This window comes from Delphinapterus leucas, chromosome 10 (assembly GCF_059928025.1).
Source record: "Delphinapterus leucas isolate spDelLeu-1000000601 "Yukka" chromosome 10, BTC_Dleu_Yukka2, whole genome shotgun sequence".
Taxonomy (NCBI): Eukaryota; Metazoa; Chordata; class Mammalia; order Artiodactyla; family Monodontidae; genus Delphinapterus; species Delphinapterus leucas.
In genome coordinates, this window is record NC_143138.1 from 103,091,334 (window position 1) to 103,149,764 (window position 58,431).

Genomic DNA, 58,431 nt, shown 5'->3' on the forward strand with positions numbered 1-58,431 from the left:
AAAAGTAACACACCGTTCACTCGTCATCAGCACTTCTTGTGGACAGACGCGGTCTGTGCTTCTCCTTTGTCTTTGCCAGTGTTACCTCTGTGGGAGAGCGGTGGGGAGACCAGGGCGCCTTCCAGGGACCTGAGACCGGCCAGTGCACGCAAGCAGGCGCCCGGCGGGCTGCCCGTTGCCATGGAGACGGGGTCCTCGCCCCTGGGCGCCGCCATCTTGGGGCGCCAGCGGGCCCAATGGGCGGCTGCGCCGTGGCGGACACGGGGTACGCGCGCGGATGGGCCACCCGCGGCCCAGCTCAGTCACGGCCATGGAGGCGCCCGCAGCTCGCCTGTTGCCGCTGCTGCTGCTGATCTGGGCCTGGGCCCCGGCGCCGGGCCGCGCCTCCGCGGAGGCGCCGCCGCTGATCAACGAGGACGTGAAGCGCACTGTGGACCTGAGCAGCCACTTGGCCAAGGTGACGGCCGAGGTGGTCCTGGCGCACGCGGGCGGTAGCTCCTCGCCCCGCGTCGCCTCCTTCCTACTGGCTCTGGAGCCCGAGCTGGAGGCCCGGCTGGCGTACCTCGGCGTGCAGGTGAGCTGGGCCCGGGGACACGGGCCGGCCGGGAGGACTGGCGCCCGTCCCCGCCCCGGACACGTCAGCCCCGGCCGGCGGCGCAGGCGGCTGGGCCCGTGGCCTGCGGGGGCGCCGCGCGGTGGTCCGGCCGGAGCGCGGATTCGCCAGGGAGCTGGGCTCCGGCCAGTGCGATCGCAAATGGAGCAGCTCCCCTGCTTCCAAGTTTGGAATCGTTTGAAACCGCTGTTAATATAACGCACTTCTTACGGTTGCGAACGGCGGCTTCAAAAAATTTCCTTTTCCTTAAAGTTAGTTTAAAAACTCGTGCAAGTAATACAGTACAGAAAGGGAAAGTCCAGTTCTCTCCCTCCCCCCGACCGGTTCTCATTCTTACAGTAACGCAGTAAATGCCTCCCAACTTTGCTTCTGTTCTTCCGTGCATTTCAGTGGTCATTTTTTGTGTGTGTGTGTGGTACACGGGCCTCTCACTGTTGTGCCTCTCCCGTTGCGGAGCACAGGCTCCGGACGCGCAGGCTCAGCGGCCATGGCTCACGGGCCCAGCCGCTCCGCGGCATGTGGGATCTTCCCGGACCGGGGCACGAACCCGTGTCCCCTGCATCGGCAGGCGGACTCTCAACCACTGCGCCACCAGGGAAGCCCCTCAGTGGACATTTTTATGCCTCTCAAGGAAGCAGTGTTGGCTTTGGGAATAGAGGGAATATACATATATAGAGGTTTGCCTTCTATTACTGTTTTCCTTAAACAGCATCCATTAAGTGATTACCCAGTTATTGGTTTGGAGAATAGTCATTCCAGTGTCGTATTTCTTCTTAGCATACCTGACTGCTGAATTTGGAGCTATAAAGTTACCTTTATGGAGATCATGCTTCCGAAATGACTCCTGTTCCCTTATCATGCTTTGTCCATGATGAAACACGCAGTTTTACTTAAAGGTTTGTGGAAGGATGGATTAAAACTTCATTTGAATGTTCTGAATGTTAAATCCCATTCTTTTATGAAAGCAAGTTATCATTTATTGAGGTTGCCACAGTATAACAAGACGACAGCAGAAGCTATCTGGCCCTCATGCCGGAGAGCACTTCTGGTGTCTTAACTGAGAATTTACCTTGTGTCGGGTATTGTGGTAGGTATTTTAAGTACATTCTCATTTAACTCTCATAAGAGCCCTTCGAGGTGTACTGTTACTGCTGGTGAGGACTGCAGTCTGGGAGGTTAAGTTGTTTACCCTACATGATGTCTTAGAATAAAGAGTCAGGTTAGTTTCTTTCACGCTTTGTGTGTGTGTGTGTGTGTGTTCTTCACTGTACAACATTGCCTCTTGTGGCCTAGATGGTGTGAGGTAGGGTTCTGTTGGGGTATAAAACCTGTAGTCCCATCACCAGGTTTATTCAGAACCATTTTTTGATTTGTAGGCCAAGAGCGAGATGAGTCAGACGGGTGTATGTGCTCCCTTGTACCCCTATCCCAATGGGAAACGTAACTGGATGATAAACTTAACCAAGAGATGTGTATTTTCCAACAACTGACTGGGAGGCTTTGGTGAGCTTGCTAGAAATTGTTTCAGTGAATTATCTTCAACACTACATGTAGAAGTTTAGGAACTGGTAGAGGAGGCCGTGATGATTATCGAATAGGAGCCAGTGGTTCCTTGTCTTTTTACTACCAAAGACTTATCTTACTATTTTTGCTTTCATTTGGATCCTATATTTGAAATATTTTGTTTCTCTAACCTTTTATTAGATTACACATTGAATCTAGTAAATACTTAGAAGTGATAATAAATATTTCTTAAGACAAATCAACATATAACTGAACAATGAGAGTTCCTGATAAGCACAAGTATACTAGAATGTTCCCACTGTGATAGGATTCTAGTAAAAGTAGTGAAATTTGTTGTTTTTATTAGGCTGTACACCTTTGTTGAGGATGATTGTATGATAACTTTTAGGCTTTTTGAAATATGACAAATAGCTTTCTCATTATAGCTTTGTATACCCGATTGGGAATCACTGGTCCAGTCTTAAAAGGTGGTCTTAAATTTTTTTCTTTTGGTGGAGGTTGGGTTGGCAAAGAGATCAGTGCTGTGTGTGTAAGTTTTTCCCTTAGAATCTGTTCCACAGTCTCATTCAAGATGCCTACTCTTTCTCAGAAAGACCCTGCAGCCTGCCGGAGTTGGCATCTTTTTCCTGGTTGCACAGCTGGTTGCAATGAAGGATAAGAATAAAAGAGTGTGCCACACAGTAGCCATTGCTTTTGCCACTGTTAACTTCTTTTGCGCAACTAAAATCAGTTTTGGTTATGCGTGAGACTTTTCTTCTACAACAATAAATAGGGACTTCCCTGATAGTGCAGTGGTTAAGAATCCACCTGCCAGTGCAGGGGACACGGGTTCAAGCCCTGGTCCAGGAATATCCCACATGTTGCGGAGCAACTAAGCTCGTGTGCCACAACTACTGAGCCTACGCTGTACAGCCCTTGAGCCACAACTACTGAGCCCATGCGCCGCAACTACTGAAGCCCGCACTGCACACTCCAGGGCCTGCGTGCCGCAGCAAGAGAAGCCACTGCAATGAGAAGCCCGCGCACTGCAACGAAGAGTAGCCCCTGCTCGCCACAACTAGAGAAAGCCCTTGCGCAGCAACGAAGAGTCAACGCAGCCAAAATAAAAAATGAAAAAATAAAAGTAATAAACAATACTGGGACTTTTTCTATGCATAGGCATATTGGAATGTAAATGAAGAAGAAAACGTCCAGAAAGAAACCTTTCTGGCCTTTCTGTTTGGAAGTGTAAACTGTATTTGGAAGCGTAATTTTAATTTGTGTGTATTTGATCATTCAGGAAAATATTATGATTTTCTAGAGAATATCATACAGCTTATTCAGTGCAAAAGTAGGTCTTTTGACAGTGTTCTTGTATTTCACTTGAAAAATTGTTACTGAAACCAGCAAAATTCTGGTGGTTTGAATGTTTTAATGTGGACTTCTGCGGCAGTTAGTTAATTGTTGACTCAAAATTTAGAGACTAAAAGACAAAAAAGAATAACTTCCTTTGTCCTTTTACAGGTGAAGGGAGAGGATGAGGAAGAGAACAATCTGGAAGTACGAGAAACCAAAATTAAGGGTAAAAGGTAAGGCAACGGTCAGCATATCTGTGTCTGTCTTGCCTTGTGTGGTTGTAGGTTATCACATCAGGGCTGGAATCATAACTAGGAGAGTCGCTTAGAATGGGCCCAGCGTGTTAGAGGCTGTCTCAGTTAGTAGAGTGCGTGGTAGCAGGCGACAGGCTCCCTGCATTCTGGACCCGTTTATGATGTCTTTTCTGACTCCTAGTGCTGAAACTGGACTCCCCTGAGAGTGGCAGTGTGTTTCACAACAGGAAAGTAGTTACTTCCATGCCAGATCAGGTCTCTAATCTATGGGGGTAGGGATCCCCAGCCAATAGATGGGAAACTGGTGGGTGGGACCTGCGGGCTGTTTGCCTCAGCAGACACCCTCCCATCGCTGCTTGGCTACTGTCCTGTTTCCAAGGGGTAGACAGCCTCACCACACCTCCTCGCCAGCCTTCACGGCGCTGAAAGTGATGCCTTTTATTTTATTTTATTATTATTTTTTATTTTTTAAAATTTTTGGCTGCGTTGGGTCTTTGTTGCTGCGTGGGCTTTCTCTAGTTGCAGTAAGCGGGGGCTGCTCTTCGTTGTGGTGCGCGGGCTTCTCATTGCGGTGGCTTCCCTTGTTGTGGAGCACAGGCTCTAGGGTGTGCGGGCTTCAGTAGTTGTGGCACGCGGGCTCTAGAGCGCAGGCTCGGTAGTTGTGGCACACGGGCTTAGTTACTCCGCGGCATGTGAGATCTTCCCGGACCAGGGCTTGAACCCGTGTCTCTTGTGTTGGCAGGCAGATTCTTAACCACTGTGCCACCAGGGAAGCCCAAAAGTGATGCTTTTTCACGGGAGGTAGACTGAGCTCTTTGAACATGAAGCCTGGGTTTGAACTTGCCTTCTTCTCTGCTCTAACCTCAGTACCTAGCAGGGGGCCTGGCACTTGTTATTTATTTTAAAACACTTTACTAAGGATAGTTTTCAAACACACGTTAAAAAGCAGGAAGGGACTTCCCTGGTGGCGCAGCGGTTAAGAATCCTCCTGCCAATGCAGGGGACACCAGGGTTCAAGCCCTGGTCCGGGAAGATACCACATGCTGCGGAGCAACTAAGCCTGAGCGCCACAACTACTGAGCCCGCAAGCCACAACTACTGAGCCCGTGCACCACAACTACTGAAGCCCGTGTGCCTAGAGCCCGTGCTCCGTAACAAGAGAAGCCACCGCAATGAGAAGCCTGCACACCGCAACGAAGAGTAGCCCCCGCTCACTGCAACTAGAGAAAGCCCGCGTGCAGCAACAAAGACCCAATGCAGCCAAACATAAAATAAATAAATAAAATAAATAAAATAAATAAATAAATGCCAAATAAATAAATTTTAAAAGAGGCTTAAATTAATAGGTTGAAGGTATCTCTTAGAAGTAACTGCTTTTATCTTGGTACAAAATTTTGCTGTGATTTTAAGCTGCTGTACTCTTTTCAGTTTCTTGGTCTCTCTTAATTGTTTCTCCTCATCCTTGCTCCAGCGGGAGATTCTTCACCGTCAAGCTCCCAGTCGCTCTTGATCCCGGGGCCAAGGTTTCAGTCATTGTGGAAGCCGTTTATACCCATGTGCTTCAGCCATATCCAACCCAGATCACCCAGTCGGAGAAACAGTTTGTGGTGTTTGAGGGGAACCATTATTTCTACTCTCCCTACCCGACCAAGACACAAACCATGCGTGTGAAACTCGCCTCCCGAAACGTGGAGAGCTACACCAAGTTGGGGAACCCCATGCGCTCCGAGGACCTCCTGGATTACGGACCTTTCCGCGATGTCCCTGCCTATAGTCAGGTGGGCCCTTGTGGAGTCCAGGCCACCCCTGTCCGCTGCAGAGCATGTCTCCTACGGGGGTGACTGTGCGTTGAGGGGCTTGGGTGGGAATCCAAAGCACCATGTCAGATCATCCCCAGAGTTTTAACCTGCCGAGAAGTGACTCCATGGGGCACACTGCCCTCATTCTGGGAGTTCAGATAGAGGCTGGGGCTTGAGGAGGGCTTTCTAAAGGAGGTGGGAGTTGGGGGAGCAGGAAACCAGGCATTCTGGGCAGAGGCAATGGGGGGACAAAGGCGCGGGGATGGGAAAACCTGAGCTGTGCTGGCCCTGGTGGCTGGGGTTAGCTGCTGGTGGTGTTGCTGAGCCTAGGGCGTGAGCCTTAAAGGCAGAGGGAGTGATGAAGGCATAAAAAAGATGTTGTTATTATGGGGCGTTTCAAACACACAGAAGTATAGAGTATCGTAAACGGACAGCCATCTGTCACTGAGATTCAGTGGTTGTCAGGCTATTGCTACAATGCTTCAGCCGTCCTTTCTCTATCTTTTCTTTGCTCTGTACTTTCAGGATAGAGTTTTTGAAGTACAAGTTTTCAAATCAAAGCATATAAACATTTAAAAATCTCTTGCTGTACTGCCAAATGCTTTTTCAGAAAATTTAGCCAATTTATTATGGCACCAGCACTATGGAACTGCCAGTTTCCCCGTAGCCGTGCCGGTATTGGCATTAAATGCTGTTAACTACAATTATAATAAAATAACAAAACAAAATAACCTTATCTCGTCTACTTCTTGGACTTTTGGGAAAGAAAGGTGTTTTTCTGGTTCTTTTGGCCTTTAACTTTTTCTGTTTCTTCCATTTTTAAGGAGATTAAATTGACATACAGCCCTGAGTAAGTTCAAGGTGTACAGCGTCGTGATTTGACTTATATCATGAAGTGATGATCGCAGGAGCTAGTGCACGTGCATCATCTCATACAGATACAAAATTAAAGAAATAGACACTGTTCAGAACTCGGCTCCAGTTTTGGTGCTTCATATATAAATTATATGGAACGAGGGGCCGTGAAATTAAAATTAAAAAAAGTTAAGTAAATAGAAAAAAAATTTTTCCTGTGATAAGAACTCTTAGGATTTACTCTCTTAGCTTTCATATGGAATGTACAGCAGTGCTAATTATATTTATCACGTTGTACGTCACATTCCTAGTACTTATTTATGTTATAGCTGGAAGTTTGGACCTTTTGACCACCTTCCTCCAATTATCTCTCCGTCCCGCCTCTGCCTCTGGGGGCCACAAATCTGATCTCTTTCTCTATGAGTTTGTTTGTTTGGTTTTTGGTTTTCGAAGTGTAATTGACCTACAACACTATGTTAGTTCCTGTTATACAATATATTGATTCAGTATTTCTGTACATTTCAAAACGATCGCCACCATAAGTGCAGTTAGGATATGTCACCATACAAAGATATTATGTAGTTATTGACTTCCCCACACTGTACATTTCATACTTGTCTCATTTATTTTGCAACTGGAAGGTTGTACCTCTTAATGTGCCTCACCTATTTCTCTCCCTCCCTGACCCCCCTCTCCCCTCTGGCAACCACCAGTTTGTTCTCTATAACTCTGTTTCTATTTTGTTCATTTGTTTTCTAGATTCCACATATAAGTGAAATCATACAGTATTTGTTTTTTTCTGATTTATTTCATTTAGCATAGTACCCTCTAGATCCATCCATGTTGTCACAAATGGCAAGATTCCATTCTTTTTTATGCCTGGGTAGTGTTCCACTGTGTGTGTGTGTGTGTGTGTGTGTGTGTGTGTGTGTGTGTGTGTGTGTATGTGTATCTCACATCTTCTTTATCCATTCATCTATTGATGGGCACTTAGGTTGCTTCTGTATCTTGGCTGTTGTAAATGATGCTGCTATGAACTTTGAGTTACATATAACTTTTCTAATGAGTGTTTTTCATTTTGTTTGGATAAATACCCAGGAGTAGAATTGCTGGGTCATATGGTGGTTGTATTTTTAATTTTTTAAGGAATCTCCGTACTGTTTTCTGTTGTGGCTGCCCCGGTTTACATTCCCAGCAATAGTGCATGAGGTTTCCTTTTTCTCTACATCCTCACTAACACTTGTTATTTATTATCTTTTGATAATAGCCATTCTGACATATGTGAAGTGATAGCACCTCATTGTGGTTTTGATCTGCATTTGCCTGATGATGTGTGATGTTGAGCATCTTCTCATTTGCCTGTTGGCTCTCTGAATATCTTCCTTGGAAAAATGTCTCTTCAGATCCTCTGCCCATTTGTAAATTGGGTCCTTTGTTTTTTGATGTCAGGTTGTAGGAGTTCTTTGTACAGTTTGGATGTTAATCCCCTATTGGCTGTATCATTTGCAAATATCTTCTTCCATTCAGTAGGCAACCTTTTCGTTTTGTTGGTAGTTTCCTTAGCTGTACAAAAGCTTTTTAATGTGATGTTTTTCTGGTCTTTTTGTAATTTTACTTTTAAAAAATTTTGTTATTCAGTTTATTTAAATTAAAAAGAAACAAAACAGTTCACCCATTTCTCCCACCCATGCCTCTGGTAACCACCATTCTGTATCTGTGACCAGAAAGATTTCTTAATACTAACTGCCGGGCCTCTGGGTGTTTTATTTGTAAAATTGGGGATAAGTAGTAATTACTTCGTTGTGATGTTCTGAGGATTAAATGAAATTATGTGCTTATTCAGAGCTCATAAAGAGTGCCTGATACATACATACATGTCAACTCCATAAATGTTATCTTAAAAAGTCTCTTCTGTGAACTTTTCTAGATGAATTTTCTTCAGGTTAGAACAATCCAGTAATGCTACGTGTCTCCCTCAGTTATGAGTTATTTGTTAGCTCACTGGTGAGAGGTTATGTCTTCTCTATTAGATCTTATATTTATTTCCTAGTTACAGTTTTTCTTTATTTACAGCTTAAGATTTTATTTTATTTTAAAACTGTAAAAATTGCTTTAAAAAATCAATTTAAAAAGCTCATTTGCAGAAATTTGGAAAATAAAAACTACAAGGAGAAAGTAGAAATAATCTGTAATTCTGTTTCCTATCTGTGTTGAGATTCTCATGTATCTCAGTTCAGGTTCTGTTTTCTTTTTCTCACGTAGTCGCTATAAAATAACGAGTATAGACAATTTTGTTTGTAAAACAAATGATGTTTATGTTGGAACCTAAAACAGCTTTGTGTATTCTGTCTTTCCAATTAATAATATATCGTGACTATTTCCATGTCATCACGTTAGAGACAGCACAATTTAACCATTCTGTTGCATACATTAGATGTGTCACAGTTTAACCGTCCTGGTACTGATGTATAGGTTGTTTCCAATCAATTTGCTTTAAGCTAGTGTTGATTCCTCTGTCGCCAAACTTTGAGCTGCTTGTTTCCTTCCTCTCCAGGACACTTTTAAAGTACATTCTGAGAACAACAGCCCTTTCCTGACCATCACCAGCATGACCCGAGTCATCGAGGTCTCCCACTGGGGTAACATTGCTGTGGAGGAAAACGTGGACCTGAAGCACACAGGGGCTGTGCTGAAGGGGCCTTTTTCGCGCTATGATTACCAGAGACAGCCAGATAGTGGAGTCTCCTCCATCCGTTCTTTTAAGGTATGGACTGTTGGACTTGGACATTGGGGAAACTATGACTATCACATCTGTCCTTTCTTTTGCTTTTTGAAAGTAGCTAATTATGGACAGTCGTTGGGATTGACTGGTGTTCAGGTAGTTGAGTGATGGTGTTAGAACCAACAGAATGTTAAAAAAAAAAATTGCCTCCAGGAATTCCCTGTCGGTCCAGTGGTTAGGACTTGGCATTTTCACTGCTGTGGCCCAGGTTCAATCCCTGGTTGGGGAACTAGCATCAAGGCCAAAAAAAAAAAAAGCCCCCATTTATACAAGTAAGTCATGTTTTGTAAAGAAAATTTGAATAATGGAAAAAGGAAAAACAAACCCAGGCACTAGTTTTGCTGACACTCTTTAATATATTTCCTTTTTCTTTTATAATACTGTTTTTAAAAAACATTTGATCGTATTGCATATACAGTTTTGTATCTTTTTATGTCTTATAAATGAAATCCTAGAAGCATTTTCACGTACTTAAGTATTACAGAAGCGCTCACTGTGCGAACAGAGGCATTACATTTTCCTCTCAATTATCAAAATTTGCTTACAGATTTGGAAATAAATAATTAAAAATAAGTAAAGATTTTAAAAAATTAGTTAAAAATATTAGGTGAAGAAACCCCTTTCATAAGTAAACCATAAACCACCTAGCGATTTCATGTGATTTCCTCCATCTTTAGTTTGCTCGCCTGCAAAATAACTTACAGATTATTTTTACCTTTGTATTAAGTCTTTAGCATTTGCAAAGGTATTTATGAGTCTGTTATTTACTGTTTCGAAGAATTTGGCTATTTACCAACGTTGACTGAGAAGCAGATGAGGTATCTAGATATTCTGGGGCCTTTGGGGGGAAGTTAGACTCTGCTCAGCCTGTTCACAGTTTGGAGACCATGAAGTAGTGATGTGATGGAGAGCCTGGTGCAGGAAGTCTCTTCTGGGCTTAGGGCCGCTTCCTCCGCGTCAGGGTCTGGGGCCTTCAGAAGGCGTGCTCGCTCTCTTGCAGACCATCCTCCCTGCTGCTGCACAGGACGTTTATTACCGGGATGAGATCGGCAACGTTTCCACCAGCCACCTTCTTATTTTGGATGACTCCGTAGAGATGGAAATCCGGCCTCGCTTTCCTCTTTTCGGCGGGTGGAAGACCCATTACATCGTCGGCTACAACCTCCCAAGCTATGAGTACCTCTATAATTTGGGTCAGTTTTCAATTGTTAGGGAGTTGAAAAGGGAAAGACTGTCTTTTTCTTTAATTTCCTGTGGGTTTGTTTTGTGTTGTGTCGTGTGTGTGTGTGTGTGTGTGTGTGATAATTGCCAGTCCTTTTAGATGGGGAGAGGGTATTCTCTTGTCATTCTTAGGAAGGCTGGGATATCAGCAACAACTTTTCATGGGTGGGTAAAAATTACTGTTGTAAAAGTGATACCTGCGTATGGTAATCAATTCACATAGGACAGCAAAAAGCTTCTTCTTACCCCCAGTTCTAGCATAAGAAGGAACTACTTAAATTCTTTAAATTTGAAATATTTAAAAAATAAAAAATTCAGAGAATAATAAACACTTTTACACAAGCACCCAGAACTATTGATTATAAACATTTTGTCATATTTCCAAGTCTTTCTTTTTAAAACCTTTTTAATGCAAAATAAAATCTAGTAAATCACACAAATGTAAAGTTCAGTAAATTATAAGAGGAGCACCTTGTAACCATCACTCAGGTCAAGAAAGTGAAATTGGCCAGCCACTCAGAAGGCCCTCATGTACCTCCTCTTTTCCCCACAACAGCGATCACCGTCCTGGCTTTTGGGAGACACTCTCTTGAATTTCTTCATCGTTCTATCACCCACTTGTATGTCTCTAGATACTCTAGTTCTGCGTTTTTCAAAAAAGTTGATTTGTCTTGTCAGCCTCTAGTAATCCACAGTTTCCTCCTCCATCTGTTTTCCTCATGGTTTAGCTGTTGAAGAAGTTGACCTTATTTGTAGTGTAGCCCATGGTCTGGATTTTGCTGATTGCGGGTCACAGTGCAGGGCAGCACGTCCCTCTGTCTTCCGTATTTCTAGCCCATTGACAGCTGTCTCTGGAGCCTGATCAGACTCAGGTAGATCCTTTCAGCAAGACTCAGCTGATGCGTTCTTTCATTGAAGGCACACAGTCGGTGGTGGCTGGTGTCTCCTTTTGTGATGTTCAGGGCCTAGATTCTAGTACTTTACTTAGGAGAAAGACACGCACAAAACCAGTCACAGCTATGTCTGCTTGACCCTCCAGGAGACCAGTATGCATTGAAGATGAGGCTTGTGGACCACGTGTTTGATGAACAAGTGATAGACTCTCTGACTGTGAAAATCATCCTCCCAGAAGGGGCCAAGTGAGTCTGACCTCCCTTCCTGTCTCCCTTCCTGGTGGTGCCCTCTTGGCACCTCAGTGGGACGTTGGGTCCTAGGGCGCAGAGGAGGGGCTTCCGGTGGAGTTTAAACTGAGACATTTGACTCAGTGAGGGCACAAGATGCACTTATGAGCTATCCCAACACAGCCCTTTCTGTGACAGGGGCAGGATTCATAGCAGGCCAGAGTGATGGCCTGAGTCCGATGAGGTTACTAGCAAAAGGAAAGAACCACAAAGTTGAGGCAGCTGGGTGGCCTTGGGCTGTGCTCCTAGGAAGGGGATGGATAGTGGAGAGGGCTTTGTCTTGTCCTGGGTGTGTCACATCAGGTTCAGAAGGTGGGGGGTGGGGGAGGGTGGTCTCAGATGGTGTATCAGGTTCCATGGTTATAAACAGAGGGAGCTGTCTTTGGCCAGTTTAAGCAGAAAGGAAGGAATCTGGAAGGGTAAGGGATCTCATCAAATGTTGGCCTAAGTTGAAGAACCAGGCTTGGGAAAGGACAGAGCCACAGCGTCTCTAGGAGTCCACTTGGCAGAAACCAGTTGACACTCACAGGGCCCCCTGCCCTTGGCATGGGCGACAAAACATTCTCATACTCAGGGCTTTCTGACAGTGGGTCCGCGGTCTCAGGGGGTTGGGTGTTCCCTGTGATGGGAGGGGAGCAGAGCGGAGTAGAACTCGTGACCCTGGAAGACCCCTTGGGTCTTGGATCCTCACTGTGAACCTAGTTGGTCAGTGCAGTTTGTCTGAGGCTCAGTTTCCTCCCATTGGCATCTAGAAACATCCAAGTGGACAGTCCCTATGAGATCAGCCGAGCCCCTGATGAGCTGCACTACACCTACCTGGACACGTTTGGCCGCCCCGTGATCGTGGCCCACAAGAAAAACCTGGTGGAACAGCACATTCAGGACATGGTGGTATGCGCTCCACAGCCCTGCCTCCCAGGCCTCTCCTCCCTGGACAGTGGCTGCAGGGTCAGGGACTTGCCATCCTCTCCTCCTTGCCTGGAGTGGTTTGGGCACAGCCGCCTCTGGGGACGGGGGTGGGGCAGATGGCGGGGGCAGCCCGGACAGTTGTAGGCCTGGCGAGGCCCCTTCGCCCCCAGGCTTCCGAGTCCGGGTGGACCTGTGTGTCAGCGTGTGTTCCTGGCTCCCCCCAGGTGCACTACACCTTCAACAAGGTGCTCATGCTGCAGGAGCCCCTGCTGGTGGTGGCTGCCTTCTATGTCCTGTTCTTCACCGTCATCGTCTACGTCAGGCTGGACTTCTCCATCACAAAGGTACCCAACTCGGCCGTCTGCAGTGCGTGCTTGACTCGCTTTCCTAGCGCCCGGCCGCGCGACATAGGCCTCTGCCCTGCCTGTGGCCTCAGCTGACCGTTACCCTAGAGACCCCTCCTTTTGTTGCTGTGGTCACGGACATGCGCTGTTGAAGGAGACAGGTTGCTGCTGGCGGCCAGTTCCGTGGGGAGAGGCAGTGGGCAGAGCGTGTGCCCAGAAAGGCTCGCGGGGAAGTGACTGGCAGAAGAGGTGGGGCGGGGCCTTAGGCTGGAGGGAGCAGCTTGTGGCACAGCATGGCAGGCTTTCGCTGGGGCCTGTGGTTGGCAGTTGGTACGAATGAGCAAGGACGTTGGTCTGGCTGGTTCCGTAGACCAGCGAGGCTGCCCCGGGGTAGGGGTGCCACCGGGGCAGCTGCTCACCTTGTCACACAGAAGGGCTGAGTCTAGGTTTTACTGTGACATATCCCCATTTCCTAAGCTATAAAAATTGCTTTTTTATTAATTTAAAAAATCCCGAGTTTTAAAATAATTCTGCATTTAGACATTTTACAAGAATAGTAAAACGAACTCTTGTGCACTCTTCACCTGGACGGAGTGGTTAACATTTGGCCTCTCTGTTGTATGTACTCTTCCTGAGCCGTTTAAGTTGCCTGCCTCCCTTGAATACTTAGGCGTGTGCACAGCCTGACCCCAAGGGCCCCGTTTCACACAGCCAGAGCACGATGATCGAAGTCCGGAATGTGACGTTGCTCTAATAACAACCAGCACCCAGTCCAGGCTCAAATTTTGCTGATCGCCCCAAGGGTAACTTCTATAGCCATTATTTTTCATACTTGAGAATTCAGTTGAGGATGACGCATTGCATTTAGTTGTCATATTTCCTTAGTCTGCTTTAATCTGGGACATTCCTCAGCCTTGTGTGTACGTTAGGTTTCTTATGTTTCTCCTTGAAATTCAGATTATGCATTTTTGGCAAGAACATTATGAAGTGGTGCTGTGTGTGCAGTGCATCACATCGGGAGGTGCCTGATGTCATTTGGTCCGGGTTTGGTGATACTGACTCTCCTTGGTTGAGTTGGTGCCTTTCTTGGTTTATTCGCTGTACCGTCACTATTTTTCTTTGCAATTAGTACATAATCTGTTTGGGGCTATGTAAACACCATATATGCTCACCCATTCGCTACAGTATTCATCACTAATTCTTATCTGAATCTCATAGTTGTGGTGGCTGAAAAACTACGGTGCCTTTTACCTCACTAGGTGGTTTTCTACTATAAGGAAAAGCTTTTTTTGTTGGCTGGTTGGTTCATTATTCGGTTGGATTCATGTGTTATTTTATTGGATTACTGTCCACTGTGCCATTCCTTTTGATGCTCAAGTGTCCCAGGTTTGACTGTCTTTCCGTCTACGTCGTATTTTTGTGCACTTCCTTATTGTAGCGTGCAGCAATACGTTTCCGGCATATCTTGTACTTTCTCCGAGGAGCTCCGGTTCCTTTCAGTGCAGAATGGTACCTGGAGACCATGATCTGGGAGCTGGTTGTGATCACTGCTCTTGGAGCATCTCTGCTCCTCAGCCCTTTCAGCAGACAGAGCCGGGAGATAAATACATGTGGTATTTGAAGTATGAGTTATTCCAGTCTAACACCGCAGGGTTCTTTGCCTGGATCCCAACATCAGTGTGTTTGTTTATTTGCTGAAGTCTATAAACAAAACAAAACAGTCCCACAGTTGCTGCACTCATACCACTACAAACACCAAACCTACCAGTAGAGCGCCAGGTTTCTTGGCAGTTCTTTTTGTCTTTATTTTTTTTAATAAATTTATTTATTTTATTTATTTATTTTTGGCTGCATTGGGTCTTCATTGCTGCGTCCGGGCTTTCTCTAGTTGCGGCGAGCGGGGGCTACTCTTCGTTGCAGCGCATGGGCTTCTCGTTGCGGTGGTTTCTCTTGTTGTGGAGCACGGGCTCGAGGCTCCTGGGCTTCAGTAGTTGTGGCACACGGGATCAGTAGTTGTGGCTTGCAGCCTCTAGAGTGTGGGCTCAGTAGTTGTGGTGCACGGGCTTAGTTGCTCCGTGGCATGCGGGATCTTCCGGTATCGGGGATCGAACCCATGTCCCTTGCATTGGCAGGCGGATTCTCAACCACTGTGCCACTAGGGAAGCCCTCTTTTTGTCTTTAGATTGAGACCATAGTGTCAGAGTACTGTGATCCCAAGGTAGTTGCTCTGTTCTTCTTTCCCTGGTTACTCATTTGAAAGGTATTAGGTTCATTGATGCTTGAATTTTATTCTGGTTTCTTCCTCCATCATTGGTAATATTTAATGTTGGTTGTGATACCGTAAAACACTAACAAAGTTCTAAATTGAGAACTTGAAAATGGTGTGGTTTCCTCCACCCTGTCCCACCCTGCCTTGTAGGGAACAATTTCATCAGTCCCCTAGGTAGCCTTTCTGATTTGTTTATTTTGCAAAAACAGGCAGATATTTCATTCTTATTTTCTTCTTCTGTACACAAAAGGTAGCAACAGCATATCTATTTTTCACTGCTTTTTTCACTTAACTAACGTATCCTGAAAATCACTCGTATCAGTTCATAGAGAGCTTTCTTCCTTGTTATTTTTTTATAGCTGCAGAGGACTCTCTTGTATGGATAAGTCATAGTTTATTCAACTGATTTCCTGTGTACACATCTCTATTTTAAAGCTTTGATAATTTACTGAGGAGGAAAAAACTAATTGTGGGCCAAATCGACCTTCTGCAGGCCAGAGTCAGCCTTTGAGCATGCCCGGTTAGGGCTTCTGCAGTAGCCCACTGGTTAGGGATTCTGGGGAGTACATGGGGCTGCGTCTGAAGGGCCTGGGCTGGCTAAGGAGCTTGGGCTTCATCCTTTAGGCCCTGGAAACACGTCCTGGAAGTCTTCCCCGGCCTGAGATGGAATTTCTCCTCCCTCAGCACCTCATACCCCTCTCACGGTGCACCCTGGCATTAGTATCCCTTTTATACCAGTGTGTCTGTCCTGCTGGACTTGGATGTGAACGTCTGCTTCATCTTCCTGTCCTGCCCATTGCTGAACCGTTCCAGGGTCAGTGTCGGCAAGAGTGTGATTCTCTTGACTTTCCAAGATGGTGGCTTTTCTCGTTTGTGTGCTAGTGGTGGGTGCTCCTTGGGAGGAGAAGGTCGCAGTGGGCTCAGGGCTGGATGTCATCACACACGGTGTCTCTCCCCCAGGATCCGGCTGCAGAAGCCAGGATGAAGGTGGCCTGCATCACAGAGCAGGTCTTGACCCTCGTCAACAAGAGACTAGGTCTCTACCGTCACTTTGATGAGACAGTCAATAGGTACAAACAGTCCCGGGACGTGTCCACCCTCAACAGTGGCAAGAAGAGCCTGGAAACGGAGCACAAGGCCTTGGCCTCCGAGGTGGCGCTGCTGCAGTCCAGGCTGAAGACGGAGGGCTCCGACCTGTGCGACAGAGTAAGTGCCTGCCGTCACCATGTCACCCGGCTCCTTCCTGACTCGCCCAGCGTGGCCTTGCTCGCCGTTGGCCTGTGGGGTGGGCGCGCCCCGTTATGGCCACGTCGCGTGGTGCCGACCCTTGGGGTGGAACGAGGTTTGGGCTCTTGGTTGTGAGCTGGATTTGGAGGAAGTGCTGCTGGCCTCCACAGCACTGGTGTTGAGAGCAGCTGCTTCCTCTCCTGGAGGCCAGACTGGATGAGGCTCCAGATTGCTCGGGCTGCAGGGAGAAGCACCCAGACTTAGAATCGTGGGTTTGAATCCAGGCTCTGATTCAGACTTTCTGAACCTGAGCAGGTTACCTAACTTGTGTGCCTCAGTTTCCTCATCTCTAAAATGGGGGAGCTGTTAATCCTTACTGAGCTCACAGCGGTCATGTGAAATGAGTTAGTGCATGTGAAGCGCTGGGAACCCTGCCTAGGACGTGCTGCATGAGTTCTTGGTGCCTGTAAATGAGGCTGAAAGCCCCCGGGGTGCCCCTCTCCACGCGCCCCCACCCACTCCTGCTCCGTCTCCGCACCCCTCTGTGAAACCACGTATCCGTGTGCTTAAGTATTTATTGTGCGTCAGCTCCCGAGGGTGCGGTGCCTCATCTGTCGTCACTGCTGTTTTCCAGTGTAGCGTCGTGCCTGGCTTCATGGCTCACAAGTATTTGTTGAGTGTTGAATCAATGTGGCTATAAAAGGCCTCAGCCTGACACCCAGTTGGTGATGACAGGAGTCGCCCGCCCGCGGCCGTTGGCCCTCTGCCCGACCAAATCCCTGGCCAAGTTTGGCCGTGGGAGGGAAGAGAACAAACGTTCACTGAGTGCCTGGATGTGTCCGGCACTGTGCCGGGGGGTGTCGGTGTTTCCACACTTGGTCCTTACAGTCTCTCCGCATCTGGGGCCGGGGGTGGTGAAGGGCCTGGCTCACCGGGGCCAGAGCTTGCGGGAACAGGCCTTACAGGGGGTGAAGCTGGCCTCTCCCTCCACAGCAGCCCTTCTGCCCTGGGCGGTGGCGGGGGTGGGGGTGGGGGGTCTGTGGGGCGGGGCCGCGGAGGACACTCGAGCCCTGCCCTGCTCTTGCCTCGGCCAGGTGAGCGAAATGCAGAAACTGGACGCGCAGGTCAAGGAGCTGGTACTGAAGTCAGCAGTGGAGGCCGAGCGGCTGGTGGCTGGCAAGCTCAAGAAAGACACGTACATCGAGAATGAGAAGCTCATCTCGGGAAAGCGACAGGAGCTGGTCACCAAGATCGACCACATCCTGGATGCCCTGTAGCCCTGCACTTCCAGAGGGCAGGGTGGGAGTGGTGAACATCAAGGCCAGCAGACGCTGGCTTCTGTATTTTGCAAAAGGCCTTCAAGGAAGAAGGAAGCCAGGCTCTGCCTCAGGCAATACAAGAAGCTTAGTTTTTGTCCCTAAAATGTTCCTTTAAAAAAAAAAACAAAAAAAAAACTTAAATGTTATTAAAAACAAAATACTTTTGTGTTTTGAACAAGGAGGTTTTTGAGTTGGTTTTGTTCTGAAGCCTAGGATATTCTTCCCACCTGTAAGCCCCTTGTTTCACGCCCTTCTAATTCCTGATGTTTGGGTATTTTACAGGCGTGTGTGTATGCTTTTTAAAGCATGTGTGACCAAATGAAAATAAAGCTGGAACGGTGAACATCTGTTCTGTTCTGTTGAACGCATCTCATAACTTATTTCTTAACTTTGGGGATAGTACTTTTATCAAGTGCTTTTTACCCATTAAATAATGGGTTCGCTCCTGAGAGCAAGTCTGCATGGCAAGTACTGGTTACATTTTACATATTAGAACACTGACGCCACAAAGATAAAGTGGCCTAGGTAAGGTCCCAGAACAGAGTGTTGGGGTGTCACAGTGCTTGTGTCATGGGCTCTTCTGGGCACCAAGGAAACAATGAGCAGGGCAAAGATGGCTCTTGTGGAGAACAGTCACGTGATCAACACAGACTCATAGTCACAAACTGATAGAATCCTGTAAGCAAGAGGGACAGGGTCCTCTGATGGTAAATACAGGAGAGCACTGGATGGGGATGGGAGTTGGGGAGAGTTTCCCTGAGAAAGTGGCATAGCATGTGCCAAGGCCCTGGGGCTTGAGGACCTGAAGGGAATCCAGAGAGTGGGGTACAAAGTGTATGACACAGGGCTGCAGAGCTGGAAGAGCCCAGACAAGACAGGGCTTTACAGGTCGGCCCAGGCTTTTGGCTTGACCCTAAAGTCAAGGGAAGACCGACCCATGTATGAGAGACATGCTTAGCTTTGATTTTGGCTGAGAACGAACTGAAGGCTATAAGTAGATGTGGGAGAAGGCCTGCCAGCCTGCTGTAACCCAGGTAGGAGATGAAGGCGTGGGCCAGGGTGGTGATGTAGGGACACGGATGGACTGGAGAGACTTATGTGGGGGAATCGGCTGCTGAGTGATCAACTCCCTCCACTCCACTCTCCTCTCCGCCTAGGGTGGACGCCTTAGCCTCACCTAGCGAAGTCCTGCTCGTTCTTCAGGAAACAGCTTAGGTGCTGCCCCCGGGAAGCGTTCCACGACCTCGGGACCCATCCTGTTGTACCCTCTTGTGGTACCCTGTACCCGTCGTCCACATCTTCCAGCGCTGTCGGAACGCGTGTGATCACTTGGCCAGCCCTGATGAGGCAGGGGTCTCGCCTGATACGCTCACCCTTGTGTTATCAGCTAGATGTTCCGATCAGCGTGGGATACCCAGTTGGTGCCTTCCATCTTGGTGGGGAGGGTGGCAGGATGGCTGTGCCATTCACCTAATGTGGGGAAGTCTGCACGAGGCCAGCTTTGAGGAAGACGATGATGAATTCTGTTTCAGACCTGGTGAGGGGGGGGTGTGCCTGAGCCGCCCGGTGGGACCGTCCGTGGGAGCTGGATATTCGGCGTGGAGACGGCTGCGGAAACGGCGAGCTGGAGGCAGCGGGTCCACTGCCAGGGAAGGGTGTGAGGTGGTGGAGACCCAGGACTGAGTATTAGGGCCCCAGGGTGCCGCGGCCGCCTGGAGCACGACGCTGCGCGGGTACGGCAAGGGAGCGCAGGACCGCGTGGACTCGGGCAGTGTGTGTCTCGGGTCTACCAAGAGGAGGCTGTGGGGTTTCGGAGCGGGTCGTTGAGGTGGTGACTGCAGAACTGCGTGGCTGGGCGGTGGGGACGGGCGCGGGACCGCGGGGAGGCTTCCCGGTGCAACTGACAGGTTGAGGATGGACGGGTTCAGGTGTGTTAACTGCCGTCGCGGAGTGTCCGGTGGGAGTGGGAGGCTAAAGAGGAAATGATGGAGGACAGTGTGAGGGCTTGAGGCGGGGGGCGGGGAGGGTACGGAAGACGTTCGCTCCAGAGCGGGGCTGCACGACTCCCGGTCCCACCGGCACTGTGGTCTCGGGGAGCCTGGGAGACCGACGGGCGGTGTTCAGTTAGCCCTCGGGAGGGAACAGGTGACGGTACCTCGCGGCCGCTCCCTCGGCCTTAATGCTGGCCCCTCCGAAGAGCTTCTGGCCGCGCCGGGTTCTCGGGTTCCGCTCTCGAGGCCGCAGGCGGGGCTGCGCTCGGCCGCGGCCCCGGGCTGCAGGGCGGGCTCCCCTGGGGCGGGGGCCGCCTCGGCTGGCTGTTAGCTTCTCCTCCAGCCTCCCCACCCGCCTAGTTCGGGTAAATCCCTCGCTTCGGAGCAGGGAAGGGAAGAACCGCGGTTAGAAACCGAGGGTCGTGCCGGCGGGCGCCCTCTGCTGGGCCGGCGGGCCGCGCGCAGGCCGGGGAGCAAGCTGCGTGGCGCCCTCGCGACTCCCGGAAACCCGCCGACACTACACGGGCTGCGCCGGGCGCGCAGGCGCGGAGGGCCCGCCGGGAAGACGCGGCTAGGGGAGCCGCGCATGCGCAAGGCCGCACCCCTGGTGAAGCCGAGGGCTCTAGCGGTGGTGCCACCTAGGGGCGGGGGCCGGGAGTCGCCGCCCGGCCTGGACCAGACTTGCGCTGGGCCGGCAGGAGCCCGGGCCTCGTCCATCACCCCAGCGGGACCCGGGCTAGGCCTGCGCGCCCGCTGCCCCAGCTCCGCGCATCCCCAGCTCTGGGGCGCGGGCCCCCCTGTTCCTACCTGGTCCTGGATTCCCCAGTGGCCAGCGGGGCCTGGTTCCCCCTCCTAAGCCCGGGGCGAGGGTGGACTGGCCTGGCCCGTGGTGCACGGCGAGGTGCCCCAGACACAGATATGTTCACTGGTCGAGGACCAGCCTCCTCCCTGGGCCCACAGTGGGGAGTGGGCGCTCCTGGGCCACGTGCGGTCTAGGCACCTAGGCCAGCCTGCTATCCAGCCCATCACCCGACCCCACCGTCCAGCCCATCACCCGACCCCACCGTCCAGCCCATCATCTGACCCCGCTGTCCACCCCGTTTTCCAGCCCCGCTGTCCAGCCCCATCGTCCAGCCTGCCTCCTCCACGGACGGGCCTCGAGCTGCCCACGGCCGCGGGGGGTCAGAGGGAGGAAAAGGTGGCTGAAGAAGAGGGCCGGGTGTCAGTCTCCCCCTCCATTTGTCTTGGAGGCTGACATGGAGAAACCCCAGAGGGCCAAGTGCGCCCTCACAGTTTCACCACAAGTATCCTGGCCGGGCGTCTGGCGCCGAGCTGATACTGCAGCCCGGCCAAAGCCCCGCCGGAAGCGCTGCCAGCAGTTGGGGCCGCGGCCCAGACAGGAAAGGCCCCCGCGCCCGGCCCGCGGCCTCACTACGCCGGCTGCTTCCCCGACGGCGGGGCCAGACCGGAGCCCAGTGGCCGGGGACCGGGACCCGGACCTGGGGACCCACCTGTCACCTGCCTGGAGGTGACACGGAGGGAAGATGGAGCCTGCGGCCTGGGCCTGACCTGAGCCAGTGGAAGGGCGTCCTCTCCCTCCCATGGCCGAGCCCTCGTGGTGCCCCCCACCCAGCTGTTTACATTCCCAGCGTCCCTGCCGTCGCTGGTTCCATGGTCACTGTGACAGGCCCAGAACCAACTGCAGGGAAACAGAAGTGAACAGAAGGCCACGGTATTGGCCGTGGGGAAGAGCAGGCCGAATGGGACACAGTTAAGAGGAGTGATCAGAGGGCCTGGAGGAGTTGCAGGTGGGGATGGTGGGGAGGGAGGAGCCCAGACTCCAGCCCCCTTTTTTGCCTTTCCTTCAGGAGGTGAAATCCAGAAAGGTATGTTTTAAGATGAGAAAGACAGGAGCCCCTTTCAATGCTGGAGGGAAGGAAGGAGGTCATGGGGAGGGAAAGGTCGCAGATCCAGGAGAGAAGGCGCTGGTCAAGAGAAGGAGTCCCGGACAGCAGGACTGGACGGGATTGAGGGCTGAACGGGGATTTCGAGGGAGATCTCTGAGCAGTTGGCCGTGCCTCCCCCCAGCTCCGTGGAGGAAAGCGGCGGAGACCCCGTCCAGCTTTGCCTCCCAGGTGACCTTCCCGATTCCCCAGGTGGCTGGGAGGCCCCTACCTTACACCAATCGGCACTGCTCTCTGAGGTGCAGTGACTGCTTGCTGCCCTAGCCCGGCAGCTCTCTCTCTGTGGGGCCGAAGACGCAGCATGTCGAGGCCGCAAATGATGCGTTTCACAAATATCTTTACTCTGTCTCAGGCACAGTTCTAGACACTGGGGATACAGCAAGGAGGCAAAGTGCTGTGTGACTCTCAGGAGGACAAGAATCTAGAAAATAAATCACCGCGGGCAGTGCTATTGAGGAAATAAAATAGGGTGATGTGATCAGTGGGGTTAGCCTGCAGGCTTGGGGAGGCTCGCTGGGAGAAGGAAGCAGGCATGGAGAAGGCGGCGGCAGGGTTGACGCTAGGGCTCAGCGAGCTCCCCGAGTCCTGCTGCGTTCTGCAGGCGTCTGCTGTGCTCCACCCAGCCAGGCCCTGGTGGCGGCAGAACCTCCTGCCTCCAAATCTTCTCTCGGGGTGCCCCCCACTGCCTCTCCTTGGGCAAGTGCCTTCCCCTCCCCGGCCTGAAGTCTTCCCGCACAAGCCCCTGTCTGAGGGTCCTTCTGCCCTGACTCTGGGATGGATGCTGGCCCAGCCTCTGTTGAGGAGGGAGGAGACATGGGGCTTTGTTTGTTTTGCCAAATTGTGGGCAGCAGCTGGGCCAGTTGGAAGGGGGAGCCTCAGACCTGCCTGGGCTTGAGTCTTGGCTCTGCAAGTCACTTGGGTCCTTTGCACACACTTTCTGACTCAGGCTACAGACCACACAATACCTGTGTTACGAGGGTGAAAAGTGTGCAAGCAGTCGTCTTGACAGGGCAGTTGTGACTTATTTGTGTGTGTGTGTCGGGGGAGGGTGTCGGGGCCCTTTCCAGGCTTGTGAATCGCAGGTCCTGGCAGAGCTGGTCTCGAAGGCCCGTCCCAGGGTGGCCGTCATTTGGTTCTAGGTGCGCAGCCCACCTGTTACTCAGGTCCCAGAGCCACCGCCTGTGGACCTGGCACAGACAGCAGCCCTGCCGCAGGGCTCTGATCTGACAGACATGGACACAGGTACCCGGAGACATGGCCTTACCCAGGGCCCACGGTGCAGGCGCGCGTGCACCCTGGTGAAGTATGTGGCATGTCTCTGCGCGTGTGTGTCCACTTGGCTCTAGAGCTCACTGTGTTTCTTGCTGGTCTCATTTGTGTCAGGGTTTTGGGTCGATTCACGTTGCCGTGTGTACATCTGGGATGTCCTGTCCCGGAGTATCTTGCTGTGTGTCCTCTGCCTCTTGACCACCCAGCCTGCAGTGATGTGCCGCCGCTCTGCAGGCTGGGTCCATCTTGCGTCTGCCCACAGGAGGCTGCAGGGGGACGGGGAGCTCACAGGCTCTGCCAGCATGGCCACAGTGTGCCCCCTCCTCAGCCGTGTCCCCCCCTGCTTTGTGCAGTTTGTATCTGCTGAGTCCCTACAACAGACCTGGGGGTGGGGGAGGTGTAACTCATTTCCATTTCCAGTGAGAACAGGACCCCAGGGAGGAGAGGTGGCTCTTCTGGGGCCACACGACCATCAGGCAGGTCAGGCGCCAGCCTGGCAGCAGGGACTTGCAAAATGACCGGTACGTGCTGCCGCCCGCCCAGCGCTGGGAGCTGCACCTTGCCTGACCCAAGACAGGGGCGCCGCTGCAAAGTTCCTGGCTGCTCTGAAGTATCGGGGTCCCCAGAGAGCAGCCATGCCTGCTGTTGGGAAAGAGAGTCTGGTGGTGCAGCACCCGAGTGACATGAAGAAACCCTGGGGCACTGTGAGTCTCACACCTGCCAACACAGCATCTCTTTACAGTTACTTTTTATTTAGGCAAGTGAAACTGGCTTTCCACTACGGTAGGGATACAAACTTTCATTTGAAACCAAATTAGGCTAGAGACGCACCAGAGTAAGGAGGGTGCGATACGGCAGAGAGCTCCAGGCAGGCTGCTGGGGTGGATTGCTGGCTTTGCCACCACTTAGCTGTGTGACCAAGGACAAGGAGCTCAACTGCCCTGTGCCTTGATTTCCCCATCCGTAAAATGGGGTAATATTCATTCCTAACTCTGAGACTCATTGTTGCTGTGAGGCTCACAGGAGTTGACAGGCTGGGCGGTGGCCAATAGTAAGTGCTGGGTGGGGTCTGTTGTTTATGGGAACGTTCAGACTGGGGGGTGGGAGCATCTGGCACCGCTGTGAAGGGGCAGTTGACTGCTGACCAAATACCCTCTAACTTAGCTGCCATTGCGGAGGGGAACTGAGTCCCTTTTGTCGTGTGCCACGCTCCCCTGCACCCCGGGGACACAGGGGCAGCTGAGAGGCGGTCCTCTGGGAGCCTGGCCTCGGAGCCTTGGGTCTCAAACATAGGATGGGATACTCCCAGGATTGCTGTGGGTGCGACAGGGACCCTCTCCTTGACCAGATTCCAGTCGGGGTCCTCTGAACCCTCTTCTCAGCTAGGCCCTGACTTTCGGGCTTCTGTGTCCCTCTCTGCACCGTCCCATTTTAGCAAGAATCCTGCTAGGTCAGTTTAGCTGGAATTCCCCCACCCTGGATATCTGATCGGTTCCTCACCCCTCACCTGGTGTCTGATCACCTGGCCCACCGTCAGTGAGAATCCTGTGAGGTTGGTTTACCCAGAAACCCGGTCCCCCGGTGTTTCCTCTTGGTCATTTTCTATCCACTGCCCCCACCTTCTCCTTGGCAGTAAATTCCCGTTTCCTTGTTGTGTTCAGGGTTAGGCCCCATCACTCTCCCACTGCAAGACCCCGTTGTAGGGGCCTGTTGATAACAGTCTTCCTTACTGTCTTTAACGAGGGCCTTGAGTAATCTTTTCTTTGGTAGGGGGAATGGGAGACCATAGTTGTAGAGCACACAGTGGGCTCTCCATAAATGCTGGAGTCTCACTTCACCCCCCAGGCTGGCCGCTGGACACCCATCTGGCTTCCTGTCATCCTTCCAGGGGCGTGTTCTGTGGCTCTGGACAGAGTTACTGCTCGGTGTTCAGGGCCTGGGTTTCCCCTTTGCAACGTGGGGCGGCTGGACCCCGACCCCTGAGTGGTGAGCGAGGTTCAGGTAAGGGCTGGACTCGCCTCTCTTTGCTCCAGAGACCCTCCGAGGCCGGCGGGGACTGTGACCTCATTGCCTCCAGAGGGCGCCCCTGCCCAGGAAATCCACGCTGTGCCCACAGGAGGGCCCAGCAGCCCAGGGCACAGGGGCCGCACGTTTTGTGCCGCCTGCGAGGGCTGTGCCCCCGAGGAGCTCTGTTGGGGGCGCCGGATTCTACTTTGGAAGGTGAAGCAGCGTGGTGCCTGCCCGACGGGTGAGGTGGCGACCGCCGGGTCCTCTCGCACACTCACCAGCTGTGTGTAGCCCTCTCTGCCTTGGTTCCCCACCTGTCACCTAGGATTGTCACTGGAGCTGCCTCACAGGCCTCTGTGCAGATGGAACGAGCCGATGGTGGTGGAGCTCTTAGAGGGGTGGGCGCTGGGTACGTGTCAGCAGTTATTACTGGGCGCCTGTTCCAGGCGAGGTCCTGCGGTGGGAACTCGGATCCTCATACCCCTGGGTCCTCACGGCTGCCCCACGGGTGGAGGGTCCTACCTGGGATCTGGAGGTTAGGGAAAGTCAGCTCAGGGTCCCTCCTGGTGAGTATGGGTCCCATTGGGATTCGGGCCCAGTGACCGGCTCCCAGTTGGGGGCTGGTCATGCCACATTGCTCAGGCCTTTGCAACAACCAATGCTGCCGACCCAGGCTCCCCTGAGAGCCCGGGACACACCTGTGGGCAGAGTGCCCGAGGCGGCCTCCTGGACTCTGGGTGGCAGCTCTGGGCCAGGTCCTGCGGGGACCTGGGGACGTCCTCAGGCTGTGTTCCCTGCTCTGGAACTGCCCTGTGGTAGCTTGGAGGCTACGGCTCGGTGCTGGAATAGGTGGTCTGGGAGATGGCCTTCCTGGAGCCCAGCTAGAGCCCACAGCCCCTGACATGTGCCAGGCTCATTCCTCCCTCTGTGTCCATGCTTGATCTGTGCTCACCACGTTGACCACTCTCATTCAAATCCTCCGTATCCGTCAAGATCCCACCGAAGCACCCCCCTCCATAAACTCCATGAAACCTTATCTGGTGGCTGATAGCCACTGATTTCCTTGGCCTGCAAGGAAGCTTCCCTCCTTGTCTGCCTGGAAAAACTCCTATTCATTCTCTAAAACCCAGCCGCCAGCATTGCCCCTGGGAAGGCTTAATGCCACTCTCCTCCCCTCTCCTGTATGGAGACAGTTACTGCCTCGCTGGGCTTTCTGTACATTTGAGTTACAGTGTCATAGCAGTATCGCTGCGTTGGTTTGCATTCAGATTCATTAAAAAACGTATACTGTATTTTAAAAATTGTAAAAGTAATACCTGCTCGTGGTAAACATTTAAGCAGATCAGAAGTGTCGAAAGGAAAAGTGAAAGCTCCCACCTTCTTACCAGCCCCCAGGGGCCAACCTCCCTTCCAGGGGAAAACTTTGTTAGCAATTCCTTGTAAATTCCCCAGGAAACTCTCCATGTCTGCAAAAGAATGTTCACGCTGTTTCACTGCTCTTTAATGATCTGTCTCTGTCCACCATTCCATGCCTACCTCCCGAGGCCTGGGATGGGGGCTGCCTTACGTGGGTGCCCAGGGCTGCTCAGAAGATGCTCAGAAGATGTTGCTAGGGCTGGTTTTGCGTCCTCATGACACCGATTGGCTGCGTGTAGCCTGGGATCTGGTGAATCACCTTGTTGCTGGACGCAGATGTGCTTTTCTTGCAGAATGTTATTATCACTATGGAAAGCTGAGTTCATCATCCACATTTAAAAGTCAGGAGATATTCCCTAAAAGTTTGAGGTGGGGCCTGGGCTCAGAGCTTCCAAAACAAAGCTGGAAATATAACTTAAGAGTGGACTCAGAGATTTAAAGACGGAAACCCAGTTACCCACAGAGCAAACTAAACATACCAGTGGGCCTTTGGTTTGCCGTGTCTGATGGCTAGCACCATCTTTTCTTCTGAGAAAAGGTTTTATTCTCTTTTTTCCCTAAAGAGAGGGATACTCCTAATCTCAGAGGACAGGGAGACCCGTTGCATGAATGCGTTTTGCTTTACGGAAAACCCACTGGGCTGCCCTCAGGCTTCTGGTTTTCCGGAGAGGAGAGGAGGTGTCATCGGCCTGAACCCGTCGACCGCTGTGAGGGGGGCCCTGACCACGGTGACCCCGGAGCCACTCCGGGCCTGCCCTGCTCCTGTCAAGTCCGGGCCTGGGGTCGCTGCCCAGCCGCTGAGGTAGAGGGCTGCTCTGCAGCACTGGCAGGGGGACCCAGCCAAGCAGACGCCCCCATCCCCTCTCCTTCCAGCACATTGGCCAAGGAGCTGGCAGGGCCTGGTGGAGCCCCGGTCGGCCTGAGGCCCCAGTGCTGGGCACGGAGGCTCAGGCGTCAACCCAGCCGTGGGAAGCTTCCAGGCCAAGGGGGTGTCTGCCGGCTCCCACCCCTCCCCATGCGCAGCGAGGGCCAGCTGGGCAGCGAACCGGGGCTGCCGTGCTGCTCACCCGGCCCCGCACCCTGGCCTCGTCCCACTCGGGGTGCCAGGGCTGCTGCCGCAGGCCGGGTAGCCAGGCCGAGGCTGAGGCGTGGCGCAGGCTGGGCCGCCCTCCTGCCTGCCCTGGCCGAGGCCCCGTCTGGCTTTCCCCTCCCGGCGCGCCCCCCACCTGCCCCTGCTCCCCTGTGGGGGCAGCGGGAGGCTGTTGGCAATTTGAGCATTAATCTCTCTGCCTGGGGCCTCCTGGTCAGGTGGTGCTTATCAGGGCTCTGCTCCTGTCAGATGGGCCTTCCGGAGCCCGTGGGCAAAGGGGGGCGGCGGGAGCCCCTACTGCAGGGCCTGGAGGCTGCCTCGCCATCCTTGGCCTTCACATCCCCTCCCCCCCGCCGCGGGCCGCCTTCTTTACCACATCAGGATACAGAACATTGCATGAATTCCGGTCTCAATGGAATTATGTCAGAATTCTGGTCAACCGCAAACTCGGGGTATTTCACAAACTATCTATCACTGCTGTGTGGTGGGCAGAGCCTGGGCCGGGGGCCGTAACGGATGCAGGGAGGCCCGGTCCACTGCCTGCAGGGGCGGCGAGTCCCCGCCCATCTTGCTGCTCCCCCGCCCAGTGGCGCCCGAGGTCCTGCGGGCAGATGTCCCCCGTGTCTGCAGGGGGCTCAGGCCCAGGGCAGGGGCTCAGGAGAGGCAGCCGGGGGCCAGGCCCTGGGATGGGAAGGGTGGACGGGGGAGAGGCAGTGGGGGAAGCAGCCAGGTTTGGGGTCCACTCTGCGATCCACCCCCTGCTGCAGTGGGACCCCGGCAAGTGCTCTGTGAGTCTCCGTTGCCGCAGCTGGAAGTGGGTTTATGATGCTCACCCCTCAGTTCGATGGCTCCTCAGAGACAGTAAGACTCCAGCCCTCGTTGATTCCCTTAGCACTTTTAGGACTGTTACGGGGACGCACCTGTAAAGCGCCTGCCTCGGAGTGCTGCTCAACGAGCTGTAGTGAGAGCCATAGTGCGAGTGGTGACAGTCAGTCGTAGTAACGATACTCACCATGGTAACAGGAGTCACCGTAGCAGTGATTCTGCTAACGTCCCCCCACCCCCCACCAGCCAACTTGAGGTCATGCTTACAACTTGGGGAAATGGAGAGACCCCGCTCTGGGGATGGAAATGCATGGTCTGTACATTCCCAGTTTCCCATTCCATGTCGTGCAGACGGGGCCCACAGATCAGCCCCGCACGCTGTCCTTCAAGCCCGGATGGTGCCTCAGCACCCTCCTCTCAGTGCCCCGCCAGCACTGTCAACCCACCAGCCTGCGCCCTTGAGAAGAAGCTTCTTTGTTATTCTGGCCCCAACTGATGGGAGTGAAGAGTGGCCGGGCAAGGGGTCCCCATTCTGCTTCCTGCTCCCCCGAATCCTCCGATAGCTCTTGGCCCCTCTGCCAGTAGGGGGTCCTGAACAGGGCAGGGATTGGAGGGCCAGGCACATCTCCTCTGCAGGCTTCCCGCCAACCACGAGTGAAGAGGCCTGGTCTGGGTGGGATGCGATAGAGAGGCCCAGGCTTGGCTAGCACAGGACGTGCTCCCCACAGCGTCCAGGATTCTGGGCCATTTGCTCAGCAAGACGCTCCCAGGCAGCACCGCCCAGGCTGGGCTGGAGCACCGGGGGTTGATGCAAACGTCCAATGCCAGGCCCAGGGCCAGCCCTTCCCTCCTGCGTGGGCCCGAGGGGAGGACAGGGCCTGCGGGGGCCACGTGGCCGCATGCCCGAGCTGTGGCAACGCAGTTGGCAAGGCCCGGCTTGGGGTCCCAGCCGGCCACGTCGGGGGCACCGACAAGAGTGACAGAGGCAGCATTTGAAGTCAGGAGGGTCCCAGCAGACCCAGGTCCCGTCCTTGTGGCAAGTCCCCAGGGCTAACTAGGCCAGGGCCCACCCCCTTTTCTATTTTCTTGTTGGGATGACCGCCCCACGCCCACTGCTGTCCTCTGAGTGCTTGCCTAGCTGGTCTGCACATCTTGGGCTCAGATCCATGGCTGTGGATCTTTCCCCAAATAACAGAGTGTACGTACCACACAGCCTGCAGCGTCTGACTCCTTCCCTCTGTTTTGGAGAAAATGGGAATGTCGGTTATATATATGTATTTTTTCCAAAACAAACAGCTTTTTATTGAAGTGTAGTTGTTTTACAATGTTGTATTCGTTTCAGGTACACAGCAAAGTGATTCAGTTGTATATATTCTTCTTCAGATTCTTTTCCATTACAGGTTATTATAAGGTACTGAATAGAGCTCCCTGTGCTATACAGTAGGTCCTTGTTGCTTATCTATTTTGTATATAGTGGTGTGTATCTGTTAATCCCAAACTCCTAACTTATCCCTTCCCTGCTTTCTCCTTTGGTAACTATAAGTTTGTTTTCTATGTCTGTGAGTCTGTTTCTGTTTTGCAAGTAAGTTCATTCGTGTCATATTCTAGATTCCACATATAAGTGGTGTCATATGGTATTTGTCTTTCTCTGTGTGACTTACTTCCCTTAGTATGACAACCTCTAGGTCCATGGACATTTAGGTTGCTTCCATGTCTTGGTTATTGTGAATATTGCTGCTGTGAACATAGGTCATGAGGTTGGGGACAGGCTGAGGAAGAGGACGCTCTGAACGGGGTGGGGGGGGCTGGTCGAAGGCAGGGCGTGGGGAGGTGGGGCGGTGGTGCAGGGAGTGGGGAGAGGGCAAAGGGCCCTGCAGGGGGCGACAGGGGGTGCAGGGCGGCCCTGTGGCACCGGGTCTTCCCTCCTGGGCAGTTACCTGGAGCTGGAGGCCAGTGCTTTGGGCGTTTCATGGGAGAGTTGTGTTTGGGCCACCCTGGGGCTGGAGGATGCCCAGGCTGGTGTTGGGGAGTGATGGGGTTTGGGCAGAGCCGGTGGGTCGGGAACGATGGCATTGCTATGGCTCCCATTGTTATCACCGCTAATAGCAACTGAGAAGGACTTATTTAGCGCTGGTGCCTTCACCTTTATTAACGCATTGGCTGCTAGCAGCAACCTTACAAGGTAGGTACTGTTATTGTCCCCATTTGAAAATGAGGAAACCGAGCCAAAGAGATGTCAGAGACCTTCTGGAGACACTCGGCCCAGGAGCGGAGGAGCCGCCAGGGGCCTAGGCCGTCCAGCTCCGGAGTCCTGCCCTTGGGGACCGTGGGTAGCCTGGAGTCCTTAAGACACATCAGGTTCTAAGGTTGCGTCGATTTCGTCTGAATTATCAAGCTAACATACCATTGCAGAAAGTTTTCAAAGCAACAGGAACAAAATGAATAAACAAAATCTTTGCCCTCATAACTGCGTGCCCGCCATGACCGTCGGACGCGTTTTTGCCCAACGGACGTTTTCATGAATGTAACTTTCCCTCCCTCCCTCTCTCCTCTTTTGCTTTCTTTTTATGCCTTTCTGAGGCTAGATTTCCAGAAATAGGTGAACAAGGCAAGGGGGATAAGTTAAAAAAGTTTTCCAAATGGTTCCCGGCAGCTCTCATGCGAAGCCCGGCCTTAAACAAGGGAATTCCCGTTTGTGGAGACTGCATGTGGGGTGTCACAGATCAGAAGCTGTATCTTAGATCACTTTTCAGAAGTTGATGGGAAATGCCGAGGTCCCAGGCGTCATTATCGCTATGGTCATCTGCACTGCGTTATCTGAGGCCATTTCAGGAAGCGCGAGGGCCCAGTAGAGACCGACATGGCCAGACTCAGCCTTGCCTTGGGATTTCTCTTGAGACAGATGCACACCACGGAGGGCGAGTGTAGACCACACAGAGGGACAGTCCTAAGCACATGACTGGGGACAGGGGCTGGGACCTGGACCTCTGCCGTGTCAGCTGTGCAGGTGGTGGGCTCCAGGAGCTGCCCTCTGGGCAGACTGTACTGGGCGGGGCCCTGGAATGAGCAGTGCACAACCTTGACAACCTGAGGAGGCAGCTCTGGCCGAGCAGGCAATGCACGTGGTAAGCAGGAACAGGACGGTGTGTGCAGGTTGACTCCATGTGCATCTTCTTTGTGTCCGTAAAGTAACACCCATGGTACTTTCTATTTTCCAATTTTTGATGGAGCTGTGGTACCACAAACTATGTGTCCGCCATAGGAAGAGCAACTGTGTAAAGGCCTTTAGAGATGAAAGCAGTATCTCAGCTTCAGTGTCAGGGTGCAGCAGGGAGTGGTGGGGACTGTGGCATTGGTGAGCACGGGTACACATGGAGGGTGTGTGGGCCAGGAAGTGTTCTTTAGGGTTAGGAACTGCGGCCCCAGCGAGGCCTCTCCTGTAAAGGGACGTGCTGGTGATGTTCTTAGGTGAACAGTTTTGTCTTTCTGGGTGTTTCCTCCTTAAAGGGAAGGGGCTCTAGGAAATGGTGGGAGGGACGCCCTCAAAGACTACAGAATCCTGCTCCATCAATCTGATTTTCCGAAAGGAAGGAAAATCTGTGAATATTCTTTTTTTTTTTTCTTTTTTTTAAAACACAGGTTGTTGCACCCTGGACACCCTGTTAACAGCTTTCATTTAATCATTAATCTGTATCACTCTCAACATCTTTCCATGGAGCTCTTTTCCATTCCCTTCCTTTTAAAATCCAAATATGTTTTAAAGGGTAACACATTCATGTGATCTAAGATCCAAAAGGCACAAAAGCCCCCTCCCCCCACTGTCCCCAGTTACAGTCCGTAGAGACAGCCAGCATCACTGGCCCCTGGTGAGTTCTAGAGACAGCTCTCCTAGCTAGGAACAAGCGTATGTGTCTATAGATCCTCTTTTTATTTTTTTTTTTATAAATTTGTTTATTTATTTATTTTTGGCTGCATTGGGTCTTCATTGCTGTGCACAGGCTTTCTCTAGTTGCAGCAAGCAGGCACTACTCTTCCTTGCGGTGTACGGGCTTCTCGTTGCGGAGCACGGGCTCTAGGCACGTGGGCTTTGGTAGTTGTGGCACACGGGCTCAGTAGTTGTGGCTCACGGGCTCTAGAGCGCAGGCTCAGCAGTTGTGATGCACAGGCTTAGTTGCTCTGTAGCATGTGGGATCTTCCTGGAGCAGGGCTCGAACCCGTATCCCCTACATTGGCAGGTGGATTCTTAACCACCGCGCCACCAGGGAAGTCCCCTAGATCCTCTTTTTAAATTGAGATGTAATTGACATGCAACATTATATTCATTTCAGGTGTGCAACATAATGATTCAATATATGTATATCTTACGAAATGATCACTGCAGTAAGGCTAGTTAACACCTATCCCCACACATAGTTACAGATTTTTTTTCTTGGGATCTTTCTTTAAGTTCTACTCTCATAGCAGCTTTCAAATATGCAGCCCAGTATTATTAACTATAGTCACCATGTTCTACATTACATTCCTAGGACTTATTTATCTTATAACTGGGAGTTTGTCTCTTTTGACCCCCTTCACCCATTTTGCCCACCCTCCCATCCCTCACCTCTGGCAACCACCAATCTCTGTTGCTAGGAGTTCAGGTTTTCTGTTTGTTTGTTTTTAACATTTTACACATAAGTGAGATCATACAGTCTTTGTCTTTCTCTGGCTTATCTCACTTATCATAACGCCCTCGAGGTCCATCCGTGTTGTTGCAAATAGCAGGGTTTCCTTCTTTTTTACGGCTGAATAGTATTTCTGTCTCCCCGCTTCTTACACCAGGGTTCTGCACCTTGATTTTTTTCCCTGAACGATGTGTCTTGGAGACCCACCAATAATGAGTTTGTTCCCTCTCTTTTACAGCTGTGTCGTGTTCCGTTGTGATGTAGGCACCGTCACTTGTTTGAGCCATCTCTTATTTGTGTCCGTGTAGGCGGACTCCTGTGTCTCTGTGTGCGTCCCAGAGGAGATCAGAGCCTTCAGTGGTGGGATGCTGGGCACAGGACAGGCACCGAGAAAGCACTGGGGGCGGGGCTCCGGGTGCTGCTGGGGGCACATGTCCCCACAGAGGTCAGGTGCCCGGAGGCCCAGGGGTCTCTGCCCAGTTGTCCGGGGGCGGCGGGGGGGGGGGGGGGCGGGTATCAGCGTGCTTCCTGCCCGTGACATCTGCAGGTTGGTGACTCAGATGCTCTTCAGTGTTTATCTTACTTCCTTTTTGCGCTTCACTTTTTCCAGCTTCTCCTTCTTACATCCTCCCGCCCGGTGATCAGGACCAAACCTGAGGCCCTGTGAGCACCTCCAGGGGCTAATGATTCGAAAAAGTCGTCCTGAACCAGGACTGTCAGAATTGAGGTTCCTTATTGGGCTTATTTCTCAGGACCTGGGAGCTGAGGAAATTTGGCTAAGCTTTCCGATTTGAGATCTTATGATCAGGGCCTGGTGACGACTTCTGCTCTTCCTGGGGAGGTGGAGATAGAGCCACAGTTCTGCTTTGACAGTTGATGAATTTGTGTGAAATTGGCAACGGCTCAGGCCTGCAGAGGCCAGCTGGGCTCCAGCCTGGCGTTACGTTTACCTCTGATTATTTTTGGTGATACAGGTTTTGAGAAGGGAAATCAGATACCAGCAGTTTCGTGGACATCCTTAAAGCGGCCTGTTTTGTCGAGTCAGGGAATATTTATGTGAAGGTTCTCCCTGGAGTGCTACCCTCCAGCTCAGGCCTCGGGAATGGTTTGAATTTGGATTCTGGTTTATGCCCAGGATGCGTGGCAGGGGTGAACATAGCAAAATCTGACCCTTGCATTTGGTTACGGGCCCTTTTAGGGTCTGAACTTTGAAAGTACCAGGGGTGGCCTCTCCACTCGGTCTCAGCTGACAAGGGCACCTTGACAAGGTTTCAGAGCAGCTCACTAGGGCCCCCTAGTGACAGCATAGGACCCCGGCTCCAGGGTCCTCCCGGCCTGGCAGAGGAAAGGCCGTGTGGATCTGTCTCCAGGACTCCAGCCTCTGGGACAGAAGCCTCAGGTGGGCTCTGCTTCCCACCCGGCCTCCCTGCCCATCCCAAGCGTCCCCTCATCCCCCCCCACCCTCTTCCTTCCCCTTCCTCACACTTAGCTTTTTCCTCCAGGCCCAACTCTCCCCCACAAGGGAGGAATCTCTGTGCCTCCCTGTGAGGACTAATCTTTCCTCACAGGCCCCTCCCCTCCCCTCAGGGACCACGGGGGCATGAGGAGGGCGGGGATCCCACTGATACTGCATGTGGGTGGGTCTCAAACGCAGACTTTCAACATTGTCCGTGAAAGAGGTCAAATACCAAGAGGGTGAGAAGACAAGCCACGGACTGAGGAAACCTTTGCAAAAGGTTTACATCTGGTAAAGGGCTGTTGTCCAACATACACAGAGGGCTCAGTAAGAGCCCTCTTCTTCTCAATAAGAAGACAAACAAGCCAATTTAAAAACAGGCAAGAGGCCTGAACAGGCACCTCACCAAACAAGACCTGCAGATGGCAGATAAGCACGTGGAAAGATGCCGCACCTGACATGTCATCGGGGAAAGGCAAATTAAAACAACAATGAGGCACCACTGCACACCTGTCAGAATGGTCCAGATCCAGAGCACTGACATCACCAAGTGCTGGCGAGGACGTGGAGCAACAGGAACTCTCCTTCATTGCTGGTGGGGAGGCAGGAGGGTGCAGCCACTCTGGAGAACGGTTTGGCAGGTTCTCACAAAACTAAACATACTCTTGCCATACTATCCAGCAACCATGCTCCCTGGTATTGACCCGAAGGAGTTGAAAATTTATGTCCACAAAAACCCTGCATGTGTATGTTTATAGCAGCTGTATTTATAATTATAGAAGCCACCAAGATGTCCTTTGGCAGGTGAATGAATATATAAACTGCGGTCCATTTCACTAAAACAGAGTGGACTGTTTGTTACAATCAGTGAACCTACACTTCTTTAGTGAAAGAAACCAATCAGAAAAGACTGCAGACTGTGTGATGTCAAGTATACTTCATTCTGGAAAATGCAAACCTGTAGAGACAGTGAAAAGATCCGGAGCCGCCAGCGGTTGCAGGGAAGGAAGGATGAACAGGTGGGGCCTGGAGGAATTTAGGGCAATGAAACTATTCCGTATGATACTGTCACGGGGAATATGTGTCCTTATACACTTATCAAAACCCATAGGATGTACGTCACCAAGAATGAACCTGCGTGTACGCTATGGACCCTGGGTGCTTACGATGTGTTAATGTGGGTTCATCAATTGTAACACATGTACCACGTTACAATTCTGTACTTTCCACTCAATTTTGCTATGCCTTTAAAACGGCTTAGAAAATAAAGCTGTTTAAAAATTAAAAACAAACAAAAACAAAAACGAGGTTGAACACAATTGCAGAAACCCACTGACAGGGCTGAAAGAAGACGCTGTTCCTCACTCAGCGTTTCCACTGATTCGTGTTCCACAGTTGCACTCACTCCTTAGAGCGACTCCAGGTTAATATACAAGTACTTCAGGGCTTCCCTGGTGGCGCAGTGGTTAAGAATCCGCCTGCCAATGCAGGGGACACGGGTTCGAGCCCTGGTCAGGGAAGATCCCACATGCCGCGGAGCAACGAAGCCCGTGCGCCACAACTACCGAGCCTGCGCTCTAGAGCCCGCGAGCCACAACTACTGAAGCCCGCACACCCTAGAGCCCGTGCTCCACAACAAGAGAAGCCACTGCGATGAGAAGCCCGCGCGCTGCAACGAAGACCCAACCCAGCCAAAAATAAATAAATTAAAAAATTAAAGAAAATATATATGTATACACGTATTTCTGTAAATCTTCTCATCACCTTGTGTGAGCATAATCACGGGGTGGCATATTTTAATTTTTGCCATAACAGCTGTAGTGAGGTGAAGGGCCCCTGCTCAGTCCCTTTCACAGCCCGGTGTGTCCGGCCCTCGGGCCCTTCTTCCCCTGTCTCCCGTCGGCCAGCTTCCCCTGCCCCGGAAATGCCTGGCCGCCCGTGTTTGTCCTCTTGGGGGCAGCCACCGCTCAGGGAAGGGACGGCCCAGCCCCGGTGCAGCTGCTGGCACCCTGGGCCCCATCTTCTACATCCAGGGCCGGCCTGGTGGCCTTTGAAGGGACAGTGGCTTGGGGATGAGCCTCCCCCCAAAAGGAGAATTCGGTATGCCTACACGGGCTCGGGTCTCTCCCGGCTCTCTGGGGGGTTGTCTGGTGGCTCCGGGCCTGGCCTCAGGGACACAGCATTAAGTCCAGAAGGTCCCCTGTGTACAAGCAGCAAGTGTCATCTGGGAACCCTGGGAGCTGTGTCCCAAGGCCGCTCCCTCTAGGAGCGAGGGACCTTCTAGAATACTAACAATGAGGACAAGACAGAGCAACGTGTGATGAGTTGTTTAAATAACAAAGATTAACGCCCCAGCAAAAAGGCTTCTGTAGGTGGAACCTAATTTGGAGGTAATATAAAAGAAGTCTAAACTCGAGGTCCTTTGTGAAAGCAAGGCTTCGATAAAAAGGACCCCTGACCTCACGGCCCTGCCCGCTGGGTTCCCACAAGAGCTCTTGTCAGGGTCTCGCGCTGGACGCTGGACACTGGACACTGGACATCCTGCAGGCCTCCTCCAGGTCCTTCCCCGTACCTGGGATCCCGCAGGGCTGGAGTGGGAGGGAGGAAACCAAGGAAGAAGGATGGCTTCTTGGAGCCTCCTGAGGACGAGGGTCTTGGCCTCCTGGCCTCCCCGCCAGGCATCACGGCTGGAGGACCGTGGATGCAAAGCCACCATCTTCAGACCCCTCTTTCTTCCGCCAGCAAGGAATGCCTTGGAACCCAGCTTGGCAAAGGGTTTAGCTCTTGCTAAACCACAGGGATTGAGAATATATGCTTTTAGTTACAAAAGTAATACACACTCAATGTAAAAAGTCAAAATATACCCAAGTGCCTATGAAAAAAAGTGCAAGTCCCTCAGCCCCCTTCTCCCACTAAATCCTGACTCAGCAGAGGTAGCCCCAGGCCATGGTTCGGGGAGAAGCCCCCCACATGCCTTCCATCCACGTGGACACACACAGGTCTGCCGCAGTCTTGAGGGTCCCCAGAGGGGTCCCCTGTTGGGCTCTAGTTCCTCTATGAATGGACCCTGAGAGGGTCAGTTTTTCACTCCAGTATTGTTGTTTGTAGCCTCATTGCCGCCTTCTCCCAAGAAAAAAGAAACCACTGTCATTGTCCCCATCGGTAGACATTTAGTGGTGGCCACTGTGTGCAGGACCTTGTGCTTTGAACGGGGACATGAAGCAGAATGCAACAGGACCCTTGCTGTGAGGGCTCGGCTGGGTGGACGGGGTCACACCAGAGCCCCACATGGTGCTGTCCGGGGAGGAGGGAGCGAGGAGGTGGGGTGGTTGACCGCGGTGGTCCTTGGGAAGCAGGAGGGGAGGGGTCACCGGGGCTGGTCGGCAAGTTTGGGCGGGGGGTGGGGAGGGCGCCAGGGTGGGCGGGCCTAACCCTGACCGCGACAGTCCCAGCAGGGGCAGAACGGAGGTGCCTCGCTTGTTATCTGGCCTTCCTCAGGGCTGCAGGCTCATCCCTGCATCGTGGTGGTATTTTTCGTTCTTTCTCTCTGGCGCTCTTTTTTTTTTTTTTTTTTTTTCCTTAATAAAAATAACTATGGAGGGTTCAAGATGCCTTTCTTTCACGACATCCCAGCACTTAGGTCCCAGCAGCGCCTCGGTGGGAAAGAATGTCCCCTGTCACCGCGGCTGCTTGCCTTTATTTGAAGTGTCTGGCTGAGCTATCTCCCTGTGACATGCTTCTTTCAGAGCGAATTATTCATGCGCCCCGGCCCCCCTCCCGCGCCCCCAGCCGGCTCCATCCTCCCGCAGGTGTGAAGACAGGCCTGGCCTTTGTGCTGAGGGGTGCGCCCCCCTCGAGCTCCCTCCTGGATCCCCTCCAGGCCTGTCAAGGCTCCCTCGCTCCGGGCTGCGTGGCGTGTAGGGCTGACGGCCCCTGTCATCCGGGAGGGCTGCGCGGCCCCCTCACCCGCCCCTAATCTCCCCCTCCACAAAGGGCAGCCTGTCACTCAGGGGAGCGGGCGGGCCTGGGGCCGGGCCCGCCGTGGTGCACCTACCCTGCCTCGGGCTGGGGGAGGCCGGGCCAGGGGCAGGGGCCCTGGGCACAGAGCAGGAGCCTGGGGCCATCTCGGGCCACTGGAGTCAGGGAGCTGAGCTTCTGCTGGGCCAGTCCTGGTGGTACCAGCCGGCGGTCAGGGTGGGCTCTGGGTGCTGGCCTCAGGGCCAGTCCCAGGAGCAGGAAAATGACCTACGGAAACAGGTCGGCGTCCCCATCCTCCGCCGGACCCCTAAACTCTTCCCCCGTTTCTAGATGGATGTGAGGTCAGTATGATCAGGCAGGGATGCAGCGAGCAAACCGGGACTGGCCGGGTGCCCGCGGTCAGCTGGTTTGCCTCTTTGGCCTCAGTCTCCTTGTCTGTCCGATAGGGAACCAGCTGCAGGGGGGCACGGAGAGACCGAGGGACCACTGTGCAAACAGTAGGTGCACGCTGCTGTCACTGGTACGGCGCACAGGCTTACTCTGACCCACCCAGTGTTTAGTGCCAGTTACTAACGTGGGAATGTGGAGACTCCACATAGAAATCTGGCCACACAGGCCTACCTTGCTTCAGGGTCGCAGCAGGCTCTCCTCACCCACTGCCCCGTACTTGCCGGCGGCCAGCACCTCCCCGTGGGGTGCTTTGCCTGGACCCTGGAGGCATCTGAGTTTGCAAGAGAACCCAGGGCCCCGGACAGACTTGCGCTCGAACCCCAGCACTTCCGTTTACGACCTGGGTAGTGGCCTCTCTGAGCCTCAGTTTCTTTGTCTGTAAAATGGGACCCACAATCCCCATCAAAAGGGGAGGAGCGTGTGTGCGTCACCTAGCCGCTCCAGGCACGGGAGTGGGTCCTCCACAGAAGGGAGGACATGGTCTGTGAAGTTTGGTGGTCCTTGTTCATTACTGGGCCAGTGTGGCATGTACCCCAGGGGGCTGAACTGCCCCCCGTGGACGGGGGCTCAACAGCAGCCTCAGCCCAGCAGGTCTGGTGGCCCACAGGCCAGCGTGGCAGAGAGGGCAGCCGGGGGCATCTGGGGGGGCTGTATCTGTGCAGAGGGGGACCCCTCCTGAAGGCCCCCGAGTCCGGAAGTGGGCCTCTCGGTGGGAAAGCAGGTGCTGGCACGCTGACCCTGAGCTCCCACTGTAAATTACCCACCCGAGCAATCGGGAACGGAAAGTGCTTCCTGTCCCAGCCAGGACAGTGGACAATAAAGGCAGCCAGCCCGCTGGGCCCTGGCCCCTGACCTCAGAGACTTCAGGAAGGAGTTTCCAGCACACACACACCTGCACCGTGCTGAGCGCTCGGCATTGTTCTAAGCCCGAAGCTGAGCTGGGCCCCTTTCTCTCAGGAGCCTCCAGCTTGATCTGGAACGGAGCCCAAGGAGCCTTCCCTCCACCCGACATGCCATTTCCCGGGGAAGGAGACCCTGGATGACACGTGTTGAATAAGCTCCCTCTGGCTCAGGTTCATCTGATGTGCGCTCAGAAAGCCCCTACTGTGCACAGGACCTGGACCCGTGCCAGCAGATCACCCAGGTGTTTCTCCTACGAGCTGTTGCCGATGCAGAGCAGAGCTCGGCTTGTGTGCGCCCCTCCCCGGGCACCTCGGTGTAGGCAGGCCCCCAGGTGATATGGCCACGGGCAGGTTCAAACATTCTCACCTCACTGGGAAGCTTAAAGGTGGGTACAGTCTAACATCACCAGCAAGGAAGGGAAGGTCATTCATTACAGTAATTTCTGACCCCAGAGAGAATCATTTCGTAAGCAAGACTCTGGCCTGCATCGTTTCCTTGGGCCACGCCAGCCCCGGAGGAGGCCAGCTCCTTGAAGTGAAGTGAAGGCTGAGGTCCCTGTAGGCTCGAGCCACGCCAGGCACCCCTGTCACTTCCCAGGCTGTTACCCAGGCCTGTAGTCTGACTTTAATAGACAGTTAACTTTGGGAGCACAGGTCTGAGTGTCCGCAGCAGCCACGAAGCTAACCGCCATCCTGCCCTGCTGGGCAGGTACACACTTCGTCTTTCCGGGAAAAATGGCCCAGTGCCATCTTAGAGAAGGGGGAGAAGACGGCCCGCATCCAGCCAGAGGGAGCTGGGAGGTCGGTTCCGAAAGGTTTGGGCAGGAATCGGGCCTGAGGAACTCTCCCGTTTTTCCTGCAGAAAATCTGAGCTGCGGGTGAGGCCCCGGGGGCTGCCCCGAGCCCCAGGACGAGGCAGTGGGTGGACTGGCCTCCTGGCCCTGTGTCAGCCCTGCGGCCATCCAGCTCCAGGGTGAGCGGTGCTCTGAGATGAGTATGTCCTGGAAGTTCCTCCTTAAACAAGGAGCCCGTAGCTGCTGTGGAGCGCAGGTGGGGGCCAGTGAAGCCGGGGGCTCCGTTCCTCTCTCCAGATGGCGGTCTCACAGCTGGGCTTCTTCCGCTGTCGGCCCTCGGGGGTCCCGCGTGAAAGACCGTCCTTCCTGTCCTCCCCGTGACCACTGATGAACCACTCTCTCTCTCTCTTTCCTTTCACCGATTGGCCGTTGGAATCAAAGAGCCCTCTGGTGACTCAGGCGTTTCCCATTGCCCTATTCGAGCATCCTCTACTCTTAGCACTGAGAGTTTTTCACGTCCTATTTGGAACTGATAGGAAACCCTTTCATTGTTTCACTACATGGATATTAGCGCTGATGAAGGAAGCGTTCCATCAGATAATCGGCCACTGCAGGGAGCTGGTTTCCAGCGTGAGTCCCCCTGCATCAATGCGTCCCCGCCACCCGGTGACCCCGACTCACAGCCCCCAGGGCACCCTCGGCCAGCTGAGAGACACAGGGCTCCGGGGCTGAGTCTGCCCTGGCACCCAGCACCCCTGCCCCCACTACCATCTGAAGTGCTGCCCTCTTCTCCCCTAGAGAGAGAGGGATGACAACGCTGATCCCCGAGTGCCACCCGGGCCAGGACACCTCGGCCACCTGCAGACACTTCCTCCCCTCCCCCCCAGCACAGTTGCCAGCCGTGCTCCTCGAAGCCCTGGGGTCCTGGACATACCCGCCCCCGGAGCCCTCCAAGCTGCTTTCCTCTGATCTATTTTCCATGCCCACTTTCTGTGTAAGACCTTATTTGAACAAAGGGTTCTGCTGCTGAAAAGTTGTCGGAAGAACCTTTGCCTAACCACAACTTTCTAAGCTAGGTATTTGGTTTTGAAATTAGATGTTGGCAGATGGTTTGACTAAAGCCTGGCTCTTCCACTGGACGGTCCACCGTGAGGATGAGGCTGTCTCTACCGTGTTCACTGTGGTCTCACCCCCTCCGACCACCGCCGCCTCCGCCGCACCCTGGTAGATTCTCAGTAAAAATCCCCTGAATGAATGGTTGTCACCTTCCTCCCCATAGTAGGAGATGAGGATCTCAGACTCAGAGAGGGTGAGTGATTTGCTCAAAACACACAGCAGGCTCTGCACCCCTGCTGGTGAGCACCCTTGTCTTCCTGGGAGAGGCTGCATCAGGGGTGAGTTTCAGGCAGAGCCAGGTGGCGGGGGGTTTTCCCCAGCTCTAGTCTCATCTCTGGTAAGAAGGGATTTCCCCTTGACAACCTCCGTCCCATTTTTCAGAGCTAAAGTGACAAGCCATGTCCAGTCCCTGCTGAAAGGTGCGCCCCCTCCAGGAAGCACCTGTGCACTTCGGGTGGAGCCGTCTGGGAAGGAGCTGCCCCGGGAAAACGGCTGCCCTCTCGGCCGCTCTCGGCTGTCCGTCCGTTTCGTGCCGGCCGGGGCGGCCTCTCCCAGCTCCTGACTCCACACCCCAAGTACCAGTTACTGAGCGTGTGTGTGCCCGGCCCCGTGCCGGCACCTTACAGACATTATTGCCAATCCTCAGGATTAACCCTACACACACAAGCATGTCTGTGCCCAGCGCAGAGATGGGAAACTGAGGCCCAGGGAGGCTGGGTGACCCGCTGGAGTCACGCAGACCTGCTGACTGCAAACCTGGGTTCTCCCAGCCACCAGACACCCCCGCAGGCCAGGCGTCAGAGGGGCTTGGGGAGCGAGTGAGAACTGCCCCCAGGAAGGTGCCTGGTGACCCCACTTTCCACGCAGGACCCTCGAGATGGCAGGAAGTTTGCCCAGGGCCACACGTGCAGGAGGTGGCAATGCCCGGCCAGCCGACTCTTCTGAGACCCCACACCATGCCCACCACCAGGGGCCAGCCTTTGGGTCCAGTTCCCAGCATGGCTGTCCGGGCCTCTCACTGGTGGCTCTGGGGCTGGTTCCCAGTGTGGAAAGTCGGCCGTGCTTCCAGGCCGGCGCTTCGTCAAGCAGCCGCGTTGAAGACGAACAAATGTCTTTTCCCCCCCGACGTCCGCTTTCCCTGCATTGTTTAATGGCTGCGACTGTAACCGGCGGGGTCTGTTCTGCCACCGCAGATGCCTGGTGGTCCATCGGGCGGGGTGGGTTAGCCAGGCTTCAGGAGCCTCCCTGGGCGCCTACAGCCATTTAGAACTTGTTTATGTGGGAGAGCGGTTCTGCCATCCAAACAACAGCCATAGGAAAGAATTTTAGGAACACAATTAGTTCATAAATTGGGAACTTCCTGTCTTTGTTGGGGTGGGGGGTTGGGCACAATAGCTGGTTTTCAACACTAAAGTGAGATAATACATTCAAAGGCCTGGAGCACGGTGATTAGCGCACCAGACCGACTCAAAAAATTTTCACCCTTATATTATTATTATTACTGTTATTGTTGTTTCGCATGGAGGCAAAGGCTGTGTGGCTCAGGATGGCAGAGCCGGGATCAGGGAGCTGTAGGTGGTACATTTCTCCTGACGAAAACGCTTCCTAATCCATCAGGGCTTCAAAAATGGAATGCCCGGCAGTGAGCTCCCCGTCACCGAGGGTGTTCAAGCAGAGGCTGTTGAAGGACGGAACGCACAGCAGCCACTGAGAGAAATACCTGGCCCGGGGTAGGCCCCTGACCCGTGCTGATTCCGGGTTTGACCAAATCCTTCCCACGCGGCGTTATACCTCCCTTGACTTTCCTTTTCTGCCAGCACAGCTACCATGCACTGAGCACTCACTGTGAGCCAGGCACGGCTTCAGGCGATTGACACACAATAACCCGTGGATGGGTGTTGTTACCATGTCCACGGCACAGAGGGGGAAGGAAGGATCGGAGGGGTGAAGCCACCCACCCAGAGTCGCACAGTGAGTTAAATGTGGAACCAGGCTGCTGTTTGCCTCGAAAGGTCTTGCTCAGGAGGGAATCAGTCCGTAGACTCGCACGTTGCTTGGCTGCCCAGTGCCTGAAGTCCAGCTGCGGCCCCTCTGTGGCGCTGGCGGGTGGCACGGGAGGCCAGGCTGAGGGCTGGCGGGAGCGTAAGGCCCTCACCAGTTCCGGGGTGGGGCGGTCTCCTTTGCTGTCACCACACCGTCTTCTGTCTCAGCAGACCCTACTGAAATAGCCCTGGGAAGTCAGTTCCCCAGCCCGGCGCCCACCGGCCCGGTCCCCGAGCCTTGGGCTGGTAGGAAGTGTTGTGACTGAGGCCACACGAACAGCGACGGGAGGCCAGGCAGCAGCTCCCCCGGCCCTGCCTCAGTGGCTGCGACTTTGGGCAGGTCGGTCAGGCTTTCTGAATTTCCCCTTCCTCCTTTCTTTTTTTTTTTTTTTTTTGTTTGCGGTACGCGGGCCTCTCACTGTTGTGGCCTCTCCCCTCGCAGAGCACAGGCTCCGGACACGCAGGCTCAGCGGCCATGGCTCACGGGCCCAGCCGCTCCGCGGCATGTGGGATCTTCCCGGACTGGGGCACGAACCCGTGTCCCCTGCATCGGCAGGTGGACTCTCAACCACTGCGCCACAAGAGAAGCCCCTTTCCTCCTTTCTTAACATGAAGGGTCACTAGAGATTTCCCAGTAGCAGTTCCAACACCAAGTTTCTCTGGCTGTTAGGACAAGAACTAGAAGTGGTATTTTTATCAGTGGGAAAGTGGGTTAGGACGGTGCCGTCATGAAGAGAGATCTTGAATGAGGCTGAATGTAAGGAAGTGGCTAAAATACCCACCAAGATTCCTCCTGAGATCCTAGAGCTTCAAGTGCGAATACAGCCCTCCCTTTGGTGAGAGCTAAGGGGTGAGGACTGTGTGGGGCTGAGCTGGGTGCGGGGGAGGGGAGGTGCTGGCCCGGGGCTGCGCTGAGGCTCTCTTCTCCAGGATCTGTCTTCTGCATCATCCCTTCCCTGTCATATTTTGAGGCAGGGGCTTGGCTGTCAAACCTCCTGTAGTGATGTTGTCTTAACCTGTGATTTGATTTTGGATCTTTGGTTCCCATTTAGGTATATTTCCTGTAGTTAGGACATGCTGTCACCAAGTGGCTGTGCTATTTCCATCTTGCCTAATTGCTCCGGGGTTAATGGTAGCTGAGGTTTGCAGAAATTGAAGGAATTAGCTTAACAATTTGTGTGTGGAAACAGAATTCTGCATTTAGCATTTTGGCCGGTAGTTGCCAATTGTGCTCTTAATACTGTCTGCCTTTAAGAGTCCTTACTAGCAAACCTCTTCCCTCCAATTTTCATCAGTGGAGATACTCATCATGGAAGAGAACTCTTTGGGAATGAAAATAAGGTACTCCTTCTTCTGGGGGATAGGAAGCCATGACTCTTTCCTTTGAAAAATGAGGCAAGAGTTTTGCTTCTTTTGTAAAGATGACTGAGTGATTGGTACCAACCTTTCCACTGAAGGCGATTAGAAAAACCAGGCAAAAGAAAACGAAACAAAACAAAGCAAAATGCCTGCTTGAAGGCACTGGAGAGCTAACAACATCGTGAGGAATTACTGGGCCAAGAACCTAGTATAAAGTAAAAATTCCAAAAATGTGAGTTCAGCATTTGGGATCACCTGCTTGAGGCTGTTTGCCGATTTCGGCAGAGGGTGCAGGAGCTGAGCAGTGCTTTTGTCAGTGGGGGAGTGAGGAAGGGAAGAGCTAGTGAAGCTGGTTCAGAGCCTTGAAGCAGCACCTCCGGGACCGAGGGCGACCCGCAGGCAGACCTCCACCAGCCCAGCGGGAGCTGCTGCTCAGTCTCACATAATCTCAAACCCCAAGACCAGATTCAGAGTTTAGGGTCTAAGGCACTAGAAAAACCTTTCTGGAGGTATTTAATACCTTTACATACCTCTCTGAAGGAAGATAACAGCATTCGAGGCCTCAAATAATTTCTCCCAACAATGTTTAAAATTTTAATATCAAGCACACGACGAAAGTAGCCAGGCCAGACAGAGAAAAGACCACACGAACAGAAACTAGGAGGAACAACAGACAACAGAAAACAGACAAGGAGAAATGGCTAAATCCAGAGCTATAGTGGGAGGTATTAATACACCTCTTAGCTCTCTCAGTAACGTGTTGAACAAGCAGAAAAAACTCAGTAAGGATATAAAAGATTCAAATAACAGGATCAGTGAACTTGACCTGTTGGACCTGTGTAGTACACTGGGCACACAACTACTTTAGAAAACACTCTTTTCAAGCACACATTGGAAGTTTACCAAAAATGTGCTCATACTGGGAGGCAAGTCTCAAAAAGTTTCAAGGAACTGGAATATTACAGAATGTGTTCTCTGAGCACAATAAAATTAAGTTAGAGATAATGATTTAAAAGAAAACTAAAAAAATCCTTTTTTTAAGAAAAATGAAATGTTACCCATTACGTCGACAGTCATTTAATTGAAATGTTATTAACGCTTACAGTAGAAAAGTTCAAAGTTTTTGCAGTAATAAAACAGTACGTCCTAAAACAATCTAAAGATTATGGAGAAGTATTTGAGTGTGTCTCTTTATTTTTTATTATTTTAATAAATTTATTTATTTATCTAGTTTTGGCTGCATTGGTTCTTCATTGCTGTGTGCAGGCTTTCTCTAGTTGTGGCGAGCGGGGGCTACTCTTCGTTACGGTGCACGGGCTTCTCATTGCGGTGGCTTCTCTGGTTGCGGAGCACGGGCTCTAGGCGTGCGGGCTTCAGTAGTCGTGGCTCACGGGCTCAGCAGTTGTGGCTCACGGGCTTCAGTAGCTGTGGCTCACGGGCTCTAGAGTGCAGGTTCAGTAGTTGTGGTGCACGGGCTTAGTTGCTTCGTGGCGTGTGGGATCTCCCCAGACCAGGGATTGAACCCATGTCCCCTGCATTGGCAGGTGGATTCTTAACCACTGCGCCACCAGGGAAGTCCCAAGTGTGTCACTTTAAATCTGACTAAAATTTCCAGATGTTAACTAAGCGCAAGATATGAGGGGTAATTCCATCAAAAAGAAAGAAACTGAAGAAAAAAGTGGACCCAGGTAAAAATGAATCAGCCTGGGGTCAAACCATTGTTTCTTTGAATACTTCCTCTTCCTGTCTCTGAATTTAAGAATATTAAGTGATTTTTGCTTTAAAAATTAAGCAAAACAACAACAAAAACCAAACCCCAAACCATAAGAGCCAAAGAAAAAACACTATGGCAATAAAAAATATATCCTGAGAGAATGATATATAAAATACCAAACATAAAAATGTGTGGAATGCAGTTAAAGCCATGCTTAGAGGGAAAATTATAGCCTTAATACATATATTAGAAAAAAGGGAAAAGGTTGAAAATAAATGAGCTAAGCGGTTATTTCTCTTCCTTTCTCTGTTTTTTTTTCTTTTTTTGCGGTACGCTGGCCTCTCACTGTGTGGCTTCTCCCATTGTGGAGCACGGGCTCCAGATGCAGAGGCTCAGCGGCCATGGCTCACGGACCCAGCCGCTCCGCGGCATGTGGGATCTTCCCGGACTGGGGCATGAACCCGTGTCCCCTGCATCGGCAGGCGGACTCTCAACCACTGCGCCACCAGGGAAGCCCCCTTTCTCTGGTTTTTAAGTCACATTGGGAGAACTTGACTTTACAAACGGGGTATGAAGTCATGCTATTTTTGCATCTTGCCTGAATGAGGTTTAACATTTTTGTATGACAAAATGTTATATACATCACTGCAGAAGTCCTCATCTAATTTGACATGTCAACAGCATTTAATATGAGGATCACTCTTCCGTTCTTCTAATTCTTTCTTGTGACTCTTTCTTCACTTGGTTTCCAGGCAGTGCTGGGCAGGAGCCAGCTCATATCAGCTTGCAGGTGTTGACTGTGTGCCAACAACCTGTTCAGTGACACCACAATGGTAGCTTGAAATGAACCATGGTGGGAGTGCTTCACCATAGAAATTGGAAAACACTACAAGTCAGTACATCTGTCTATGGATCTATCTATCATCCATCCATCTATCTATCTCTCTATCTATCATCTATCCATCTATTATCTATCTATCTATCATCTATCCATTATTTATTATCTATCTATCTATCATTTATCCATTATCTATCTATCATCTATCTACTATCATCTATCCATCTATTATCTATCTATGTATATATCTATCATCTATTTATCATGTATCTATCTATTATCTATCTATCATCTATCATCTATCTATCAGTCATCTCTCATCTATCTGTTATCTATCATCTATCTATCACCTATCTATCTATTATCTATCTATCGTCTGTCTATCATCTATCTGTCTGTTACCTCCGTTCAGCGGACAGGCTCACCAGCTCTGGAAGCGCACTCTCTCCTGCCTCTCCTGGCCTTTACTGGCTGCTCTGAGTCAGGCCCCGGGGCTGGCTCCTCCTGGTTTTGGAATGCTAAACTTCAGCCCCAGGACTCAGTCCTTAGGCCTCTCCTCCGTCTTACTCACTCTCTAGGAAACTCACTCAGTCTCAGGTCTTTAAACACCTGTACACACTGGTGACTTCCAGATGAATCATGTCCAGCCCTGATATCTCCCCTGACTCCAGACTCGTATATCCCACTACGGACTCCACACTTTGGGGCAGGCGAGATTTGCGGGGCCCATCAGACATCCAGGTGGGCGTGGGTGACTCCCGTGAGCAATGGGGAAGATGGAGTTGCTGTCAGCCAGGATGGGAGTTCCGAGGGAGGAGCAGGTCAGAAGGCAGGAGAGAGGCAGCTGCCACATGGAGCTGTTAGGATACCCAGAGGAGGACGGAGCTTCAAGTCACATGATTTAACGTTGAAGGTGTAAGACAGGTACCTCGGGGTGAGGGAGAGGGTTTAGGACATGGATGTTTGTTTAAGTGTGTCTTAGTGTAAGATTTAAAAAGTGATAGTGACATAAAGGCTTTCTTTTAAAATACTTTCATTTTTAAAAGCAAGCCAGTGGAAAGGATAAATAGTAAGTTATGATAGTACAGGTAGGTGCTGGACGGATGCAGCAACAGTGTGAAGGTGGTGTGACAGTGACCGAGGTTTGGGAGCCCCAGGATGCAGGCACCAGATAAAGGACATTAGGGAAAAACTAGGGAAATCTGAAAAAGTATGGATTTGAGTTAATAATTAACAATAATATAATTAGTTAATGATAATAATAACGTCAGTGTTGGGTGGTGAATTGTAACACAGGTGCTGTAGTAATGTAAGATATTACTAACGGGGGACAGGGTGAGGGGTACAAGAGAGCTCTCTGTGCTGGCTTTGTGATTTCACTGGAAGATAAAGAGTTTTGGGGAGGAAGACGACAGAGGTCAGGGGCCTTTTCACCATGTCACATCAAGGGTGCCTGCTGTCACCATGTCGTATCACCGTCGGTGTTGACCTTGACCACGTGGCAAGGCCGTGTTGTCAGGTGTCTCTTCCCCCTTTCCACGCCCAGCGCTTGGGAAGGGTGTCACAGCCCATGCGCTCCCTCCTTTGGTGTGGGACAGCTTGAGACCTTATTTGAAATTCTTCTGCTCTTAGTAACGTACCCAATCATTTGCTGATACCAGTGTGGGTATTTATTTTATGTTTGGGCTACTTGACCTTGTTTTATTGTGATAAAATACATGTAACATAAAATTTCCCATCTTAGCCATTTTTACGTGCCCACTTCAGAGCGTTAAGAACATTCGCGCTGCTGTGCAACCATCCCCACCATCATCTATAGAACTCATCTTCCCAAACTGAAGTGCTGTCCCCGTTAAACACCACGTCCCCCTCCCCCTCCCCCAGCTCCTGCAACCCCCAGTCCATTTTCTGGGTACTTGGCTCTTTAATTATGTGAATACATTAGTGGACATCTTCTTGTTGTGCTTGGTCTTCCCAGGAAACAGGATCTGGGGGGCCATTTGTGTGCAGGACGTGTCTGGGAGTGTTCTTAGGGGTGTGAGAGGGGCAGGGCGTGGATGGCAGAATGGCCAACCCAGGAAGCCGGTGGGATGGCTGGGCAGAGTGGCCGGTCAGAGCAGCGGCCTGTTGGCCAGGATGGGCACTCAAGGCAGGAGGCCACACTGGGAGAAGGCTGGTGGGAGCTGGAGGGTCTCTTAGACACAGGGCTGGACTTCTTTGGGTGTCAGAGACCAAGGCAGATGGACTGTCTAGGGGACTGATACCCCAGAGACCATGGCAAAGGGACTGTCAAGGGGCCTGATACCCCAGAGACCAAGGCAGATGGACTGTCAAGGGGCATGATACACCACTGACTGGCTCCACACTGGGACAGACAAGGAGTTGTCTTGTGACTCTCCCCAGAAGTTTGAAGACAATTTTCTTGCCTTGAGCTGGAAGAAATCTCCTGGTGTCGTTGTGGGCTGAGTTCTCTCTGGTTCCAGGACGGGGCACACAGTCTGTGGGTGGCTAGAGGCTCACCACCATGGAGCCAGGTGGGCGGGGCCCAGGCTGCCCAGTACCCATCCCCAACCTTCTGCTCCCTTGGAGCCTTCCACTTTGGAGGCGAGAAAACAAAAGACTTCCACAGACTCCACTGTAACCAGAGGTGGTAGTTTTGGCCCATGATATATTAGCAGCTATCTGCTGGGGGTGGCTTTGAGGAAAGTCTTTCTTTCCTGATAAAAAGAGATGAACTCAACTGGTCCAGCCCTTCCTCTTTCCTCCTTCTCCTTGCCTTGAACATGGATCTATTGGCTGGCGCTACAGCAGTCATCTTGTGACCCTGAGGAAAGAGAATCCCAGAGATTTCAGTCCAAGCATTGAACATTTTGGATTTCTCATTATGTGAGAAAAATCAATCCCTATTTGTTTAAGTTGCTGAGATATTTTTTGTGCCTGAAAAGAACCCAGGCTGTACCCCAGCCTGTCATCGGCTTAGCCCCCATCACGGTCTTCCTAAAACAGGCATGACTGTGCCCCTCTTCTGCTGGAAATCTGCCCCTTGGGAGATGCCATTTTCCTCTATCAGATAAACAAGGACGAAGAAAGTAGAGAAGGCTCCAGGTCTGTGGAAGGTGCAGGGGAGACGGGTCTGAGCGTCCTCAGCTGGCGGGACCGTTCATCGGTGCAATGCCTGGGACAGTAATTGACAATGGCTTTCCCAAGTAAAGATGCTTATAAACCCCTTGCCAGCAATCCCACGGGGTCAACAGAGCCCTGTTCCCCGGCCCCGGCCAGGGACGTGCTCGTGCCGGCTGGTGAGGCCGGGCACGCAGGCTGCGAGGTCCGGCCCAGCCGAGGCCTGCGCTGTCGTGACCGCTGCCTGCGGCTTCCACCCAGCTGGACGGGGCTGCAGCTGGGCCCGCCTGACGGTAATGAAGATCACGGCCACCTCGCTCGCCTGCCACAAGCCGGCGGCAGGAAACATTCCAAGAGCACCTGTTTCCTGAGGACCCTGTCAGGGGCTCCCGGGCACCATCTGGGCGCTGCCCCACATGTTGTTTGCATTAGGAGTTTAGAAAAACAATTCAGTTTTGACTAATCGCTCTTTAATTTTTTCAGGCGCATCTCAAAGTCTCACTCCCGCCCCCCACCCCCTCTTTCTTTGCCAGCTCTTCTCAGGAGTCTTTAGGCTGCCACACACGCACACACACCCCCAACCTCCTATACACACTCACACCCACCCACACGTCCTCTCAAACACACACACACGAACTCACAGTTCACTCACACACACTCACTTTCACATTTATGCACGGTTACAACTCACAACGCACACTCGTGCACATTCACATACACTCAGACAATACACACACACCTGCACACCCTCAAACACACACTCACAGGCATACACACACGCACACACGCCTCCCCCTTACACAATTCTGGAGAACGACTTCTTCTTGAAGTGGGGACCTTAGCCCTTGACGCGGGCAGGGGCAGGTCAGCCTAGGGTGTTTGCGGCCCTCGGGACCCGGCATGCAGAGCAGTGTTTATGAGCCAGACCCTGGAGCCAGATGCCAGGGTTGAATTCCAGTTCTGCAGCCTTCCACCTCCGGGCAGCCTGTCCACCTGTCCACGCTTCGGTCTCCTCCTCTGTGAAACGGTGAGGTGTGGCCACTGCTGGCGCCTCCGTACAGGCAAAGTGTGGAGAGCAGTGCCCAGAGCAAAGTGCCATGCGTGTTTGTTTAAAAACATTCCGACAAATCCAAGTAACATCAGAACGCGGTGCTGAAGTCGGGATTTTCCTCCGGACTTTTCTGATTGCGTAACTGTGAAGCAGTTCCCTGAGGTTGAATGTTTGTCCCCTCATGGAGCCTGGGGCCTCCCGTAAAGCAGAGGAAGCTGGAGCACAGAGAGGTTAAGTTGCTTTCCTGATGTTGCACAGTGCGCTGGAGACCAGGGCAGGTCTGCTGAGTTTCCACTGTGAGCCACCCAGGGCAGGTCTCCAGCACGGCGCCCAGGAGGTTACCATGGCAGGGCGGGGGCGGGGGGAGGAAGGGGGTGGTGGTTATGGCCGGGGTGGGGGACCTAGCGAGGACAGGGGAAGCAGGACACGTGGTCTCCGTTTTAGGCAGTGGGCATGGCTGCAGGAAACAGGGGTGGCCTCAGCAGATCCCACCAGCTGGAATTACACAGCCTGTCCAGCTGGACGGGGCCCAGTTTCCAGGCGGCTCCAGGGAGGGGTTGCCGGGAGGGGGTCCCAGGAGGGGCGGTGGCGCCGGTGGGGTGGAGGGTGCCTGATGGTGGGTGGGCGGGCATCGTGGGGCAGTGCCCAGCCCGTGGCCGGCTGAGGGCTTCCTGGGCCTTGCTCTGGCCGGCCACCCGGACACGGCACAGGCCTCACGGACGTAGCAGGGCTGCCGTCTGAGAACAAAGCGTCCTGCAGGAATTCCGGCCCCCGCCCCATTCCCACCCCAGCGGGCCTGTTCCCAGTTTGGGGGCTTGGAAGTCACCATCAGCATGTAAGATGGCGAGGACCCCCTTCCTCGGCCGACTGGCTCCCGGATTCCACAGCTGCTTTGATGCTCACCTCACCTCTTCCCTTCCTGGCCTCAAAACTGTTTGCCTCTGACCCGAAGGTGGGGGAGGGGTGCTTCCTGGCTGGGCCGGACTGCTGGGCCGAGCCGAGACTCCCAGACTGTTAGAGCGGCGAAGATTTCCTTCCTGAAAAACACACTAGCCTCTGCTTTCTGTCCCTCACGTTTCTCTCCAGAGAGAAACACCCCCCGCTCACCCCCGGCTGTGGGCCCAGCCCCGCCCTGGACTCCTGGCCACAGGTGAGGGGGCAGTTCGCAGGAGCCTGTGGGCCAGCGGGCCGTCCTCGGTGGGCCAGCCAGCGGGACCTGGCCTCTTGCAGACAGGCACACCACCACCTGCTAATTAGAACCAGGAAGCCCCTTCTGTGGGTGCCGCCAAGCCAGACAGGTGCCGTGACTGCACACAGCCCGCCGTGGTGACTCACGGCCCACAGCAAGTTTCTTACGAGCTCGTGCCCCACTTTTCTCAGCTGCATGTGATTATCTCTTTCCCTCCCCCTCATCCAGCTCATCTGTAAATCCTGCCGGTTCACCTTCCCCAGATGCAGCCCCCTCGCCGGACCCCTGCCGCCACCCAGTCTCGGCCCTCCCTGGGCCCCCACCTCCCTCCTCGGCCCCCTTTGTCCCAACCACAGCCTCTTCTCCACCTGGCAAACAGCCTCAGGTGGCAGGATCCTGTTCAAACCAACGTCTCCTCTATGCTCCAAACCCTCCGAGGCTCCCGTGTTGTTCAGGGGGAGGGCCTTCCCTCCCCGGCCCTCCCCTCTGACCTCAGCCCCCGCCCCAGCCACAGGGGCCTTTCCTGCTCCCCACACCCACAGCAAGGGGCTCAGAGATGGGCATGACCCAAAGTCGACCAGAGGCATTCCCGTTTCCTGAAGTAAGGGCTGGAGCTACTGCAGCCATCTCCACCGGGAGGAGAGTAAAGTCATCGGAGGAGGTGAGTTAAGCTGACAGGTGGGAAGAAGCCGAGCGGGGCAACAGTGATGGTGTCTGGAACCCTCTTACCTGGGCCTAACCCACCTCTGGGTTTTCCAGGTACTTACGTCAGCGGTGCCCATTTTAATTAAGCCAGTTCAGGTTGGGTCGCTGTCACTTGCCACAGAAAAGTCCTGCTTCATCTAGAATCTGACCTGGAACCCTCTGGAAGTTTTCTCCCTCACCCCCCTCCGTGCCCTCCCCTCCCTATTGTCTGAGAGGTCCCGTTTTGGCCCCTCGGTCTGGCGTTTGGCAACCAGTGGTTCCTGTCTTTGAGTCTGGTCTCCTCCCCGGCTATTTGTCTGGCCCCTGGTGCCAGGTGTGTTTGGTTCCTGCCCTCGTGGGGAACCAGAATTTAGAAGGCCTGAATTTTAACACATTATTCGCTCATTTGTCAAATTAATGGCAAGAGCCTTGTTAGCGAACGTGGCAGGTGGAGGCTGCGTCTGGTTAATCTCGGGTTCTGGTTGTGAGAGTTTCCACGCCCCCTCCAGCCCTCCTCTGGGACCCGTCGCCTCCCCCTCCCCCTGCTTGCTCCGTCCCGGCCGTCCCGCCGCTGTGCGCTCCCTGGACTGTCCTTCCGTCACACCCTCCCGTGGCTGTGTCCTCATCCTCCAGTTCTCAGCTCGGTTGTCAGTTACAAGAGCCACGGCCCCCCTCACCCCCCACGGCCCCGGCGGCTCTGGCAGGTGGATCTCGGTCTGGAGGTGGCGTGACGAGGGCGGGACTCAAGCCGGCAGCCCGCCCACCACGGCTTTGCCCTCGCACCGTCCTCTCACCCATCAGGCCCGGGCGTCCTTGGTGCCCTGTGTGGACAGCCGCCCGCTTGGATCGCAGGCAGCAGCAAACCAGCCTCCGCGAACATTCCCGCCAGGGCAGCCCTTGCTCCCTGGGGCTCAGACACCAGAGGAGACAGGCCTTCTGCGACTCGTGGGCCCCTTTCCTTCTCTGTCGGGTCCTCTCGGTGCGGTTTTCCGCGGTGTGACGAATGGCCCACCCTGTCATCCCCCACCCCGGGCCCACGTTCTCCCGGGTTCGCGTCCTTGGCCTGGGCTGCCTGCCTGAGTCCTGGAGCCGCCTGAGCGGACCGGCTGGACTGGCCTCTCCACCCTGAACCGGTTGCTGTGTGCGCGGAGGACCAGCACAGGGTCCGGAGGGGCAGGACCCCGACCGCAGGCTGGGGCTCAGAGGTTTTCACTGACTGTTGGCCCAGTGGGTGAGCGGACTCAGGGCTGAACCTCAGGTGCCCAGAGGAGACAGATGGCGGAGGCCAAAGTCAGGTCCTCGTGCTCAGGCTGGGGTGCGGGGACCCGGGCCGGGGGACAAGAGGCCATAGGCCATACTGAGGCTTCAGGAGATCTGGACCGTTTGCCTTCCTGTCATGACGACCCCTAAGCTGGCTTCCCCTCAGTGTTTGGCAGGGGTCTTGTTTGGAGGGAGAAGTTGCCTTGTGTGTGGGCTCGCGTGTTGGGGGTGCGTGGCGGACGCTGCCAGCCGCCCCACAGCTGCTCTGCTATTTCTGGGTGGTAAGAGCTGCAGCGAAGCGGGGGACCACCCTCTGAGGGATGTTACAGCCTATATCCCTTCAGGTGGGCGTGGCCGCGGGCAGCTTCCAGGCTGTCTCCTGTGCCCCTTCTGAACGGGGGCTGGGCAGCGACCTCGCGGGGCCGGGGAGCCGCAGGCAGAGAGAACCAGGTCTCTGACACATGGTGCCACCCTGTCAGCCCCCGAAGGCTTCTGCCCAGGCTAGTCCTGGGAGAGAAACGACCTCTATATTGTTCGCACCTCCCTCACTCTGGATTTCTGTCCTATATCATATCTAACTAACATAGGCAGGAGGCACCGCCGGGCCTAAGTGTCATGGGGCACAGAGTGGAGACGGGGCCCTCGGGGAGCAGGACCTGCCCACCCGTCAGTGGATTCTCTGCCCAAGGATTTTTCCAACCTGGCCCCTGCCCCTGACCAAGCAAAGCCCCTGTGGCCCCCTCTCCATCCCTTCCTATGTCAGGTCCCTCCTGGCTGGAAGTGCAGCTCCTCGGACAGGATAACTTGCGGGGGGGGGGGGGGGGAGGCTCAGAGCGAGGGCCAGGTGCCCCCAGTCACTGCCCGGTGAGCCCTCCCACCTTCTCCTCTCTGTCCACGGCCACATCTGCTGGAGGCCTGCTGAGGAGCGGCCCACCATCCCCGTCCTGTCCTCGGGCCCAGAACCTCCTTCCCTCCCTCCCTCATCCCTGGCATGTGCCAGGAAGTGCCAAGGATTCCCCATCTCTGAAAGACGCCAGCTGCACTGTGTGGTGAGGCCCAGGGCTGCCCGGCCTGGCCTCTCCAGACCGCCCTTCCAGAAACTCCCAGCCCCTTCCTGCCTGGCTTCCTGCCCAAGCCCTTCCTGGAAACTGGGCCCACCCTGCCCCCCAGCCCAGGGCGCCAATATTTCCATGGGGTGAATCAGCCAACCTCCCCTGGCAGGGCCCCTCCCTTTACTCACAATATTGGAAAGCAACTTGCGGGCAGCAGCAAGGAGAGTCCAGGCCGTGGCCCCAACCCCACCTGCATCCCATCGCACCCATACCCTCGCCCGAGGTCTCCAAAGCAGACGTAAAAGACAAGGGAAGAGAATCAGAGAATTTCTATTTAAGCCTTCGTCTAAAAAGAGGAATTATGAAGCCTTATTGACACAGGAAATGCAGGTAGTGTTGCCAAGTATATAAGGCGTGAATAAATATATGGGTGTTGAGCTGCTTTTACTGACAGGTGCGTAATCCAAGTTTGGTGATGGTCCATATCAGCCCCACACCTGAGCCTGTGTCCCTCTGTGGAAGGACCTGGGCCTCCATGGAGGGAGATAGACGGTGGCGGGGGAGGCAGATATGAAATTATATAAAGTAATAACTGTAGTAACATGGTGTTGGGTCAAGGAGGAAAAGGGAGTATGATGTAGGACTAATGTTCCTATATCTCACTGGAATTAAGTTAGTGTACATCTGAAGCTGTTGGAAATACCTCAAAAAGATACAGGGAAAGTATCATTAAAGAAATTTAAATGCCACCTTCACTTAATGCAGACGAAAGCAGTAAAGAAGGAATAGAGGAACTAAAGGACAGGATACACACAGAAAATATATAATTAGAAAAACAACAGAGACAATCAAAAGCTGGTGCTTTGAAAAATATCAAGAAAATTAGTAGACTTTCAGCTCGATTGACCAAGACAAAATGACAGGAAATTCAAATGACTAGAATCAGAAATGAAAGAGACATTACTACTGACCTTACAGAAATAAAAAGGATTATAAAGGCATCCCATAAGCAATTGCATGCTAATAAATTAGATAACTCAGATGACATGAACAAATTCCTAGAAAAACACAGAATACCATAACTGACTCAAGAATGAATACACAATTTGAATAGGCCTATATAGTAAGTGAAGAGATTAAATTATAATAATAATAATTTTTAAAAAACTGCCCACAAAGAAAGACAGCCCAAGGCCAGATGGCTTCATTGGTGAATTCCACCAAACATTTAAAGAATAATTAATACCTATTCCTCACAAGTGCTTCCAAAAAATAGAAGAGAAGGGAGCACTTCCCAACTCATTCTATGAGGCCATCTTCACCCTGAACCCCAAAGCAGACAGAGACATCACATGAAAAGAAAACTACAGACCTATATCTCTTGCGAATATGGATGCAAAAGTCCTAAAAAAAAAAATGCTAGCAAACCGAATCCAGCAACATATATAAAAGAATTATACACCATGACCAAGCGGGATTCATCCCAAGAGTGCAAATTTGGTTTAACATCTGAAAATCGATCAATGGAATGAAGGACAAAATACACATGATCATCTCAATAGATGCAGAAAGCATTTGATAAAATGCAACACGCTTTCGAGATAAAAGCACAAAAAAACTTGGAACAGAAGGGAACTTCCTCAAGCCGATAAAGGGCATCTACCAAAAAAAACACATCACTGACCTTATAGTTAATGGTGAAACCCTGGAAACTTTCCCTTTAACTACAGGAACAAGAAAAGAACGTTCACTCCTGCCGCTTCTGTTCAGCATTGTTCCAGAGGTTCTATCCAGGGCGATTAGACAATTGAATGAAATAAAATTGCATCCGTATTGGAAAGGAAGAAGTAACATTATTTCTATGCACAGATGAAATGATATTGTATATAGAAAATCCTTAGGAAACCACTCAAAGACTATTAGAGCTGCTAAACAAATTCAGCAAGGTTGCAGGATACAAGGTTAATATACAAAAATCAATTGTATTGCTCTACACTTGGAAAGAACAATCTGAAGATGAAACTGAGAAAACAATTCAGTCAACAATAGCACCAAAAAGAATAAAAGACTCAGCAATAAATTGAACAAAACAAGTGCAAAATGTAGAGTCTGAAAACTACAAAACATTGTCGAAAGAAACTAAATAAAGTCTCGATAAATGGAAAGACATTTCATATTCATGGATCGGAAAACTTAATATTGTTTAGGTGACAATACCGTCTAAAGTGATCTACAGATTCAACGCAGTCCTCATCAGGATCGCAGATGGCTTCTTTGTAAAAATCGAAAAACTGATTCTAGATTTCACATGGAACTGCAAGGGACCGAAGAGTAGCCGAAACAATCCTGAAGAAGACATAGTAGGAGGACTCACACTTTTTGCTTTCGAAAGTTTTTGAGTGAAAAAAGCAAGGAGCAGAATAATATGCAAAGTATAATAAACAGCTACTTAACAATCCCCTCTTTGGGGGGAGTGCATACATTGAAGTTTCGCACAAACTCATAGAGCTCTTAACTTACAGAGCTTCAGTCATAGCTAGCCTTCCCGAAGAAGAAGGAAAAGGCACC

At 52.6% G+C, this 58,431-nt stretch overlaps 1 protein-coding gene and 1 long non-coding RNA gene across 2 annotated transcripts; one reads left to right on the forward strand and one right to left on the reverse strand.

Annotated features, from left to right (window-relative positions):
• The first annotated feature begins 260 nt into the window (after positions 1-260).
• RPN1 (ribophorin I) lies at positions 261-17,975 on the forward strand. Its single transcript, XM_022562521.3, has 10 exons — positions 261-574; positions 3,641-3,705; positions 5,198-5,504; positions 8,935-9,144; positions 10,163-10,355; positions 11,423-11,522; positions 12,317-12,455; positions 12,698-12,817; positions 16,047-16,292; positions 17,408-17,975. The coding sequence occupies exons 1-10, from the start codon at positions 278-280 to the stop codon at positions 17,588-17,590; spliced, it is 1,860 nt and encodes a 619-aa protein (XP_022418229.1). The 5' UTR covers positions 261-277; the 3' UTR covers positions 17,591-17,975.
• On the reverse strand, positions 10,162-20,144 carry LOC149748325 (uncharacterized). The gene is made up of 2 exons (XR_016394774.1): positions 19,788-20,144; positions 10,162-19,603 (listed from the first exon to the last, which is right to left on the reverse strand). It is a non-coding gene; the product is annotated as an uncharacterized LOC149748325 (long non-coding RNA).
• Between the last annotated feature and the right edge of the window lie 38,287 nt (positions 20,145-58,431).

Bases quoted from the DNA above. Each gene is read 5' to 3' on its own strand.
- RPN1 (XM_022562521.3), top strand. From the start codon at position 278: ATGGGCCACCCGCGGCCCAGCTCAGTCACGGCCATGGAGGCGCCCGCA. The intron at 10,356-11,422 runs GTCAGTTTTCAA...TTGACCCTCCAG, and splicing joins TGAGTACCTCTATAATTTGG to GAGACCAGTATGCATTGAAG. The intron at 16,293-17,407 runs GTAAGTGCCTGC...TGCCTCGGCCAG, and splicing joins GCTCCGACCTGTGCGACAGA to GTGAGCGAAATGCAGAAACT.